A 72,089-nucleotide genomic window follows, 5' to 3' on the forward strand; every position below is an offset into this window, starting at 1 on the left:
TATATACATATACGTACGTACAAGGAAATAATGGCAGAGCGTGTAAGTCTAACGGGGGGTTTATCCCGCTGGTAGTTTCCTGTGGGTTCCTAGGGGTAGTTTCTCGAGGTGAGCTGAGGAGTTGAGTGAGGAAAGGGGCTAGGGAGCTGCAATTGTTTTTTCTGGGCTGTTAGGCTGCGTAAGGGAAACACGAGAGTCTGGTGAGGGAGTCATTCTGAGCTGTGGGTTTGGGTAAGGGAAATACGAGTGTTTCTTTCGAGTTCTAGTTGTGTAATATGATGGAGAGCGAGTTGGGGGATGTGGTAGAACAGACAAGGAAGATGCTTTCGTTGGAGTTAGTGCTCACCTTACCTGAGGAAGAGGAGTACCCTGAGTTGTATGCGAACTACAACCTCCTCTTGGCTCGGGTATGCTCAGACAAACCAGTAGGGATCCGGAGGGGTCTGATCAGAGATGTGATTCAACAACTCTGGAGGTCGAGAGCTGAATGGACGGTCGAAGAGGTACGACCTGGGATGTTCAAAATGAGATTTTGGGATATGAATCAGTTGAAGTTTGGCTAGACAAAAGGCCATGGGCGGTGAAGGGGAACCAGATGATTATCAGGAGATGGCCACCGGAGCTCAGACTTCGGAGGTGAACATGGACCTCTGTCCATTCTGGGTTCAGGGACATGGTCTTCCTCCGAAATTTCAATCGGAAAAAATGGCGAAGGAGCTGGCTCCACTGATTGGGGATTTTCTTCAGTACCACCAAGGATGGGGCGGGAGAGGAGGAATGGGAGATTATTTGCGGATGCAATGTGAGATCGATGTCTCCAAGCCGTTGATGGCCGGGTTTTTACTTAACCGAGGAGAGGGTCATATGTCCTGGATACAATTCCAATATGAAAGATTAGTATAAATGTGGGAAGATAGGCCATGGTCAAAGGGATTGCAAGGAGATAGAAACGACCATGGTGAACTCAATCCACGGGCCAAAAGTGGTCATGTACGGGCCACGGCTACGGAGTGAGTCTCGTTTAGAGTCTTGTTTCGAAGTGGAGAAGAAGCAGACAGAACGATATCAAAACGAATCTGGAGGAGAGTTGAAGAAAGTTACAGGATCGATTGACAAGCTTGCTATCGTCAAGGCGGCAGAAGCAGAAACGCCGCTCCTCTCTACGGCGGGTTGGGCCAGAGCGCGTGGGGATGAAGCGAGCAAAAACAGCGCGTCGGGATCGGGAGCGCCAAAGAGGAGTAGCATGAAGCCCGCTGAGGGACACGTGGAGGCTTTGGAGAAGAAGGGACCACTGATTTTACACAGATGCAGTCTGGGAGAGACGAGGTTGTCCGCCGTGCCAGCGCTGCTATGTGCAAACACTAACTCTGTCTGTACTGGGATTTCGTCAGAAAGCAAGCTGGTGGGGGTGGGGATAAAGTGATCGAAAGTGGCAGAAAAATGAGTGAGGTGGAATTAGGGCTGGGAATGGAAGACAAGCCATGGGAAAAGAATGGGCCTAACAAAGAAGAGGCCCAAAAGAATAATAAGAGTGGGCCAGAAACTGGAGGGGTTGGTGTTACTTGTGAGCCAATACTTGGACCAGGAAACGGGTCAAGGGTGGAGAGTGGGCAATCGGAAGGGGCTGGGCCAATTACACCCATCAACAACTTACGGAGCCAAGAGGAGAATGGGGTTTTTACGACAAAAAGAAAGAAAACTCTCCTGCCAGATGGTCAAAGCTTGGTTAAATCAGCCAAAATATGTGAGGTCTACATGGACTCGGTGGTTAGAACTAAGGACGTGGATGAGGGAAGCACTCTGGCAAGTTTGGCACTAAATTTCAAAGCTGCTTTCCAGCCTGGAAAAAGTGAAGTGTCACAAGGAAATAGGAAACTCATTAAAGCGTCCAAGAAAAAACAAGGAGGTATCAGGGTTACCGGGAACAACAAGGTGACAAACTCGGGTGCCGTGGGTGAGCTGAAGCCCATGGAACAAAACCTCTCAAATTCAGTGGCCGAGGAGGCGGGCCATGGAACAAACCCCCAACTGTTTAAATGTTAGTTCTCTCGTGGAATTGTCGAGGCCTTAATAGGGACTCGGCGGGTGAGGAGCTCCGGAGCCTCATTCGGGACCATAATCTGGATGTTTTGTTACTGTTGGAAACAAAAATGGGTAAGGGTAAGATGCAACACCTTAGGAAAAAAAATGGGGTATTGGGAGGGAGTGGGTTTTGGCTCGGTGGGGTTGTCTGGGGGGCTGTGTTTGTGGTGGCGTCGGGGAATTAAATTAGATGTGTGGAAGGAGTCGAAAAATTTTATTTGGGGTATAGTTAGAGGGGATACTCAGGATAAAGATTGGGATTTATGGGGAGTGTATGGACCCCCCAAAGTGGGGAATCGGGTGCCTTTTTGGGATAGTCTAGGTAAGTTGGTGGTGAGTTCGGGTAGGGGGTGGGCTCTAGTTGGGGATCTTAATCTTGTCTTGGCCGGAAGTGATAAAGATGGGGGAAGATCGGTTACGTGGGGATCGGGAAACATTTTGAGGAATTTTCTGGGGGTCTCAGGGGGAATAGATTTGGGAGCTTCCAGGGGAAAGTTTACGTGGTCTAACGGGAGAGGGCCAAAAAAGAGAATAAAAGCAAGACTAGATAGGGTAATAGTGAGTGGAGATTGGTTGTGTAGGTTTGGGAAAGCGGGAGTTAGAAATTTGCCTATCGTTGGTTCGGATCATGCGCCTATTATTCTTGATTGCTTCATGCTCGAGGCTAAGGGCCGGATACCTTTCCAGTTCTATGATGCTTGGGCTAACGAGCCTTTTTGTAGGGAGACGGTGGAAGCGGTCTGGAAGAAAGACGTGATGGGATATGATAGTCGGAAGCTTGCGAATAAAGCTAGACGAGTGGGGATGGAGCTTCGGGGATGGCAAGCGAGGAGGTGGGGCGGAGTTAAGGCTCGGCTCAAGAATAGTGAGAAGCGATTAGTGGAAGTTCAAAGTCGGCCGCTTACCGACGCGACCACGGTAGAGGAAGCCGAGATTCAAGCGGAGATCATGGAGCTCAACCGAACTATAGAAAGGGTGTGGAGGCAAAAGTCGCGCGAGATATGGCTCAAAGATGGAGACCGCAATACAAGATTCTTTCATACGGCCACTGTGGTGCGTAACAAGAGGAATCATATTGGAGAGCTTCTCGATGGGGCCGGCAGAGTCTTGACTACGCGGAAGGACATCGGGGAGTTCCTGACGGCTAAGTACTCGGAATTGTTCACTTCTTCTAACCCGAGCTTTCCATTGGATTTGGAAGGTTTGATAACTCTGGTGATCACCGAGGAGGACAATGCGAGTTTGGAGGAGATTCCTAGTGCCGATGAAGTTCGCAAGACAGTTTGGGCTATGAATGGTGCAAAAGCTCCGGGGCCGGATGGGTTACAAGGTGATTTCTACAAGCGTTTTTGGGATGTAGTAGGAGAGTCGATGGTGGCCTTCGTTCAAGAGTTTTTCACTAACGGAAAATTATTGAAAGCCATGAATTTCGCACATGTGGCGCTTATCCCGAAAACCGGAGGCGCCGATTCTTTCGACAAATTTCGGCCCATAAGCCTTTGTAATTTCAGTTTCAAGGTGGTGACAAGGATCATAACGGCAAGGCTTCGGGGGCACCTCAACAAGATGATTTTGCCGTTCCAATCCGCTTTTGTGCCCGAGAGGTGGATTGCCGAGAATACCATAGTGGCTAGGGAAGTGGTTACTACGTTGAAGAGGAAGCAAGGGAAAGGTGGACTCCTCGGAATCAAGATTGATATGAGCAAGGCTTACGATAGAGTGGAGTGGAGCTTTGTTTGCCAAGTGCTACGGTGTTTTGGTGTTTCGGAGAAGATGGTGGGGATAATTCATCAATGTATGTCAACGGCTTCCTTCGCTATTCTCCTTAATGGATGCCCTCTTGAGAAAAGGATGGCGTCTAGAGGGCTTCGTCAAGGAGATCCTCTATCTCCATACCTTTTCATCATAGTTACCGAAGTCTTGAGTAGGTTACTCTTGCGCGAAGAGACGAGAGGAAGCTTCCACGAGATTAATATAGGAAGGACGGTTTCGAGCATATCCCACCTTATGTTCGCGGACGATACCATCCTATTTTGCCGGGCCCGCCAAGATGAAGTCTGTGCGATTTGGAGTTGCATCTCGAAGTATCAGGAGTGGTCTGGCCAAAGGGTTAACATTCAAAAGTTCGGGCTCATGTTTTCCAAAAATTGCTCCGAGAGAAGGAAGAGAGATATTAGCGGTTTCTTGGGTATCCAAGAGTGCGATAAGGAGATTTACTACCTTGGAAATCCACTTTTCCTAGGGCGCAATCGAGGAAAAAGTTTCGCTAAATTAAAGAAGCGCGTCCATGACCGACTGGAGGGGTGGATGGCGAAGTCGATTTCGAAGGCGGGCCGCACCACGCTAGTTAAGTCGGTTATTCAAAGCATCCCGTCCTATGCTATGTCGACATTCCGCTTGCCGAAATATTTTTTTCAAGAGCTAGACAAAGTCACCCGGAAGTTTTGGTGGACAGGGAGTTGCGAGAATGAGCGATATTTGGCGTGGGCGAGTTGGGATACAATATGTCAACCCAAGTCTAGAGGTGGACTCGGGTTCCGAAGATTTGAAGACATCAACACGGCTTTCCTTTGCAAGCTGGGCTGGCACATGGCGGCGGAGTCTAATTTTTTTTGGGTAAAGTTACTCAAGCGGAAGTATTGTGAAGCTCAAGGATTCTTTCGCTACAAGGAAAAATCTTCGGATTCAAGCGGGTGGAGAGATATATTAACTACCCGAGAGTTGATTCGGCAAAACTCGTGCTTCGTGGTGGGGAGTGGAGGCCGAATTCCTATAAGAGAAGCGAATTGGATGCAACTCGGTTTGATTCCTGAAGCCGGAGGTCGGCACAGCTTGGAGTCGGGCCCGAGGTCAGTCGCGGAGCTGTTTGTTCCGGGAACGCGGCGATGGGACCTTAACAGAGTCACTGAGGTGGTGGGGGCTGATTTGGCGAGAAAAATTGGGGAGTTGCGGGTGCTAAAACAGCCTAAGGACGATGTGCTAAAATGGACGGGAGCGCCAAACAGTGCTTTTAGCATAAAATCGGCCTACTGGGCGGTGGCGGGGGCTGCCTTCAATCCGAAAGAAGACACATGGAGAGCAATCTGGAATTTAAAAGTCCCAGAACGATTCCGAATCGTGCTCTGGAGGTTAGGAAAAAACTGTTTTCCTACACGCGCTCGATTGCACCGAATCCTTGGGCTGAGCGACGACTCGTGTGCGTTCTGCCAAGGAGAGGTGGAATCCATACACCACTTATTTTTTTAGTGCCATAATGCTCGGCGGCTGTGGATGGTGCTTGCTGATGGGCTCCGATGGGACACTAGCGTGATTTGCTCGGGGAAGGAGTGGCTTGACCGCCTTCTGGAACGGGAAAAAGTGGCGCTATCGAGTGGCATGAGGAAGGGTTTGTTCTTGGCCAGGGCGGCGGTTATCATCGATGCTATTTGGAGGTGGAGAAATGAAAAGTTGTTCTCCAACGTGATTATCTCAGAAGAGGAGCAAATCAGAAGAGTACGTCACTGGTTCAAGGAAATTGAAATCTCCCAGGAAAGTCCAACCCCGATCTGTGAAGTCCCTAGCGGAAGTGCGCGGGCGTGGCAGCCACTGTGCGGGGAATCGGTGAAGATCAATGTTGATGCAGCTTACAGGGACGAACGAGCTGCGGCGGGTATGGTTGCAAGAAATAGTGGAGGTACCATGCTCTGGATGTGGCGGAACGAGATCGAGGCCAAATCGGCGATGGAGGCTGAGATGATTGGAGTGCATCTGGCTGTTCTCGTAGCTAAGTTCATGAACGTTAGGCGTCTTGTGGTGGAGGGTGACAATAAACAGATTATGGAGAGTCTATCCTTGAATCGCGACTGTCCGGATCGGAGTTTATCACCCCTCTTTGAGCAGATCAGGTGTGCCGAAGCGGGTCTTGATAAAGTTGTTTTTAACTGGGTTCCCAGAGATGAGAGTAGCGCATGTTTTGTGTAAGTCTGTAGCGAGTGGGGATTGTAGTGGGTTTTGCTCTGTCACTGATGTTCCTGTTTGTATTAGAAACTTTTTAAGCCAAGAGGCTCTGTAATGGAAGCATCAGTTATTCAAAAAAAAAAAGGAAATAATGGCAGCTTTAAATTTACTTTATATATGTATAAGAAGAATGTAATTATATACGTACATCATTATACATAGATATATAAAATTTGGGTATAAATAAATTGAAGCTTAATACATGTAAAATACTTTACAATGCTAATAGATTTTAAAATTAAATAAATAAAGCTCTTAAAATAGGTATATGTAATAGACTAAATACTAATAATTAGTTTTACAAAATAGTAATATGATATTAATATTCAGAGCATTACAAAAGTGATCACAAAAGTTCAAAATTTTATAAACCCGCGGTCACGAAAGTCCCAAATTTAGTGACACTATGGTCACGAAAGTCCAAAATTTCCTGACATTGTGGTTATAAAAGTCCAAAATTTTGTGACATTGTTGTTAATGCGTTTTTTTTATCAACATTCACGAGACACGTGTCGAGGTGCGAACTTGCGACGTATATCGATATTGGGTTGCAAGCATCGAATCTCCTAGGCTCTGAATGGATCGTAATGCGTCGGGGATATCTCGTGGCATTACAACTGTGGTAGAGACCTTCGGGAACTCGACGTGGGTGTTGTGAATTGCCGTGATCTTCCTTTTCCTTAGCTGAAATAGAAGACACAAAGGGTGATATATAATGAAATGTTCCTCTTACTAAGTGAAGAACATGAGAATTGGATTTCTCAAGTTCTTCGACACCTTTTTAGAAGGAATATAATGTGGCATAATTTCAGCCTTTGTTTGTGAAAGGAAGTATGAGAGAGAGAATAATTCTTCTTCAATTCTAGAGAGAAAGGAAGTAGATCATTCCTCTTTTATGTTTTACTAAATCAAAAGTGAGAGATGTAGAGTAACTATAGCATTATTTTGCAGGTATATGTTGAGTGAATTTTTAGAGAAAGAAAGAGAGAGAGAGAGAGAGAGAGAGAGAGAGAGAGAGAGAGAGAGAGAGGTTGTAGTATTTTCCTTCTCTTAGAATTGGTTTTTTTTTTCTTTCTTCTATATCATGGATGGCATTTATAGGGAGAGTTGAACTTTGGCTTTTCTCAAATGGTAGTTTCACACTGTTGGAACATTAGGGGCTCAGAGCCGTTAGAGGCTCTGCCTCTAGAGCCGTTTTGCGGCTTAGCCTTCAGAGTCGCTTGTGGGAACGTTTGGGGCTCAGAGCTGTTAGAGGCTCTGCCGTCAGAGCCATTTATGGCTTAGCCTCCAGAGCCGTTTTGCGGCTCAGCCTTCAGAGTCGCTTATGGGAACGTTTGGGGCTCAGAGCCGTTAGAGGTTCTGCCTTCAGGGCCATTTGTGGCTTAGCCTCTAGAGCCGTTTTGCGGCTCAGCTTTCAGAGTTGTTTTCTTTTTGCGGCTCAGCCTTCAGAGTCGCTTGTGGGAACGTTTAGAGCTCAAAGTCGTTAGAGGCTCTGCCTTCAGAGCCATTTGTGGCTCAGCCTCCAGAGCCGTTTTGCGGCTTAGCCTTCATAGTCGCTTGTGGGAACGTTTGGGGCTCAGAACCGTTAGAGGCTCTGCCTTCAGATTGTGGCTCAGCCTCCAGAGCCGTTTTGCGTATCAGCCTTCAGAGTCGCTTGTGGGAACATTTGGGGCCCAAAGCCATTAGAGGCTCTGCCTTCAGAGCCATTTGTGACTCAGCATCCAGAACAGTTTTGCGGCTCATCCTTCGAATCGCTTGCTTTTCGTTTTCTTTAAGAGTGTTATCTTCACTTTTGAAAAATAACGACATAACAACTGTTATTTAATGTAATTACCAAACTTTTTGACTGAGTAAATACGTTGACCAAACGTCATTAATTGCGAAAATCAATACATTAATGCTATTAAATATCCTTACCAAACACATCACTAATAAATTATATTCACCATCTGAAAATCTTATTTTCGTCTGTTGCTCCTCTTTAAATCGCACATACACAACTTTTCTCCCCCATTAAATCTTGAATCTATTGTTCTTCATCTTAGTCGTTTTTTCCTCTCTAAATCGAAGTAGGAACCAATTGAAGATGACAAAAATTGGTAATGTTGCGATTGTTGTATCCCTTTTACTGAGAGGACGTCGTGGACTATTTCAAATCTTGGAATGAGATTTGTCACTTGCATCAAGAAGAAGGTACGCGATTATCCTAATAATTTTTTTAGTGTTTTTCATTCGTGAGCTTATGCCGTCGAACTCAGAATGAGTGTGGGTGCAATTACTTTCATTGGAGACCCCCTAAGATGTGTGAAAGATCCAAGCAAATTATACCGGGGTTGATCAAGAAGAAGAACGACTTGGAATGCGAGATTGCATCACTTTGGACTCGAGTTTTTTTGGCTTCAACTGGCGTTTTTTGTTTATGTTCTTGCCTTCTTGGTATGGGAGTCTTTGTAATTTTCTGATTTAGATTTTTATGTTTTATTTATTTATCATGCTAAAACATGGTCACGAAATAATATCAAACAATAGTTAAAACCTGGTCACGAAGTATTAAATTAAGTCAAGAAAGAGTTAAAACCTGGTCACGAAATAATGTCAAGAAACATAAAGAACCTAGTAACAAAATCATGTGAATTGTATTTAACTTACACACATCCATCTAAAAGAACTATAAAATTACATGCATGATTTTACTGTTTTACGGTCAACTGTCAAATTCACATATACCATGACTTTGTTACAACTTTATCACACAAATATGAAAATTCACGGTCACACCATAATCACAAAGCCGTTCCAAAGAAACAGGTAACAACAAATTATTCTAATATATATTATATACACCGTTTTACAGATTTTCCTATTTTCATTATCCGAGTGAATATGGTTGGCAATCTTTAATGCATCGTGCTTTGTACAGCTCTATTGTTATTTTCTTTCTATATATTTCTATATCTATTTGATGCAAATTAGAAAGCGAAATCTCATGGATCATAAATTATGCGGCATTTAGAACATGCCACAGTCTCCCATGTTGCAATGATAAAAATTAGTTTCAACATATAACACAAACAAACATGATCACAAAATAAGACAAGAAATCTTACTCATTGGTTTGTTATGGCATGTCAGTAAATATTATTATAAATGGCTCCGAGTTTTCATTTGCAAGACCTACGGCGTACAGCACTATCGGCAAAAAATCAGCCATCATCATAATGGGATCATGAACACTGTGTGAATAATTGGATTCTACGACACAGAGAAATTACGACTATTAACCAGTGTGATGACACATTTACAGGGACATAAATAGTGTCCACTATTGTCAATGGTGCCTACAAGAAGAGTTGTAGTCTTTATTTTTGTACATTTGATGTAATATAGTCTCACGAAGACTCTTGCTTGTAATTGCTTATTCATTAATAACAAGTTGAAACGTTCATTCATTATTCCTTGTCTGTTTGAAACTTTATGATAAAACCTTAGTCTTTAGTTCATAAACAAACTTAACAACTTACGAAGAGACAAATGTAGATTTGCATGAACAAACTCTTCGTAGTTTGCTTAAAACGATATATTCAATCTAAGGGTCAAAGGACTATTGACCTCAATACGATTGTTAGGAGAATCTATGATGTCTGGTTATAGGGCATTGAGAGTTGGAGACTCTATAGTTCTTCTAGGTATCTTCCGAAGGTACTGAATTGACCAGTGCACTTCTAGAGACAAAATAAGAACAAACCATTTAACCTCTTATGTCTCGAAGTCACTACGTATGAATTGCATCGTGCTTACCTTAATCCTGAAATGAGACATGCCATTTCACAGCTTACGTATTCTCATTTGAGAAAGTCAGAGTTCGGACTCACTATGTGATTCTGAACAGGGCCTATTGGTGAAGTACTAAGTTGTGAAGATGTCATGAGTAACTTTGTGAAGTTCTCATAGATATGGAATTCATGTACTAGATTGCTGAAATGCAATGTATATCACCTCATGCTTTGTTCCTTGGAATGTGAATAAATGAACTGGAAAGTGTCCAAATTGAGTCATGACTCTTTTGGATGAATCAATGTGACTTGTTAGGTTCTCGTCAATACATTGTTATTTATTCACAAGCGACAAAGGAGTTGAGGAAATAACAGCTAGAAGGGTAAAATGATAATTTTATAAATCCCGACTAGCTAATGATATTCATGAAGGGTAAAAATAGATAATATTCAGTAGATCTACTCATCACAATTAATTTGAATTCTTGAGTAGAAAATAAATTCATTTGAACCGAGAGATTTTCAGTGTCAACTCTTTAGTGGAGTCAGATGACATTAAGCTAAACTTGGAAAAGGTTTGTGAACTTTTGAGTCCAAGTGGTTAGCTCAAGCTTTGTTCATTTGGATCCATGAGGTCACTGTCACAAATCACATCGAGTAGGAATAGTTAAACTAGAAGCTAAGTCAAAACAAGAACGAGACAAGTTTTATGAAAATTGTCAAAAGGGTATTTTTGTCCTTTTGGACATAGGATGAAATGAATGTCAATAAATTTTTTGACAAGGTCATTTGATGACTTAAGACCACTCGGCCAAAATTGATTTAATTGGGCCTTGTGGATTAATTTCATTTCATGGAATTTTATTTGAAAATTTTTAATGGGCTTTTCTTATGTTGTCATGAACAAATGAAGAAAAATCTAGAAGGCTTCTAGAAAGTCTTACACGCCCAAAACCAAGAGTAGAGAGACCAATTTTGTGCATCAATGTATCAAGATACTTGCCAAAAGAAAAAGAGGAAACAAATTTCCTCTAGAAGGGAATTCATTTGGGCGGCCAACCAAGAGAGGAACAAAAGAGGAAACAAATCCAAGGGCTTCTAGAAGCCTTGTTGGCCGTGTGACTCAAGAGGGAAATGGGCAATATTTTGCTCATGAATATGTGATATTCTATAGAAGAGGAAACTACCTTATTGAAGGTAATCTCTCCCCTATAAATAGAGCCCTCATTCCTCTCATTTTATTCATCCCAAGTTTTAGAGATTGAGAGCTTCTCTCTCTAGCTTGGCCGCCCCTCTCTCCTTCTCTCTCTAAGTTCTTTTCGTTCTTGTTTTGGCACCTAGGTCCTCATTTGACCTAGTGTTTTTAGCTCTTCGACTTTGAGACTTGTTCTTGAGTCGTAGTGTTTAAAAGTGCCCACACACTAATTCCTATTTTTCTCGAATGATTATAGTGATAGAAACTTTCGTGGTTGCTCGAGTTGGCGAGGAAAGACGAAAGACGTGCTGCGAGGGAGACGAACGTTTTCAACCTTCCGAAGGCTCATCAACGTTCAAGCTTCTAAAAAGGTTAGTAATTTTTTAATGCTCATAATATTTTTTATTTACGTGTACTTGCTCTTTGTCTAGGTTAGTAAAAATGTTTTACTTGTCAAAAGAAAATTTTTAAAATTCCGCTGCTTACCGAAGCGTTAAACTTTTTCTTAAACCCTAGATCAATTCCAACATCCACTTCGACCCATGAAGTGTTTGCGAAACCCTTTTCTTGCGGCTGTTATGAAGTCCAGCACGCCAATATGCTTCGTCCAATCGAAGTTCTCCTTGTTTGTCTCTTTTAACCGAGGATCATGGAGTCGGCCGAGCATTGGTAGAAAATAAGAGTTGGTTGTCATAAATGGATTTCGAAGATTCCCGTACTTTCCCTTCTTTTGGAAGTAGTAGAAAACGATGACCATATGTTACGGAAAAGATAATAAAACATATTAAAACCTGTGAAGTGACACTATTTTATGGTATTAATGCCCCGAATTCACAGAAATCATTGACAATGTTGTCAAGAATTCCAGTGAAATTTGTGACAATGTGCTCAAGAAATTCATTATTTCGTGACATTATTGACACTTCATGACCATGACTGTCTTGGAACCTAAAAAAACATACCTAATTTTCTTATGTTTCGTGACAAGATTGTCACCAACAACTATTGTGTTGTCACGAAATAGAACCATGAATAAATATATCAGTCATAAACAACAAACAGTAGGGCACATTTTACATTCACTTTAGAAATCCAAGTCAATTCAGCAAACTCAAGAAAACATTGTCACAAAATACATAAATTTAAAAACACAAGATTATTATTTTCTTACATGGAGTTCAGAAACTCAAAGAAACATTGTCACAAAAAACATAACCACAAAAAACAAGTTTTTTTTATTTATTTTACATACACACAACAACAAAAAATGGAGAAATCGGTGTTTTTCATCTTTGGCGCAAAAAAAACCATGTCTTGTGGACGCATCTCTCCACTTATCCACTCAATCGGGGTCCATAACGTGTAAAACCAGGTTTGTGATGTAATTTCTACCACCGTAAAGTGGAACGAGGGACATGATTCCCCTTCGCCTTTCTTGTACTTCTCCACCCTGTAAAAACAAGTATGAGAATTATATTTAAAAGGAAAAAACAATGTATTGTAAGATGGAGAAAGATAGAGAGAGATAGATAGATACTTACGCAATTTTGTAACACCTTTTAAGACCAACTTTAATCTATTTGGCCATGGCATTCAGGTCGCCCTCAGAAGCATCATCCTTTAGGTCAGACAGTGGTTAGATGAATGGTACCCGAAGTGATCTTGTGAACCTCATAAACACAGCCGGCATAGGTGTCGACGTGTAAACCACTGATAGCCTCCTTAGCCGAGAAGGCTTTTCATGTGATGAAGATATCATAATGACTCATTCAACCTTCGCATCATCACCAATGAGGAACTGACCTCATCAACCACCTCGGGTCATGGATTTGGTGTTTTAGATTCTTGGGTAGCTTCGGCTCGAGTCTAGTCATCACAGCCTTTAGCTCTAGTCTGGTTCTTAGCTTCTTTTGGCCCTTCATCTTCAGGACCTCTGTCACCATCTTCATCATCTTCACCATCATCTTTTTTCTTCTTTAGATCTTCCTCTTTACATTTTTCTCCTTCTTTCTTCTCTTCTTCTTCTTTGTTCTCATCTTCTTTTTTCTTGTTCTCATCTTTGTTTTCCTTGTTCTCAACTTATTTCGACACTTCTTTCTCTTCAGCTTCTAATTTGCTCCCCGCTTCATTGGACTCCTTGTTATCCAATTCATCCGACTTGTTCTCAACTACTTGTTCATTTTTTCTCGTCATCTTCTGCCTTCTTTTCCTCGACATTCCCGACATTCTTGTCCTATTGTGTCTTCTTCTCCTCGACATTCTCATCGTTCTCGTCTTCTTCTAACGTCTTCTACTCTTCTATTTTATTTCCTCGTCTTCTTTGACATGTTCTTCCTTATTCTGGTCTTGTTCACTGGCTCTTTTTTCTTCTTCTTTCCCCTTCACCTCTTCTTGAATGATCTGGTTGTTGTTGATAGAGAGATTTGGTTGTTGTTGTTGTTGTTGACTGAGGGTTCTTTTATGAGAATCCGTCTCAAAACTCTCTTTCAACTTCTTCTGCTTAACTTGCTTGTCCATAACATCTTTCAAGTTGTCTAACATGGCTCGTATTTTGGAGGACAACTCATTCCTGCACTCCGAAAACTCAAATCTAAAATCTTTCATATCAATTCTATGGCAGATATCCGAATCTGCAATGCATGTACACAAACAATATAAAATTAGATTTACAAGACGAATAAATAAATTCAGCTTAGTGAGAATAAAGTCACTAAATCAACTCTCTTCAAAAGCCTAGTTAATTCCTGTCTGTACACCCACATTGAGAAACCTCAAGGATTATCATAGAAACAAAGATGTAATAATATTGACTCTTCTACACACCCATTTCATGCAGTCTGTCTGGAGATTGTACAAGCAATGAGACAATAGATATGGATACGGAAATGTCAGGTTAGTATTGTGTTCGAAAAGTGACTTACTTCATTGTTTCTTCAAGGACACCAGGAAGCCTGAGCTCTTCATTGAATGCCGAAACAATTAAAGATATGTACTTTTCAGCCGGGTCAAACACAGAAGGGCAAGGAACCTAGAAAAAGGGAAAAAAAACACGCTATGATATAAATATTTAACCAGGAAGATTATAAGATAACATTAGGGTCTCAAAAAAAGAGTTGAAGAATAATATCGATTTCTGCCAGATAACGTTGATCGATCAAAGGTTTTTTTTTTTTTTTTTTTTGCGCAGATCAATATGTTGCACCTTCTTACTATATTTACTAACATACGTATATTTTAACAGTTTCGAAGTTATTAAATTGACCGCCTGGAATAATTTTGCAACAAACGACGCAAGTTTAATTTTGGCTATGATTAAAAGTAGACCACTCATTGCTGGAATAAATCTGAGAGCCAGAAATTATCAAGGTATTCTACCTTAATATTTTAAAACTATTTTGTATATTTGATGTTTTTTAATAAAAAAAAATATCTTTATTATTGCAGATGGTATTGTTTTAGCAACACAAGCCTCGAGCACAATTTATATAAATCCTGAATTTCCTATTGCTAAAACACTAGCCTTGTGGTATGTGCACAATTACATTTTTATTATGTCTTTTCTCCTATACCCTACATAATACTCAACTTCTAATGTAGGAATATGGAAAATGCATCAATTCTGAAAAAATGGGCAAAAAAACAGAAGAAAAATCCAACAACACAATTAATTCCACCACCAAAGGAAGAGGATTTACTCACACTTGCTGATTTTGTAACAATCACGATGAAGGTATGAAAAAGTTAAATTTTCTTCAAAAAATATAGTAACTAAATTTTCTTTTCTTCAACCATAAACATAAATAGGAGAACAAATCTAGAAGCTACTGGATCAAAGCCTCAACATTAGTTCATAACTAGAGCAAAACTTTTGCTATACCACATGCTCAAATTGCAAAAAAAAAGGGTTGGCTTCCCAAACAATCAATACTTCAATTGCGAATTTTGTAAAGTTGAAAAAATCAAAGTCATCCCATGGTGAGTACTATGCATAATTGTTTTTCCCTAATCCAATCAAAATTTATACACGCTCTTATGATTCCATCTTACCCATGCAGGTTGCGCATTCAACTAAAATTAATTGATGCCTCACAAACATTGGACGCAACCTCTTTTGGACACACCGCTGAAAAAATCTTCTCTTGCAAAGCTACAAATATATCTAAACTCTTGGAACGGGTACAAATTCTGATCCTTTTTAGTTCTCACAAATATATTCATGTCTGAGGCTAATAACATGTAATTACAAAGCTTAATAGACATAACGGAACCTTAATTTACTTGTTATTACTATTATTATATGTTTTTTAACCTTTTTTTTTTCATCATCAGGGTTCACAAAAAATGATGTTGAAACAATCTTTAAAGCAGAAGAAGCAATCACAAAAGCATTTTACGTCAACTACTCAAACACGTCTTCTACATCCACACAACAACAGTACACAGTGAATCAAGTTTTCAAGATTAGTGACATAAATACTATCCATCAAGCCAAAGACAAAAATAAGATGCACATTGAAAACATTACTGACTCCACCAAAATTGAAGATCGAGTTCATGAAACGAAAGACAAAAAAGGCAGCATACTGAAAATATTTCAGAATCCACCAAACTGAAAGACCGAGTTCATGACAACACCTCCGACAACGAAAACGATGAATCTTCTGCATCCTCTCACAAAACAGCACGCTTCAAATAACTATTTTGAAAATGGTTTTGAACCTTTTAATCTATGTTTATAAGGTAGTAATCTTTTGTACTGAATTACAAGTTGTTATCGTAGTTTTTTTTTTTTTTGTAAAACTCTTGACGTTGTCCAAAACTATGTTCATATGGTAGTTTTTTATAAGGTACTTGTTTTTTTGTAAACCTTTTCATCCGACTTGCATCTTTTGCATGCTCTGATATTTAGAATCCTCTTTTAAACAATCAAGATGAATGCATTATTTAGTTTCCTTTTATTCGTGTTGAAAGAGAATTTCATCAACGCATTTAACCTGAATAAACATACCGATCAGTAATTCCAAATAATTTACACGTGACGAAACCTAGTATCATGAATAAATGAGAAGAACCCATATGCAACCAATAAAATTAAAAGAAAAGTTATGTTCCGGTGGAATTTAGGAGGGGCAAACAAATTGAGGGATTTAAGAGCAAGTTGCAAGAGTTTTCGTTTAAGACAAGAAGTCTTCGCTACCCTTACTCTCACGGACACAGCAGAGAGAGAGCTTCACCGTTATTCACACCAAGGTATGGTCATACGTCTTCTTCTTCCTTGCTCGAAAATCTGAGAAGAAAAGAGCTTAGATTTCTTGTTCTTGGTCTGGACCAAATTAGGATTTTTTTGTGAAATTAGGATTCTGTGGCTTCTGTTTATATCATTTTTGCCCGGCTTGTATTTAATTTTTTTTCTTCCTGTTGAAGCCTGAGACAAGGGTTCTATTGACTGTCAATGTACTGATGTTTGTTGCTCATATTTCGCCTACTCCCAGGTTATCAACCTCGCTGACTCTCTCTCTCTCTCTCTCTCTCTCTCTCTCTCTCTCTCTCGTTAATTGAATCTTGAATTAAATTTTGCTTTAACAACAAATATTTATTTTCTTTATATTTATGTTTATTTTTTTATAATTATAATTATAATCATTAATGCAAATGTTTACTATTTTTTTTAATCAATGTTTACTACTTTTTTTTAATCAATGTTTACTATTTTTTTAATCAATGTTTACTATTTCTTAAATATTAATTATTTTTCCATAACATATCAAGAAATGAAACTTTGTTCTCACCATCACTCATTTTGCTCTCGCATTTGAGCTTGAAAGAAAACACATTTTAAATGATTTATAATTACTAATAATAAGTCAACGATGAACGTGGGTAATTGTGGACATTTTAACCGGTTAAATTTAACCAAGCAACTAATTTTAATGTGGTTAATCATAGTTAACCTTAACAATTAATTAACCTTTTCAGATAAATTACGGTCAATCAGTTAAACCTATAATTTTTGTTACGGTTAACTGTTAATCATCTAGAATAGATAAAAAAAAAAAAATGAATCGCTTAACTGTCTTATCCACCTTTAAATATGAGAGATGTGGAAAATATTGAGGACTAGTGATCATTGAAAATATTCAATGTGAAAACATTTAACGTTCTCTTTTAATGGTTGTGTCCACACTAGTATGGTCTACGCTTGTGGAAATATTATGAATGATTGAACGCGACAAAAGTGGGTGAGCCATTAATGAATAACGAGCTTACGCAAATTAATAGAAAAAAAAAACTGAAAGAAAGTAGAGATCAGACAAATGTTTACAAGCTTATCTTCTTGTTATCAGACTATGCGTAAAATTTCTCTCTCAGCCTTTCTGAAAGTAAGGTCTCTGGGCTATAAAGAAAAATATCAATGGCTTTGGAAGCAGTCGCCGGATGTTTACTTTCTTCTTCCTTTCAGTTTCTGTTTGAAAGGATTGATTCTACAGAAGTTCTTCCATACTTGCAAGGAAAATCAAAGAGCCGTGATATAGATCGACTGGTCGGAAAGCTAAAGAATGTGTTGAGTACTGTGATGGCAGTGCTTGAAGACGCCGAGCGGAAACAAAGAAAGAGCAAGAGCGTTGTGGTGTGGCTTGACATGCTTCAAGATGCTATTTTTGATGCCGAAGATCTGTTGGATGTGATTCAAACTGAGTCAAGCATTGAGACGAGTAAGACACGCACTCTCTTCAAGAAAAAAATGCAGAAACTCATTTCACAGTCCCATAGTTCTGAAGCCGGGAATCTGAGGAGCAAAGTGAAGGATCTTGTCAAGAGGCTTGAATATATCGCGGAACGAAATGATTTTCTTGGGCTAGAAAAGAGTGTCAATATTCCGGAACAAACCTTTTGGAGGTTCCCTTCCACATCTCTCGTTGACGAGTCTGAAGTTTATGGTAGAGACCATGATAAAGACGAAGTGATTAAATTTGTGTTGTCCAAAGATGAGAGTGATTATGAGAAGACACGCATGATTTCAATCGTGGGCATGGGTGGGGTCGGGAAAACTACCCTTGCGTAAATAGCTTTTAATGATGAGGAAGTTAAGGAGGAATTTGATGTCATGTCTTGGGTGTGTGTCTCTGAAGAGTTCGACATTTGTAGAGTGATGAAATCCATTCTCGAAGAAGTTACTTCGCGTTCTTTCGATGTTACTGAACTCAATTCCTTGCAAGTTACACTGAAAGAGAGCTTGATAGGAAAGAAATTCTTGATTGTTTTAGATGATGTGTGGCTTGAGAAACCTGCTGGTTTGGATGTCCTTTTTCTTCCTTTCAAAGGTGGTGCTCAAGGAAGCAAGATAATCGTTACTACACGGAGCGAAAAAGTTGCGTCATGTGTTTAATCCGACCAGACACAGTTTATGAACAAATTTTCGGAAGATTCTTCTTGGCAACTATTTTCAAAGGAAGCATCCGGTAATAACAAGGGAGAATTCCAACTGGGAGAAGAATTAGAAAGGATCGGTCGAGAAATTGTAAAGAAATGCGATGGTTTGCCATTAGCTTTAAAGACGCTTGGTGGAATATACGCTCCACAGTTGATGCTAGAGAATGGAGAAAAATAGTCGAGAGCGATATTTGGGATTTGAGCGAAGACGAGAGCGATATTCTTCTAGCTCTGAAGTTGAGCTATCATTATCTTCCCTCGCAGCTTAAGCGATGCTTTGAGCCAATATTTCCCTCTGATTACGAATTCGAAAAAGAGGAATTGATTTTATTGTGGATGGTTGAGAATCTCTTGGAGTGCCCTAATAGAAACAGAAGAATTGAAGATGTGGGTGAGGATTACTTTAATGGTTTAGTCTCTAGATCATTTTTCCAGAAATCAAATCCCAAGGACCCCATTTTTCTGATGCATGATTTGATACACGACTTGGCAAAATCAGTATCAGCAGAGTACTGTTTTTGGAAGATGGAATAATGCAAAGCCAGCAGGTTAAAAAGGAAAAGGTACGCCATCTTGGGTATACTTTTAGAGACGTTGATCATTACGAGAGATTCAGCGACGTTTTTAAAGCAACCAACTTGCGAACTTTTCTATCAGTGGAGAGAAAATATTGCTTTCGTTTGATATCAAAGAGGATCGTGACTGATTTGTTGTTGAAGTTGGAGCGTTTGAGAGTTCTTTCCTTCTTTGGGTATCATAGCATTAAACACTTGCCTGATTCGATTGGAAAACTAAGGCATCTCCGCTATTTAGACATCTCTTGTACCAATATTTCCAAGTTACCTGAATCAGTTTGCAATCTTTTCAATTTACAGACACTTAAGCTTAAGTCTTGTAAGAGACTGAAGAATCTGCCTAAACACACACATCGTCTGGTCAATCTGAAACACCTCAATCTTCGAGACTGCGACAGTCTTGTGGAGATGCCAACACAGTTAAGTAAACTAAAGAAGCTTCAGACACTGAATACCTTCATCATCGGGAAATATAATGGTACAAAGTTGGAGAGCTGAAAGAACTTTCGGATCTTCGGGGGAAGCTTTATCTTAAGAATTTAGAAAATGTTGGAATATCGAGATCGGATTACCAGACGATGATTTGGAGCTGTTACAGAAGAAGAGTTTCGATTCGGTATCATTTGAATGGATTGATGATCGTATAATGATGATAGACAACACGCAAGTAAGGTACTTGAGATGCTTAAACCTGACAGAATCCTAATAGAGCTTTGTATATATGGGTATACAGGTGTGAGATTTCCTGATTGGCTTGTTTCAACAACTCATTGGATTGCATAGTCTCACTTAGGCTTTCAAAGTGTAGGAATTGTATTACCACCATTAGGGCAACTTCCATATCTGAAAACCCTAGACATTTCGAATTTTGACGCAATTATTGATGTGGGTCCCGAGTTTTATCAGGGGGGTGGTTCTTCTTGTGTTATGAACCCGTTTCGATCCCTCGAGAATCTGAAGTTCAGTGGCATGAAAGCTTGGGCCATGTGGCTTCGATCTGATTCTGAAGCGTTTCTTCAGTTAACTGAACTTCATATATGCGGTTGTCGAAATCTCAGCGGGGTTTTGCCGTGCTTCCTTCCATCGTTAACGGAGCTCAGAATTTCGGGTTGTGAGAACCTTGCTTTCGATCTTCCAAGAATTCCACGTGTCTGTGTCCTGATTCTAAGCGCTTGTAAAGACATAATGCAGTTGGAATCCTCAATCAACAGTTTGGAATCTTGTGAATACATGGAGTTTTCTCATTGTTCTTCCAAAGTACGAATACCAATCAGATCTCTTCTCGCCACTCTTAAATATCTAGTCATACAAGAATGGAAAGGACTAGAGATCGAGTTCGATCGTCCTCACGCGTCGCTTGAAGAACTCAACGTACACACTTGTGATGCCTTTCAGTCTTTACCCATGGACTACCTTCCCAAGCTCAAGAAACTCACAATCGGAGCCTCGGAAAGTCTAGAATCCTTATCAATGTCCAAGTGTCTCCAAGAAGTACAACATAACTTGGCATTATCTCTAACATCTTTGCATATCTGGGGATGCTCTAGTCTCGTACACTTTCCCGATGGAGGATTGTTGGCCTAGTCTCGTACACGTTCCCGATTGAGGATTGTTGGCCCCGAATCTCACTCATCTCCGGATCAGAAATTGCAAAAAATTGAAGTCATTGCCTGAGAAAATGACCATTCTCCTTGTCTCTTTGAAGCTTTTTTATAATGATTGATTTTCCGGAACTCGAATCCTTTCAAGGAGATAGTCTTCCCTCCAGCTTGACAGAGCTCAAAATATTCGATTGCGAAAGATTCATCGCCTCCCGCGAGAATTGGGGTTTAGAGCGGCTCCCAAATCTGATAGCCTTTGTAATAATAGGCAGCAACGAAGACTTCGTGTCATTTCCGGAGGAAGGGCTACTTCCGAAAACTATAAGGGTAATTGAAATCTAGGGATTTCCGTGTCTGACAACGTTGGACAAAAACGAGTTTCGTACACTCACATCATTGGGAAAACTTGGCATAAACAAGTTGCCTAAGTTACAAACAATCCCAGGCCAAGTGATGTCTATCTCTCTAAAACATTTGAGCATCTCGGGATGTGACGAGTTGCAGAGAGTTTCTGGAGAAGACCTTACAACCATTCTCGAAGGTTTATCCATTCAAGGTTGCCGAAACTGCCAGATTTTGCTAGAGAATGGGCTTCATGTTTCTCTAAAGACTCTTGTTATCGACGGCTGCGACGAGTTGAAGGACATTCGATTAGACGGGCTTGCCAGATCTCTAAAACGTCTTATCATCCGGAACTGTGATGGGTTGAAGAACATGTCGGTAAGAATATATCTGACTGAGTTAGAGATAACGAACTGTCGGAATCTGAAGACGATTCCGGCGAAATATTTTCCAAACTATCTTCAACGCTTGTGCATAGACGAATGCCCTTTGCTGGCGAAAAAGTGTGAGCCAGAGAACGGAGAGTACTGGAATTACGTAGCATGCGTCCCCTACATCAGCATCGATGGTGATATCTTTGTTTCATGATTTTTTTTTAATTCAGGTATTTTCTTTTATTCACTTCTTATTTGCTTGTGTATAAAATAAAATCAAAGCTATGATTAGTAAATCTCATATCTTACCTTATTCTATGTGTTTCTCTGTGAAATTTGAAGGCATATGGACACTTAATTAAGTGGATGAAACGGTCATTGCTTGGAGAAAGGTTCAATGGAAATATATTTTTATTGCAGGTGTGTCTGTCATGCGATGTGATTAATTTTCAAAAGGGCTGACGTATAAAGAGATTTACTTTGATTATTGATGCATTGTAAATTTGCGCGATGAAGATTTCTAATATGGAGTATCTGCTTTCATTTGTCACACGTGGTAATTGTTATTACTTTTTTTTTTGTTTTTTTTTTTCAAAAAATTGGCTACGTAAGCCACCTAAACTATAGGAATTGTAAATTAGCCAACCTTTGGTAAATAATTTGTAAATAGCCAACTTGCATACGTGGCAGCCAATTAACTACCTAAATATATGTTTGGTTGTGTTAAATAAGGCTTTTATTAATTTGTTAATAAGTTTACTTGGCTATTTACAAGAAATTAACCAAAGGTGGGCTATATCTCAATCCACTATATCCGTGTAGCTATATAACTTAATAACCCCTTTTTTTTTTCCAAAGGATAATTTGCTAGCTTTTCTTTTGGCTTTGGTCTTTTTGAATATGCTGTTCCATTTGTTATTTATATTCACTGTGATATATGTTTTTAAGGCATGAGTCAAGGAATTATGGTAGAAGTATTATTCAGCTCGATTAGTCTTGCCTTGTCTTTGATTAAAAAAAAAAAAAAAAAGGTCTTGCCCTTATCTTTGATTAAAAAAAAAGTCTTGCCTTATCTAAAATAAACGAATTTATGAATTATTTCGATATACTTGGTCTCGACCTCCTGTTGCAGATAATATAGTAGTACATATTTATATATAAGTTCTCAAAATCACACATTTACTTGTCAGGCAGATAAAAGATTAAGACAATTTTCTTCCCATAGGCTTTAAGACATTTACGTCGTTTTTCTTTTTTAATAAAGGAAAAATAGTACAAAATAGGCATTTGAAACTTATTGATTAGCAAAATAGCCAAAGTTTCAACTATTCAGCAAAGTAGTCAAATTTATGTTTTAAAAATTTTGTTGACAGTCAAGATTAATTTTTTTTTATTATTATTATAAACAATTTATCATTTTCAAAATGATTAATCTGGGGATAAAAAAATTTTGAAACCAAATTACTGCACATTTTGACTATTTCACTAAGTTAAGACAAACTTTGAGTATTTTGCAAATTTATAACTTTAAATTACCTATTTAGCTATATCACTCTTTAATAAACTGGAGTACGTGCTCTCTTTCATTAAACTATTGAGGCCTAATCAGCCCCAACAACATCAATAATACAAGGAGGACACTCATTCAACCACAATACGCTACTTTGAAATCGAACATAAATAGAGGCTAGAGTATGAGCTACATCATTCCAGTCTCAGGGAAAATGGCAACAAGAAGAAACCCCAATGTACCTCCGTGAAAAGGCGCCGAACATCTCATACTAAGGAATCAATATCGGCCGAGCATTTGATCCCCGCATCGATAGCCGAGATAGCCAGCAGGCTGTCACTCCCTACTATGTTGATGCAAATGTTGTTATTTTCGTGAAAAAGCATGCCCTCCCGGATAACAACGCAGTCTGCGATTAATGGGCCATAGGCGTTAGTCGCCGTCTTGAAAAAAAAATCTCCCACCACCTGTCTGCCATTGTCCCGTACAACATCACGAAAACCCATGCCAACTCGCAGCTGCAATAGAGAGATATCGTTGTTGAGTTTGAGCTCACATGGTTTCGGCGGAACCATCTCGCCTTCTCTTGTTGCTGCTGGCGTTGGGGCTAGTCTTGGAGATGGTGAACGGCCTTAAACTCTGCCAGCCACTGTGGGGGATAAAAACAAATCCTTTTATAATAAATATCTCAGGTGGGCTTCAGGTCAGCCAAAGCCCATTATCTATTTTGTAGGTCGGCCCACATAATCAATCTTGGGCCCAATTCGATCTCGACAGATCGGCCCAAGCCCAATCACGTCTTCCAGTTCGACCACGTCCTCCTGGCCAGAAGAATCAGTCAGTCAAAGAGAAACCACGCCGTGAAGACCGGATAAAAGAAGACTTCAGCCTTGACAAGGAGTGCGGATCAAAGAACTCGTGTCTTCGGCAAGGAAACTCCAACTCGCCTACAAATAGAAGAATAGACGACGATTTTCGCACATGCAAGCTTACAATTCCAACTCTCAACCAACCATTTCTTATATTCGTATAATTTACAGTCGTGAGCCATCTTGGGTTCGCCACTTCGTCCTTCTTTGTAATTCAATTTCAACAATAATAAAGTTTATTATTGTTTTCCCTTCGTTAAAACTTTCCATTTCTACATTGTTTCTTGTACGACGTCTTTTGAGACCCTTATAAAATAAATATAAAAAATTAGTATATATTATTATTTGTGATTGTTGAACGATCCAAAAATCGGCATCAACAGCCACTCACTTGCTGCAGATGGGATGCGCTCCAGATGAGAGCTCTCGAACTCATGTGCGATTTTATTCTGGCGTCGCCAAAGGAGAAAATACATTGTGCCGAGAACCTCACACTCCTCTCGAGAAGGATGCTGCTATACTTGATCCGTACTGTCCCGTAAATCACTCGTATTGCGCAGTGATAGCCGGTTCCAGAAGATTGGGTTCTTCCACATATTCCAGGTCTTCCAACAATGAAAGAGCACATGTCCGACATATTCCGATCTATCACATGTACAATATGATGTCCAACATCTACACCCCGCTTAGCCAAAGCCACGAAAGTCGAGAGATAATCATTCACTGCCTGCCACATAAACACCTTCACCATATCGACTGACTTCTAGAGGATCGGATTGAGTATTCTCTCGACTTCTCGTAGTGCCAAATGATTCGGTTGAGAGAATGATATAAGCCAAGTGGGATGCCTTTAATAGCAGCATGGTCAACCGTCCAACACATTTTATTTAATTCATTATCATCTCAGCCTTGGCGATTCTCGCGAACAAGAGAGCTTACTAGCCTTCTTGCTCCATCGTCGGGACAGTGATTGGGCCGAAAGATGGGGTCGAGGGACCCATTTGTCCTTGAAGACTCTGATCGTGCCGCCATCGCCTTTCGATTAAACACAACGAATACTATTGATATTTTTTAAAGAGAAGCGATAAATCTTTCTTTTCGATTAAACACAACAGATACCATTGTTATTTTTTCTTCTTTATTAGTGTCATTGTCATTCCTTAAATCTCTATGGTTTGGTTTGGTTGTCATTATATACATACAGTTTTTTGTTGTTGACTTGACTTGTTTTTTTCAAATTTTTTCCATCGCATATTTGATTATTTTGTGGTTTTGATATCGAGTAAATACTACATATAATTTAGTTTTATTAATTTTTTAAAAAAATTGGTTACCAAAGAGTTGGAGATATTTTAATACAAAATCAAGTTTATATTTCCTTTTCTCAATAAAATTTTCGCCATTGGAATGAAAGCTGTGTTGGCGTTCCAGTCCTTGGAATGAAAGCTCTATAGATTTTCTCGTCCTTGCACATGGTAGAGATGAGGAAGGTACGTTAAGACTGCATCCACAATTTGATTTCGGGCTCTCCTGAATGTAGAAAGTAGAAACTAAGCGTGAGTTTGGAAAAGAGAAGTCACAGAGCAGAGACGTTGAGACCGACAACCTCTTCGATTTCCCTGATGAAGCGTTCATTTGTGCTTCTTTTGGGAGTTCTGTATCGACTCGAAGGATACTATTTTCTATCACTGGTGCTTTCATTGAGAGTAACCTGAAAAAAAAATGACAGATGAAGAAGTTATACAGTTTGTTCGGGCAATGGAAACACGTCTCGATGCGGAGATCGACGAGCTTCGCCGCTCCACCGCGAAATGGATGTCGTTATCTCGCCTGGAGCGCACCCCTGCGACGCCCTCGGCGACCACCACGAGTCCGACGAGGTGATTAGAGATGACGATTGAAGATCTGGCTGAGGTGATTAGAGCAATGGATGCGAGAATCCAAAGGCGAATCGAGGAATTGAGAGCTCCACAAGTTCTGCAACCACAACTCGGAGCCAAATCGGTGACCGAGAATCGCGTCCTCACCAATGTGGAGCAGGAGCTCGATCGACTGAACAAAATGGTGTTCACACCAGTGGAAGACGACGCGTCGGAGCAGCTCAACGAAGTCGGCAACCGCACGGAGCGAATCGCCAATCTCGAGCAAGATCGACCGCCATCCTCTCCAGACCCGGTCGCCAGATGCACGCACGGAGTGGGGAAGGTCGCTCCAGCGAACATATCAGCCAAACAGATCTCGGGATCTAAGAAACTAGATCGAGGTTCGCAGCACCATCGCGAGTCAGATCTGTGCTCGCCGCACTCGTCTCATGCTACCGGCGTCAAGACCTCGCGAGCGCCACGCATCGACTCGTCGGACTTTAACACGCGATGGGCACCACTCTCGATCGGCTCCAACCGGAACTCGCATCGCGTCGGGACGAACGCCTCGAAGAAATCCTCAACGCGACGAGAAGCAGCGTCAAGACCCGGTGGCGATGTGCAGCGGAGAGTCGGAGTCGCTTGGTCTGGGCATGTGTTTCAGAATATGATAGAGTGCGATATTTTTTTTAATGGAGTGCGTTCTGTAAAAATAAATTAAACATATCTTTAATTGCGTTCAAATTCTGCACGCCATTACAACTCTAACCCAACCACAAAACGCCGTGTGGCTGCCGCGTGGCTTGGTATAAATCTTTTATTGGCGTTTGAAAAAGGAACGCTATTATATATTCAATTCCCACATGTCAACAGCGAAATTTTAACATTTTTAATGGCGTTTTTATTTTAAATGTCATCATATATAATTTTAACCACATGGCATTCAATAGTTGGTTTATATTTTTTAATGGCGTTTCAAATTTAAACGCCATGAATATTTTTTTGTTGTACCTCTTCCGAAAGTGACGTGGCGCTCTCTAATTCGTCTTTTGCTTTAAACACAATCTCGAAAATACAATAATTACTTTTAATGGCGTTTTTTTTCACTAACGCCATTAAAGAGGCGCCATTAAAAGTCATTTTTCTACTAGTGGTAGTTTTCTGTCGTTTTGTTTTTGCTCCGAGAACATTTGACTAGTTAAGAGCATTTGACTAGTTAAAATGGGCATTATTTTACTATAATACATTCACGGACTAGATGAAATTCCCAACGTATCTGTCTCTCGAATATTCCAAAAACCAACCGAAGCTAAAATAGAAACGCAAGTATCGAATTATTTTCTTCAATTCAAGAAGTGCAAATCGAGTCCAGAGCACTTACAAACCCATTTCCCTCACTCATCCAACTCGAACGAGGTATCTAGCCCAAATTGGCCACCTCTTTTAAAATTCTAGCCAAACTATTACTTAATTAGGTAACTAGCCCAATCCACTACCAAATAATATTATATTCATATCTTACCCCTCATCAAATACACACTAAAATTTTCGCATCCGACTCCAAATCCTTCAATCCTCCGATATTGCCTCCGAACTCTCCGTCGATTTCGAATCCTTCAATCCTTTGATATTGCGTCCGACCTTATTTTCCATCACCAATTTTCTGATTTTACCCTTTCCGAACCCCGAAGCGTCTCCGTTCTCAAAATTGGAAAAAATGGTAAGTAAATATGATTTCCAATTCGATTAACCCATAGAACACCATAATCAAAACCCTACCCTGCATCTCCAATCAATTCTCTGTTAGATTAACTATAAAATATGGTAAATAATATTTCCAATTCGATTAACCCATAGAACACCATAACCAAAACTCTAGAACTTTAATGGTAAATAATATTTACAGTCGGGTCATTCGATAGTAAATATTATTTACCATTCGAAAAAGTAAAATACTTGTCTCCGATTTGGCGAACGATTCCATGATTCAAATCTGATGATGAATAATTGGAAAAAATTTGGAATTGACAAACAAATAAGAACGAAGTTTTAAGAAATCAAAGAACCTAAACACCTACACTAGACAAACATAAACTAAGAAAGATTAAATGACTAACCTAGAGGAACAGATAATATAAGAACAATAAAAGAACATCTACGAAATCGACGATCCTAAGCATCTATTCCAAATGAGTTGTCGAATATCCTGCTTGCAAATCTAAGATAATTTTAATGGTAAATAATATTTACTGTCGGACCATTCGATAATAAATATTATTTACCATTCGAAAAAACAAAGAGAAATTTCATTAATTGGGCTTCATAATCCATTAAATATCAAGATTAGACCCTAATGTTTAAAAATATCTAAAAATGAATTTTTGACCCAAAATCGGACAAAAATACCCCTCTGAACCCTATACATCTCTCACTCTTCATTTTTATCATTTCAATCACACTCAAATCCTCTCTACTTAAGCGGGTTTCAAAAGAATCATGGGTAAGATTATTAACTTAATCATTTTTACAAAGTTTATGATTGTATATGATAGAATGTAGCAATAAAAATCGATCAGATCTGAAAACATAGTCCAAAATCTGAGTTTTAACTTGTTTGTACGATGGTATACGATATGGTAGGATGAGATTTAACTTTTTTGTACGATGAAATTTAGAAAAAAAATTACGCTCTGTACGATGCTGTACGATTCTGTACGATGCTGTACGATACAACTCTGTACGATGTTGTACGATGCTATACGATGATGTACGATGTTGTACGATGATGTAAGATAGATAAGCTAATTTTGCATAGTTTGACTGTTTTTTGCAGTTTTTGTCATGGTTAGACACTTGGGAGAAGGAAGGACACCAATGGGTTTTCACCAATGCAGATACGCCTGCATTCGTAGTTCCGAAAGAAGTAACGTACACAGAGTTAGTAGATTTTTTATACGAGAAGTTCGAGTTAGACAGATTCGCGTTCGACTTAAAACTCTAAGTCCCATACACAATCGGTACAATTCCGCTGGAACCTGCCGTATTGAAGGACAATAGTGATGTTTCGCATTTTATGAAGCACAAATATCGTAATAGATTTCCACTTTGTGTAAGTTTGGTACCGAAACAGATCATTGCACCTATTGCGTATCGAGGAGTATATAAAGGGAAAGATGTGGAAATTGGAAAGGTGTCTCACAATCAACCGAAGAAGAGACGGAATACACTTGTTATCGAGGATCAACAAAATGATCCTATAATCGAAAACAAAGACAGTGGCTGTGACGAGGACTTGTTTAACGAGTACAAGGGTGCCGAAAACGGTGACGGAGTATACAGACGTGATAGAGATTGTAATCACAACAGTGACGAATATGATAGACACAATAGTGACGAAGGTGATGAATACGAAGGTGATTAAATCGAAGGTGGTGAAGGTGATGAAGAGAATAGTGACAGATATGATGGAGATAACAATGGTAGAGGTGAAGAATTTGAAGAATTCGCCAATGCAGAAGAATATGAAGAGTTTGTGGAAACGTTTACAGTACCAACGGGTCATTGTGAACCATCGGGTCAATGTCAGCGTGAGCCTCCGATGATCGAATCACCTATCGTTCCTTATTCATGGAAAGCACCTGAGTTCACCTCCGATGATGTTGTGAAGGAAGAACCGAGTCATTATCCAAGTCATTCTTCTACAGGTAATTTAAGTGGATTCAAATGAGATTCAAGTATAATCTGAAACCACCTATTGTTTAACTAACCTTTGAAACTAACAGGTAGCTCAGAAGAAATATATATTGGGCATCAGTTTGAAAACAAGCATGAACTGAAGAAATATGTCCACATGTACGCGTTGAAACATAATTTCGAATTTAGAGTGAAATCTTCTTCGAAAAAGAGATGGTATGTTCTATGCAAAGACGAGAGATACACATAGAGGTTGAGGGGTGTCGTGCAGTGGTCTGAGATGTGGGAGATTATGTCGTACGAGGGTAAACACTCATGTGCGCATGTTGTTCGAACAGAGGGCCATCGAGGAGCGGCACCATGGGTCATCGGTCACGTATTTAAAGACAAGTACTCAATTAACTCTATGGCGGAGTATTCGGCGCATAATGTCAGGGAAGAAGTGAAGACAAGATGGGGTGTGAACATATCGTATTTGAGAGCTTGGAGATCCAGGGAGAAAGCTTTTGGGTACGTGCGGGGTACGCCGGAACAATCGTACCAGAAGTTACCGTCTTGGCTGTACATGTTGAAGCAAAAGAATCCTGGGACGTTAACAGACTTTGTGCAAGATGGTGACAAATTCAAGTATGCTTTCTTTTCCATTGGGGCGTGTCGTAGAGGCTTCAAAGCATGTCGGCCGGTCATAGCATTGGACGGTGCATTTCTGAAGACAAAATACGGCGGACAGTTGCTTTGCGCAATTGCAATGGATGCGAATTCACAATTATATCCACTTGCATTTGGAGTTGTAGATAGCGAGTGTCATGCTTCTCGGATTTGGTTTTTGAGAAGATTGCGAGAAGCTATCGGTGAAGACGTATGTGAAATCCCAAATTTTAAGCTTAATTAGAAAGCTAAAATATTGGTGTTCGAATAACGTTAGTATTTTTTTAAAAAATAAAGTAGTATTGAATGATTTATTTATATGGTAGATTTTGAAGTTTTATTTTTATATGTGCTTTAGAGTGTTTTTGAATTTTAATATACTTTTTGGCATACAAATTATAAGATATTAATAATTTTATTTGTTGAGTTTTATAGGAGATTTAAAGTTATTCAATTGCTTTGTTTATATATATATATATATATATATATATATATATATATATATATATATATTTGGTACGTATATATGGTAAGAGATATATACATATATGTTAAGTATATAAGCACATATATACATTTGAGTGAAGTTTTGTAACCTTTATAATAATATTTATGAGTATATATTGTATGTAAAACATAGAATTATATATATACATAATCAGTAATTGTGTGCGGGTGATATATACGTATAGAATATTTTATACACAATTTGAAATTTTACATATCTGTATATATTGGTTGGTTAGCGTTAAGTACGTAATGTGTGTGCACGTATTTGTATACATAGAGATGTTTTGCGTAGAGAATATCACGTCAACTTTAGTCGGTTAATAATGACCGATTCCTTAGAGTTTTTTTTTAATAAAAAAAAAACAACGTAGGTTAAAAAAAAAATCCAATTAGGGTTAAGATATATACAAATCTTCAGCGTTTTCAGATGCATTTCTTTTTCTCCGAGCCGTTGCAGCTCTCTCTCCCTTTCCCCTTTATCCCTTACTCCTTCTCCATATTTCCTCCTCTTTCTCTCTAAAAAAAAAAAATTATCATCGTTCAGAGACTAAATCAATTAGAAATCAAATTCCGATCCTCTATCATCAAGGTATTCCCACGAGATTAAAAAAAAAAAGGCATTCCCACTATGATGTTTATCTTTTCGTTCTTAGTAGTCTGTCTATCAAAATCGTTTTAATACGCTTACTACGGTTTTAATATTTATTATTTTGCGTTATTTCTTCTTGGAAATGTTAGATCTAGATGTATTCTGTTTAAATGTTCAACTGAATAATATTTTTATCAAACAAAAAAATATTTTCTGAATAAAGTCCGATTAGTGCGCGTACCAGTTTTACAGTTTTGATCAAATTTTAGAATTTTTTTTTAGACAGTTATTGTGAATTGTTCGTTAATTATTTTTATTCGAAAGTTTTTGCAATGTTTAGTACTATGTGTTGTTTTTCTAAATATGTAATTTATTTTAAGTGTCAATAAAAAAAAGTTTTACGGTATAAGAATTTTGGAAATGATGCGCAGATTGGTTTTTACAAGTTTTTTTTAGTCAAATTGTTGCATCTTATTTTATTTTTAATAAATAGTTACAAATTGTTTTTGACCGTGGTTCCTTTACAAAAAGTGATCAAAATTATATTTTATACGTACTGGAATTTTTACAAAAGTTTTCTCAGAGTTTTAGTTTTTCACCGAAACCCTAATAGCCAAGGGTATTTTGGTAATTTCACTTTGAAAGTCGTTTCTGAAAATTTCCAGAACCAAAAGTTTGTCTTGAACCTTTTCCTAAGTTGATCCCAGAAGTCTTTTATCTCGATTAGGTTCCAAGTCGTTTTGAGCGTCATTTTCCTTCGACGATCTACGATCGTAACTTCCGATATCCAGGTGAGAATAATCTCACTGCAACACAGATTAGTTCAAAATAAAATACGATAAGTATATGATCTGAATGAGTTAATAATTTTTTTTTATTGTTATTATGTGATTGTTGACATATGTATGGTATGATATGATATGATAAATTATGAATGATACGTTATGATATGATGAGTTTATGATATGATATGGTATGGTAAGTTATGTGAATGATATGATATGGTATGGTATGTTATGTGATGATATGTTATAAATTAGAATACCTATATCATGTTTTTATCTCTAGTCATGTTATCATGTATATTTTATGTCATACGTCTTTCATGCATGTCACGAAAATAAAAAAGTGAAAAGATAAAGATAAGCAAGGGAGTCGTACCGCCTCGAGCTACGGAGGTATTAAGGAGAATTTTTCGAGCCGACTTACGGGCCCAAATGGGGAAATTTCTCGGGCCGAGGCCCTAATATGTTTATAAGATAGAGCGAAGTGTGGGACCTTGCAACCACATATCTTCGTCTCTAAAGTGATCACTGAAATAGGTATGACTACCCTAGGGGCACCCCGAACTAAAAGTTGATAGAAACAAGAAAAGAAAGATCAAGTCATCAATTAGTTTAAAATACTAATAACCGGTTCATGCATTGCATTATTTTATTTTGTGAGCTTTATATTATTCTCGCTGAGCGTAAGCTCATCTCTTCGAAAAAAAATATACGTCTGTGTTGTAGGTAAACATCTTACAAGGAATTGAGCAGGGCGGACTAGCGGCGTCGATAGTGAGAGGGTTGGGTCATGGTTTCCATTCACGAATTAAGTCTTCCCTACAAGTTATTAAGAAATAAGGTTTAAAGTTTTGTTTTCGTTATTAAGAAATAAGTCTTCCGCTACGAGTTTTAAGAAATAATTTTTAAAGGTTTTTATTTTTATTTACTTCGAAGTTTCAAAGAGTTTTCTAATTTGGTTGAGATTTAGATTACGGATTATGTTTTAATATTTTTGCTGCTATGTTTGGTTTTAAGTTCGTATTTTCAATTTTGGTTAAGTACTTCTCATGAAGTGTTCAATATGCAATCTTCATATTTTTCTTAAATCCCTTTGTTTCTTTTTAAGATCTTCAAAATATTAGTTCGCCTTGATTCGATGTGTTTTAAAAAAAAAATTCCTCCAAGTTTTCTAAAGAATTTTCTAAAGTTTAAAAAGTAAGATAAGTAAGACGGTCCGAAAAGTCGGGTCGTCACAGTTGGTATCAGAGCAACGAACCTATGACCCCTTTCGCTATTCGATCGCACGGCTACCCCTTACTCAAGTAAGTTAGTATTTTTTTTCTTAATTTATCATAGTCGTATTTTTTTTACTTAGATGGAAAACGTTCAAGCTACTCGTGGACAAGGTAGAGGTAGGCCACGAGGCTGGGGTAGAGGAAGAGGCAGAGTTACCACTGATGTCCCAATACAAGATGCTCATCATGCCGCTCCGTTTCCCGAACAACAGGGAGCAGCAGAGAATCCCAACGGTCTAGCCCCCGGACCTTAGCCAGCGGCCCAACCAGATCTTGCGGTGCTCGTTACTGCATTATTGCAATGTATCGAAGCTCAAGAAGCGGAGATACAAGAGTTGAGGAACCACCTCCCCCAAGTGAATGGAAATGTGGGAGATGATCAACAAGCACCACCAGAACCTCCTCAAGGCGTACCTCAGATGGGCCAAGTTGTTGTGGCTGATGATCTTTTCGAAAGGTTCAGGAGGATGAGAGCTCCAGATTTTGAAGGATCGTCTGATCCTTTAGTGGCTGATGAGTGGATGTCAGAGACGAAGAAGATCTTCAACTTCATGAATATCTCGGAAATTGAGAAGGTCATATGCGCGTCTTTTGTTCTGAAGAAGGATGTACGATACTGGTGGGAGACAGTAGCAGCTAGAAGAGACACACGCGCTATGTCTTTGGACGACTTCATCGAGGAGTTCAGCAGTAAGTATTTCAACATGCGCGTGATGAACACTCAACAAAAGGAGTTTACAGAGTTAAAGCAAGGCACGATGACTGTGACTGAAGCTGTGAGAAAGTTCAACCAGCTGGCAAGATTATTCTCTCACCTGGTTCCGACCGAGTCAGAAAGAGTTCGAAGGATGATGGGAATGTTCCGACCGTAACTGGCTCTAGCTATCGATAGTGGAAGTCATTCACCATGCGCTGTTGCGGACTGTCTCGAACGTGCAATGCGTGCTGAATACCATTTGGTTCAAGTGAAGGAAGAGCGATACCAGTACATCAAGGCACGGAAGGAAGAGAAGACACAAAGTAGAGGAATATGCAACAATAAGAAGTCCGATCAGCCTCTATTCAACAACCAAGTCGACAAAATGCAATATCTCGATAATGAAAACGGGAAGAAGAAGAGCCATCCTGAAAATAGTGGTAATGCAAATTACAAAGTCAAGATGGAAAATAAGTCATTTTCGAAGTGCAACATATGTGGGAGGATGCACCCAGGAGAATGTAAGATGGGCTGTATACTGTGTTACAAATGCGGTCAGCCAAGACACTTACTTAAAGATTGTCCGAAGCAGAACTTTGAGCAAAACAATCAGAATAGGCGACTTAACTTCATTCAAGCTGAAATTGAAGGGCAACAGATTTTTCAGGGCCGAATAGAAGCACCACCAGAAACTCAGACACCACAGTCACCTCAAGGTCGCATCTATGTCTACACCAATGTCGATGCCTTAGCCAGAACCTCGGATATAGTAGCAGGTCCGTTATGACGTCTTTGTATTGTTTGACTCTAGTGCTACTCACTCCTTTTTTTTTTGTTGGTGTTGGAAAAAAAAATCAGCTATAGTCTAGAGAGAACTAGAAAAGTTTTATGCTTTATGCACGGCTTTATCATCTGATGATATGTTTATTATTATCAGCCTCGGAAAAATAGTACCAATAATAATTTGGGGTTAGGAGTTAAGGTTCAATTTCATCCTCTTGGTGATGAATTTTTTTTATACCATCTTGAGAACGGGAAGACGACGTGAGATCGCAATATCCCGATCTTTTTAGAGAGTTTTACTATGTCCAAGTAAGAGTTTTTACGTTTCTTCTTGGCTTTTTAGTTAATTTTCGGGACGAAAATTCTAATAAGTATGAGAGATTGTGAAATCCCAAATTTTAAGCTTAATTAGAAAGCTAAAATATTGGTGTTCGAATAACGTTAGTATTTTTTTTAAAAATAAAGTAGTATTGAATGATTTATTTATATGGTAGATTTTGAAGTTTTATTTTTATATGTGCTTTAGAGTGTTTTTGAATTTTAATATACTTTTTGGCATACAAATTATAAGATATTAATAATTTTATTTGTTGAGTTTTATAGGAGATTTAAAGTTATTCAATTGCTTTGTTTATATATATATATATATATATATATATATATATATATATATATATATATTTGGTACGTATATATGGTAAGAGATATATACATATATGTTAAGTATATAAGCACATATATACATTTGAGTGAAGTTTTGTAACCTTTATAATAATATTTATGAGTATATATTGTATGTAAAACATAGAATTATATATATACATAATCAGTAATTGTGTGCGGGTGATATATACGTATAGAATATTTTATACACAATTTGAAATTTTACATATCTGTATATATTGGTTGGTTAGCGTTAAGTACGTAATGTGTGTGCACGTATTTGTATACATAGAGATGTTTTGCGTAGAGAATATCACGTCAACTTTAGTCGGTTAATAATGACCGATTCCTTAGAGTTTTTTTTTAATAAAAAAAAAAAACAACGTAGGTTAAAAAAAAAATCCAATTAGGGTTAAGATATATACAAATCTTCAGCGTTTTCAGATGCATTTCTTTTTCTCCGAGCCGTTGCAGCTCTCTCTCCCTTTCCCCTTTATCCCTTACTCCTTCTCCATATTTCCTCCTCTTTCTCTCTAAAAAAAAAAATTATCATCGTTCAGAGACTAAATCAATTAGAAATCAAATTCCGATCCTCTATCATCAAGGTATTCCCACGAGATTAAAAAAAAAGGCATTCCCACTATGATGTTTATCTTTTCGTTCTTAGTAGTCTGTCTATCAAAATCGTTTTAATACGCTTACTACGGTTTTAATATTTATTATTTTGCGTTATTTCTTCTTGGAAATGTTAGATCTAGATGTATTCTGTTTAAATGTTCAACTGAATAATATTTTTATCAAACAAAAAAATATTTTCTGAATAAAGTCCGATTAGTGCGCGTACCAGTTTTACAGTTTTGATCAAATTTTAGAATTTTTTTTTTAGACAGTTATTGTGAATTGTTCGTTAATTATTTTTATTCGAAAGTTTTTGCAATGTTTAGTACTATGTGTTGTTTTTCTAAATATGTAATTTATTTTAAGTGTCAATAAAAAAAAGTTTTACGGTATAAGAATTTTGGAAATGATGCGCAGATTGGTTTTTACAAGTTTTTTTTAGTCAAATTGTTGCATCTTATTTTATTTTTAATAAATAGTTACAAATTGTTTTTGACCGTGGTTCCTTTACAAAAAGTGATCAAAATTATATTTTATACGTACTGGAATTTTTACAAAAGTTTTCTCAGAGTTTTAGTTTTTCACCGAAACCCTAATAGCCAAGGGTATTTTGGTAATTTCACTTTGAAAGTCGTTTCTGAAAATTTCCAGAACCAAAAGTTTGTCTTGAACCTTTTCCTAAGTTGATCCCAGAAGTCTTTTATCTCGATTAGGTTCCAAGTCGTTTTGAGCGTCATTTTCCTTCGACGATCTACGATCGTAACTTCCGATATCCAGGTGAGAATAATCTCACTGCAACACAGATTAGTTCAAAATAAAATACGATAAGTATATGATCTGAATGAGTTAATAATTTTTTTTTATTGTTATTATGTGATTGTTGACATATGTATGGTATGATATGATATGATAAATTATGAATGATACGTTATGATATGATGAGTTTATGATATGATATGGTATGGTAAGTTATGTGAATGATATGATATGGTATGGTATGTTATGTGATGATATGTTATAAATTAGAATACCTATATCATGTTTTTATCTCTAGTCATGTTATCATGTATATTTTATGTCATACGTCTTTCATGCATGTCACGAAAATAAAAAAGTGAAAAGATAAAGATAAGCAAGGGAGTCGTACCGCCTCGAGCTACGGAGGTATTAAGGAGAATTTTTCGAGCCGACTTACGGGCCCAAATGGGGAAATTTCTCGGGCCGAGGCCCTAATATGTTTATAAGATAGAGCGAAGTGTGGGACCTTGCAACCACATATCTTCGTCTCTAAAGTGATCACTGAAATAGGTATGACTACCCTAGGGGCACCCCGAACTAAAAGTTGATAGAAACAAGAAAAGAAAGATCAAGTCATCAATTAGTTTAAAATACTAATAACCGGTTCATGCATTGCATTATTTTATTTTGTGAGCTTTATATTATTCTCGCTGAGCGTAAGCTCATCTCTTCGAAAAAAAATATACGTCTGTGTTGTAGGTAAACATCTTACAAGGAACTGAGCAGGGCGGACTAGCGGCGTCGATAGTGAGAGGGTTGGGTCATGGTTTCCATTCACGAATTAAGTCTTCCCTACAAGTTATTAAGAAATAAGGTTTAAAGTTTTGTTTTCGTTATTAAGAAATAAGTCTTCCGCTACGAGTTTTAAGAAATAATTTTTAAAGGTTTTTATTTTTATTTACTTCGAAGTTTCAAAGAGTTTTCTAATTTGGTTGAGATTTAGATTACGGATTATGTTTTAATATTTTTGCTGCTATGTTTGGTTTTAAGTTCGTATTTTCAATTTTGGTTAAGTACTTCTCATGAAGTGTTCAATATGCAATCTTCATATTTTTCTTAAATCCCTTTGTTTCTTTTTAAGATCTTCAAAATATTAGTTCGCCTTGATTCGATGTGTTTTAAAAAAAAAATTCCTCCAAGTTTTCTAAAGAATTTTCTAAAGTTTAAAAAGTAAGATAAGTAAGACGGTCCGAAAAGTCGGGTCGTCACAACGTACCTAATTTGGCGTTCATATCCGATCGCGACGTTAGCATCATACATGGTGTCGAGGTTGTGTTTCCTGGTATCCCTCACGGAGCATGTTACCATCATTTACAACTGAATGTTCAACACAAGTTCAAGACAGACCATTGTCGCTTTGAACTTTACGATGTTTCTTACGCCTGGAAAATGAGATGTTAATTTTAGACAGTTGAGACGTAAGGATGTCGAGATGGCAAAGTATCTCGAAGAAGTTGGTGTCGATCGGTGGACCAGAGCTTTCTTTCCTGAAAAACGGTAACAGTCTAGAACTTATTTTGTACTTAATTTTTAATGTCGTTGATTATATAAACGTCGTTGGTTTTATATAGGTACGACCTAATGACGAGCAACAACGCAGAAAGCTTCAACAACAAAACAAGGAATGCTAGGACGTTTCCCATTACGACGTTGCTCGAGTTTATTCGATTCACACTCCAAACTTGGTTTTTCGAACGAGCTGGTGTACCAGTTATCGTGCCCACGGTAAACGCTGGGTAGCCAAGTGCGGAGCGGATAACTGCTGAAAGCATCTAAGAGAGATAGCGCACAAGTTGAACACAAAATTGACACCAACGTGGCAAAATGATCTCGCACAGCTAAATAATAAGGCACAGTTCGTCAATGCGTACGGGCTTGGTCTATATGAATGTCATGTCAAAGACGCAAGAGGTGATTTCGATGTAGACCTTATGGCGAAGACATGCACTTACGGACTACCACAACAATTGAATATCTCGTGCGAGCATTCTATCGCAGCAGCCCAACATCGAAGCGTGGACGTGTACTCGTTATGTAGTGACTTTTATTTGAAGGAGACATGGATTGAGATGTACAAGGAAGACATATATCCGGTTGGCAATGAAGATCAATGGGATGTCCCGGATGAGATAAAAAAACATGAAAGTTTCGGAACCCGTTACAAGGAAGCAAGCCGGTCGACCAAAGAAAAGTAAACAAGGAAGAAGAAGGATTAATCGATACCCATCTCAAGGCGAAAATTATCCAGCGAAAATGCGGGAAATATGGTGGTAGGGGACATAACAGAAAAACATGCACTTGGAGGGATTAAAACTTTAGACATGGTGTTATTTTTATTTTTAAGTTTAAAACTTTAACGTTTATTTGAGTGACTTGTTTATTTTGTTTAATGGAGTGTCATCCGTCTCATGGACCTTTTTTCGATTCAACTCTGGAAAGCATTAAGTTTCAAGGTTTCGGTTAATTATCTATTTCTCTTCTCGTCACATCATGAATTATTGTATTGCAAGGGAAGTAGTAGCGGTGGCTCTAACGTTTGAGTTTTACGACTTGAGTTGTCAAATGGATCGTGCGATTATGCCTACTATTTTATTCGAGTTCTAAACATGTTTATAAGGTACAATAAAAACACATTCAATCAATAGTCAACAAACCATCTCGATAATATGTTTATAAGGTACGATTACATACAAAACCAAAAAGATAAAACAAAAAACATCCGAAAATACAAAATCACGAGATAAGGTGGTTGTAGAATAAGTCCACGGACCATTTCTTCCTGAACGTTCTCATATTGACACTTTGAAGAGTGTCAAATGATTCGTTCAGTACTATGTGCTCGACATACTTCACTGCGAACATCCCGCAATCACCACTACAACACAAAAATAAGTAAAAGAATTTGTCAAACTTGTCAAAAAACGTGCCTAAAAAAAGTTGTAAAATAAAAACAAACTTGTCAAAAATAACTTTTTTAAAATAACTTGTCAATAAAAACAAAATTGTTTAAAACTTGTCAAAAAAAGTTCAATTAACTAGTCAAAAAAACTTTTTTAAAATAACTTGTAAAAAATCTTGTCAAAAAAATAAACAAACTTGTAAAATAACTTTAAAAAAAAAGTTGAATATCATAACTTGTAAAAAAAAAAAAAAAAAAAAAACTTCTAAAATAACCTGTCAATAAAAACAAACTTGTTTAAACCTTGTCAAAAAGTTCAATTAAGTAGTAAAAAACAAACTTGTTTAAAACTTGTCAAAAAAAAGTTCAATAAACTTGTTAAAAAAACTTTTTAAAAATAACTTGTAAAAAAAACTAACTTGTAAAAAATCTTGTCAAAAAAACAAACATACTTGAAAAATAACTTTTTTAAAAAAAAGTTCAATTAACTAGTTAAAAAAACTTTTTTTAAATAACTTATAACAAAAAATGTAAACATGTTTACCTATATGCACACTGTGGGACATTTTGATCGACGAGCCACGTCGGGTTAGTGAACTTAATTTCACCGTGCTCACTCTCTCGGTAAGAGTGGGGATGGTTCTTGAAGAAACCACCTATGACCACAATCCTAGCAAATGCTCGAGTCCAAGTATGAATAATAAACATTTTAACAATGTTAAGTAACCCTTATAATTTAATTAACCACAAATAAGGGTAATAATTGTGAATAACATAACATTTTACGTACCTCCATCATCTCTGTGAAGTCTTTTTGATTATTCGATGACTGCATGAGATCCTTTCGGCAATCGAGGACGGTAATGGTCCAGGCCTCGATGTCGATCCGAAATGTGAACCAATGAAGGTTCTAGAAGTTCACGACGAACAGGATCTCGCGAGCACCATCCTAAGGCAAAAAATCGGTGTCCCTATACCTAGTCATCGGGGTAATAGTTGCCCTCATGTCCCAATCCACGGGTTCGGGCTCTGCCCCCAGCTCGATGGCCTTCTTGGTGTTCACTTCTTCCTTTGTGAATTGGTCGTACACGTGTTGGACTCACCGACAATCCATGATTCGGACGTCTTGCCGATATCCGTCGAGAGCTCGTTGGCGAGCCCGAATCATGTGAATTATAGCATCAATATGCCGAGACATAATAAACATATAGCATTATTTTAAATTAATAGGGAATGCAAAATATAATAAATAACGTACCGAATCATGTAGCCATCTGGTTTCTGTCGATATCGTGTCGAAGAAATTCGTGTCTCCGTCGCACGTCTTCAGGCGAGTAGACTCCATGAACTTGCCGTCCCACTTCTTTGTCCGCAACCACATAACGAAATTATTAAACTCCTTTAGCCTCGTGTCCTTCAACGGGCTGAACTTGGGGATCGGCTTTTCTGAATACTTGAGCCTCGTCGGATCAGTGAAATCGGTCCAACGCGATGACTTCTGTCGCACTTGCCGATCTGGACGTGGCGGAGTAAGTTGTGCCTTGTCGCTTTTCCTTTTAAGCGGAGTTGTGAGCCAGCGTTGCTTATCCAAAATGTCTTCTCTACGAGGACTCGACGAAGACGTCGACAACCTCGGCGAAGTCATCGGCCTGATCTCCGATCGCTTCGACGACTCGCGATGCGTAGAAGACGGCTTCTTCGACGACTCGCGATGCGAAGAAGACAGCTCGTGCGATGAAGACGCCGGCTTTTGACCAGCCGTCGAAGGAGGAGGAGGAGGGGTCCGGCATCTACGACGACCATCAGCTTGGGTCGTGAGAATCTCACCCCCAGGCAAGCCCGTTTGGTCCTCGAACAAAATGTTAAGCCTCTTCCACATATCAAGCTGCAAGTCAAAGTAACAAAATATGTCACGAAATTTAAACTTGTCACAAAAACTATAAATAAAATATAAATTTAACCCTAAACTCTAAAACGCTAAATTATATTTAAACTTAACTCTTAAACGTTAAATTAAATTTAATATGAAATTTAAACTTAACTCTAAAACGTTAAATTAAATTTAAGCTTAACTCTAAAACGTTAAATTAAAGATGAGTGATTCTCCGAGTCCGACTATGATTCTGATTCTAAACCATAACAACGGAGGCTCTCCAGTCTTTGCTTTGGGGCATCAAAGATGAGTGAAGTTCCTCATTTTTTCGTAGTAGTTGAAAGAAAAGCTCTAATATGTACATGAATGATTCTAATATGTTTATATTATATTGGGCAAATAATGATTCTAAAACGTTAAATTAAAGTTAAACTAAAATGAAATTTAAACTTAACTTTAAAACGTTAAATTATATTTAAACTTAACTCTAAAATGAAATTTAAACTTAAACATAACTTGATTTAAATCTAACCTGGCTTTGTCTGATGCGCGCGATTCTACGCCCGCTCGTGCTAAGAGCGTGTAAGACCATCCCTTGTGATTGCATCAGTTGTTCTTGGGATGCTCGCATTTCTTCCCACATTTCCCGTGTTAGGACAAAGGGCTCGGGAATGTCGGCGCGAGGGGTCGGTGTGGGCCTCGATCCCATTGCGGGAGTGGTCGGTGTGGGCCTCGATCCCATTGCGGGAGTGGTCGGACTACCAAGACGAACACCGGGAGTGTCTGACACGTGTTCGTCGTCGGAGTCTCTGACGATGACATCTTCTGCAACAGTCGCGACTCGATCTATTTCTTCTTCGATATCTCGCGGCTCTGTCGTGTCTTCTCCCTCGACGTCTATGGGATACACACATTTGCTCGTCTGTGTCTCGAGGAGAGTGAAAAATTCTCTCTGCTGCCCTTGGTCTCAGCATTTGAAGAACACCCACCTACAAAACCAAAAACAATTATTAATATTCCAAAATAATGTAAAATACATTTAATAAACGTTAAATAATAAAAAGTTACCGTTTTTTTATTCAGGACGGCCTCGATGTCTTTGCCCATGATGACCACATTACTAGACCACGAGCGCATCTTGGGTACACGAATCCCCTCATCCCGATCTCTGGGATAGCCTCGTACGCCCAGTAATGAAGGGTATGAAGATTACCCGTCAATGTGTACTTGGCCTCTTTATGTGCCATGTCCGGCTTGTCCTTCAACTTCTTCTGCAGCGTCTCGTGATAATGCCTTAGGTTCACCGAGAGGCTGGAATACGTCTCCACCCAACTCAAATTTCCCCAAGGCATCTTGAAGAAGAAGGGGAGGTCTTCTACGATGTATAGAAATTTCTGGCACCTTTCCTCGATGACTTTGTTGGCCGATTGTCCCAGAAGATACCCATACACAAATACGAGCAGCCCGAGCTTGAACGCGTCGTCATGGCTCTGACATATGGTGAACGCGTTGATCAACGCGCTCAACTTGCTTCCGAAGACGCCGTTCAAGTAGTCTGTGATCAGTCGGTCGCTGTTTCGCTCGTCTTGTTCGGCTTTAGTGGGACCGTCTTCATAACTCATCCCCGAGATGAGTGCGTACTCGAGGCGTCCAAATCTTACTCGTTTGCCTCCGATATCAAAATGTATCTCCCCCCGTACCGTCGCCTCGATCTTCTTCTGAAGCAAAATATGTATGAGGACCGGTGAGAAAACGAGCTCGCTCTCCGAAAAAAATTGCTCGAACGGAGTCTTGAGGATTCGATCTTTTATCCCGAGCTCATCGAATCTCCTTCGTACAAGCTTCATGATCCCCGTCCCACCGTAGGTGATACGACTCGGGAATGAGACGTTGTATATGTAGTTCAAATTGTCCTAAAAAAACGACAAAATTAGGTCAGAATCATATTTCATCGTATGGCATCGTACAGACTCGTATATCATCGTATGGAAATTTTTTTTTAAAAAAAAACTATCATACAGCATTGTACAACATCGTACAGCATCGTACGACATTGTATGGCATCGTACGACATCGTATGGTATCGTACGACAATTTTTTTTAAAAAAAATTAACCCATTGTACACCATCGTATCACATCGTATCGCATCGTACAGATCTATGAATTTCATCGTACAACATCGTACGATGCATGATTCTCATCGTATTTCAGCCCCCAATTTTTAACCATAACTTTCTAAATCCGATAAAAAAAAAACAGCTCAAATAACCACAAATCAGATAAATCCTAAGTGCTAATACCTATTATGACTATTTTCGATGAGATTTAACAAGAAATTAGTTGAAAAACTCACCTTTTTCGCCGTTTTGAGAGCTCGGGATTTCTTAGCATCACCGCCGCCGGAGATTGAAGCTTGTTTATCGTACGCAATCGTAGTATATCGTATTGAATCGTACAGAGTCGTAGAATATTGCATGGAATCTTACGAGAATTTTTTTTTAGTTAGAGAGATGAGTTTAGCGAGTGAGAGAGAGAGTAAGAGGGAAAGTTTTCAAATATTAATCACAAGGGCATATTTGTCCATTTTGGGTCCAAAAATCTATTTTCGGATATTTTAAAACATTAGGGTCTACACTTGATATTTAATGTTTTATTAAATCCAATTAATGAAATTTCTCAAAACAAAATACATGTCTCCGATTTGGCAAACGATTCCATGATTCAAATCCGATGATGAATAACTGGAAAAAATCTGGAATTAACAAACACATAAGAACAAAATTTTATGAAACCAATGACAATTTTGAAAGTATGAGAAATATGAGCTATTTCCCTAAAATAAATACATAGGTAGACTATAATTTAAAAGTTCTAATTGTTTATATCTTTCTATTTATCCTCACCCCTTTCTCACCCAACGATCTCGAATGATTCTCCGAAACCCATTACATTTTGAACAAGGATTGAAATCTCGCGCGAGATGGGGGTATCTCGCGCGAGATCTCGTTTCTCGCAGTGACGCGAGAGAGAGATAATATATCTCGAACAATATGTTAAATTTCGCATATTCTCGCGCTGTCCGTGCGAGTTGATCAAAATCTCGTGACAAGAAATAAAAAAAAGTAAAATAATCACGTTAAAAAAGTTTAAACGGTATTTGGACCATCTATTTCAGCGGACCTATTTACAATTTGAAGCTATAGAGTTCCCTTCTTTATTTATAATGCCCAAAACTAAAATAACTCAGTTTACACAAACGATGTGAGACTTTTTTTCTCCACAAACTGCAAAATGAATGTGTCAGATACAAGTTTCATCCTTGGATAATGATGTGATGTCATTCAAGTGTATTCTCTTTGCGTGTAGTGTTATTGATTGCTTTTATCTCACAATTTTTTATTCCAATTTCGCTGTGGCTCACGTGTACATTTCTCTACAGCCAAACTCAAACCACATACGAAATTATATATATATATATATATATATATATATATATATATATATGCCAAAAAGCTGTACACAAATATTAATGTGTAAACAAAACAAATATACATATATCTAATATGAAATGTATTATTAACTTTATTAATATACATATATCTAATATATATATATATATATATATATTAATTTGTAATACCTTTTAAAACAATTATTAAGTTTTAGTATATATATGAACTATGATTATGAATGAAAACCCCGTGCGAAACTTTTTTGTTTAAATTTATGTTTTATCTATGTACGCATGAAAATTAAAAAATATTTTTTCAAATTGTATTTCTTGTTTAAATACTCCGTGAAATACTTTTTTTTAGATATATCCCGCGGAATGCGATTTACCGCACGGTACGAGATACCCCGAACATTCATCAAATACCGCGGAATACCACGGTACGAGACGAGATACCCTCGGGGTTGTTTGGTAGTTAACTCAAAAAAATTTTGTTTTCTATTTTCTAATTTCTGTAGTTGTACTGAAAAATTATTTTGCAGTTGTTTTCAAAAAGCTGTTTGGTACAGTTTTCATTTTTGTTTTTGAGAAAGTGAAAAAACTGAAAAAAGTTTGGTACAGTTTTTATTTTTGTTTTTGAAAAAATGAAAAGAGAAGATGAGGAAAAAGAGGAGAGAAGAGAAGAAATTTTTTTCCAAAAACACCTTTTACGTGTTTTCAGTTTTCTTTACTTTTTTACAAAACAACTTCAAAATTTTTTAAATTTTTTTTCCGAAAACACCTTTTCAAACACATTTTCCAGTTTTGTTTCCTATTTTGACTTCTTGAAAACTCAAAAACTGAGTTGATAACCAAACATACCCCTCAAATTTTGAAGTATGGAACGACCGCGAGATTTGCGATATTTCAGTCCTTCATTTTGAAATCCCAATCGCTTTCGAATCTCCCACTCGCCGACGCTATAAATCACGCGCCACCCATCTCTGGTCGAAACCCTAGCGCTCTGGTTTTCCATCACGATGCCGGTACTCTCTTCGACCACCGCGAACCAGATCCGCTTCCTGTTTCAGAGTCTCGGCGATGCAAATGCCGATTCCGTGTTCCGAGAGCTCTCTCAGGTCAGAATCTTGATTACGAAGCGTTTCCTTTTCTTACAAGTTTTCAAGGAAAACTGGCATCGTAATTCATTCCCATGTGTGCCGATATAATCATTTTCTGTATTTATGGAAAATAAATTCTTTGTTTATGTCGTGGATAGTTTTCGGTGAAATTTGACTTTTTTGGATCTGGTATACGGATTTTTTTGTTTTGGGGCTTCAGCGGCGGTGATCGGGGCTAAAAGCGCTGGTGGAGAGCGCGATTCTCCGTGGAAAATCGGTAGGGCCGGTAGGAGAGTTTTCGGTTGTAACCGGGAATTTGAATACTCTCACTTTCGTTCTTCAGCTTCTTCTTTTTCTTCGGTACATTACTTTGATCATTGTTTTTTTTTTTTTTAGATGAAAGCCGATGTGGGTGAGTATCACAAGATATGCGACACGTTCCAACGTGGGACTTATTTTGTGCGTCAAATACTCTTGGAAAAATATCAGGAGTCACGACATTGTTGTCTTTCCTCTCCAACAGATCTGGCCAAATCACAAGAGTGTAATTTTCAATGTAAACAGGAAATCATCCAAGAACAAATCAAAAGAGTTCTGTTGGAGCGCCTGATCGTCAACCAGCCTCAAACGCTTCATTTTACTTGCTTCCTTCTACACTTGTTTGCTGAGTCAAATCAGTTTAGTATTATTATACTCAGTAAATTCTGGTCACTAAACTGCTGTTTCTCTTTGCATTTAAAGGGTATGTGTAATTTTCAGCAGGAAATCATCAAAGAACAAATCACAAGACTTCTTTTGGAGTGCCTGATCTTCAACCGGCCTCATCCCTGGGGTCTTTTCATAACACACATCGAGCTAATCAAGGTTCGTTCTTTAAACACCCTTCATTTTTCTTGCTTTCTTGTTTTAAGTAAATTCTGATTGGTTTTTTTGTAGCTAAAAATGAAACAGAATCCTAGATACAACTTTTGAACCGGGGTTCATCAGATCCGCGTCGGAAATCGAGAAGCTTGTTGAGTCGGTGTTGAGATCATGTGCAGGTCTGAAGCCTTCTGTAAGTCTGATTAAATCAACCTCATTTGCTTGTTTTAAGTTACATGAAGTCTATTTGGATGATTCCCTTAGACCTCATGTGGCTTTATGAACGGATACCAAACAACCTTTATTGTATGTCGGACAAACTTCAAAGTTATCAACTTCTGAAGCATCTGCTGTTTAAAAAGTAAGCCAATAATCCTCTTTTCATTTTAACCACAGGGCATTTGTTCTGCGGTAAGGAAGAGAGGCTTTGAATCTGACTGAGGCAGAGGTCACAATCCCAAGAGCACGTGGGGATATATATGTATATTTTTATTTAACTCTATCAGATTTCTCAAATTCCCAGATTAAAGAGGATTTTCGTTGGTTAACAGTTTGATTACATACAGCCACCAAGTACCGTTAGCGCTTCTTCAATGCTTTCTTCTTCATCCCCTGGTTTTGTCCGTCCTGCTCAATTACTGCATCGCAGAGTAAATTTTAAAAATCTTCTCTCTGTTCCGCTTCTTGCATTCTATCTTTCTTGGAGACATTGCTTACATAAACGTTAAACAGGATTTGGTGCTGATCTGGACATCAAAACCTTAGTTGCTGCTGGTGAGAAGAGAGTAACTCCAAATGAGGTACTTGGTTATATTACATTTTACGTATCCTATAACATTGACTGTATTCTGTGTGGGTTCATGGTCTGTAACATGTTAAAATACATAGCCTTTTATAGCTTATGGTGTTCCGACTTTTTCGGCACTAGTTAATCTCAGCCATAACAAGTGTGTTAAACTAGGTATGAGTAGAGACTGTGCATGTGGGAATATTGTGTGGCAAAACATGTGACTAGCTAGTACTAGTCCATTATGGGTTGCCTGTTTTATTATTTATCAATAATTTTTCCTGATGCGAGCAACTCATAACCATTTGGTGTGTGTAGAGGTGCTTACCACTGAGCTATCATGGGATCACTTAACTTGAAAAGAAAATCATTATGTTAATATTTTGTAACAGATGTCTATCAATGTAATTTTATTTTATTTTGCATGTATTTTATGTACAGGCTCCAACATTTGAAGTTCAGGCAAGATATCATTTATCATTAATGATGTTTCAATCACCTACATTGGAGTTATAATCTGCCTGATAGGTTTATCTTTCTTGGAAGGAATCAAGTTGCTGGCTCGTATCATCCGTTATTATTGAGGTGTGTTTCTTTGCCCATTTTATAAAAAGAGAAAATTTGGAAAATCTTCTACACAGGTTAAAATCTTTGTACCTCGACTTTTCTCTTTGCAGGCTTATCTCAAGGGACAAATGATTGTAGTCAGTACCATTTACTTCAATGGTATAAATATACATGACCCGCCAAAGTCCTACGGTTGAGACCTTATTGTTTCGCGAAAGACAACGATCTAGACCGGTTGAGACCCATGATCTTGACTTGATTAATACGCAAAATACCAACGATCGAGACCCGATTGACCCTATTACAAAGACCCATTAAAGAGACCCGATTGATATGCGAAAGACTCACGATTGTGACCCGATTGACCCACTATTGAGAGCTGGTTGCCTGTGGATGACCCACATCAAGACTCGATCGAACTATGAAAGTCCTATCGAGAATCGATATACTCGTGAAAGACCCGAGATCGAGGTTTGATTGACCCGCGGCATAGTCTCGATCGAAACACAATTCACTTACTAAAGATCCACTATAGAGACCCGATTGACGCGCGAAAGTCTTACGACCGAGATTGGATTGACCCTATTTCGAAGAACTGTTAACACGACCCGATTGACTCGTAGAAGAGTTGCTGCTGCTGAGAAGAGAGATAACTCCAAATGAGGTACTTGGTTACATTACATTTTACGTATCGTATAACTTTGACTGTTTTCTGTGTGGGTTCATGTTCTGTAACATGTTACATTACATAGCCTTTTATAACTAATGGTGTTCAGACTTTTTCGGCACTAGTTAATTTCAGCCATAACATGTGTGTTAAACTAGGTATGAGTAGAGACTCTGCATGTGGGAATATTGTGTGGCAAAACATGTGGCTAACTAGTACTAGTCCAATTATGGGTTGCCTATTTCATTATTTATCAATAATTATTCATGATGCGAGCTAACTCACAACCATTTCGTGTGCATAGAGGTGCTTACCACTTAGCTATGGTGGGATCTGAAGTTCAAGCAAGATATCATTTATCATTAAGGATATTTCAATCACCAACATAGGAGTTATAATTTGCCTGATAGGTTTATCTTTCTTGGAAGGAATCAAGTTGCTGGCTCGTATCATCCGTTATTATTGAGGTGTGTTCTTTGCCCATTTTATAAAAAGAGAAAATTTGGAAAATCTTCTACACTGGTGAAAATCTTTGTACCTCGATTTTTCTCTTTGCAGGCTTATCTCAAGGGACAAATGATTGTAGTCAGTACCATTTACTTCAATGGTATAAATATACATGACCCGCCAAAGTCCTACGGTTGAGACCTTATTGTTTCGCGAAAGACAACGATCTAGACCGGATTGACCCGCTATAGACCCATGATCTTGACTTGATTAATACGCAAAATACCAACGATCGAGACCCGATTGACCCTATTACAAAGACCCATTAAAGAGACCCGATTGATATGCGAAAGACTCACGATTGTGACCCGATTGACCCACTATTGAGAGCTGGTTGCCTGTGGATGACCCACATCAAGACTCGATCGAACTATGAAAGTCCTATCGAGAATCGATATACTCGTGAAAGACCCGAGATCGAGTTTTGAATGACCTGCGGAAGAGTCTCGATTGAAACACAATTCACTTACTAAAGATCCACTGTAGAAACCCAATTGACGCGCGAAAGTCTTACGACCGAGATCGGATTGACCCTATTTCGAAGAACTGTTAACGCGACCCAATTGACTCGTAGAAGAATTGCTTACCACTGAGCTATGGTGGGATCACTGAATATGAAAAGAAAAGCATTATGTTAATTTTTTGTAACTGATGTCTATCAATGTAATTTTTTTTTTTGTGTGCATGTATTCTATGTACAGGCTTCAACATGTGATGCTCAGGCAAGATATCATTCATCATTAATAATATTTCAATCCCCAATATCCAAGGAGTTCAATGAAATATTTAAGGAGCAATATTGTCGATTGTTCGCGTTCATGAAAAGGTTTAATTTTCTGATTTGTAAATGTCTTTTAGCTTTTGAGTTGAAACCTGGAGTTATGATTTGCCTGACACATTTATCTATCTTGGAGCATACTCTGCATTAATGTGTACTTATCTTGGAGATATTGCTTACATAAACGTTAAACAGGATTTGGTGCTGATCTGGACATCAAAACCTTAGTTGCTGCTGGTGAGAAGAGAGTTAACTCCAAATGAGGTACTTGGTTATATTACATTTTACGTATCCTATAACATTGACTGTATTCTGTGTGGGTTCATGGTCTGTAACATGTTAAAATACATAGCCTTTTATAGCTTATGGTGTTCCGACTTTTTCGGCACTAGTTAATCTCAGCCATAACAAGTGTGTTAAACTAGGTATGAGTAGAGACTGTGCATGTGGGAATATTGTGTGGCAAAACATGTGACTAGCTAGTACTAGTCCATTATGGGTTGCCTGTTTTATTATTTATCAATAATTTTTCCTGATGCGAGCAACTCATAACCATTTGGTGTGTGTAGAGGTGCTTACCACTGAGCTATCATGGGATCACTTAACTTGAAAAGAAAATCATTATGTTAATATTTTGTAACAGATGTCTATCAATGTAATTTTATTTTATTTTGCATGTATTTTATGTACAGGCTCCAACATTTGAAGTTCAGGCAAGATATCATTTATCATTAATGATGTTTCAATCACCTACATTGGAGTTATAATCTGCCTGATAGGTTTATCTTTCTTGGAAGGAATCAAGTTGCTGGCTCGTATCATCCGTTATTATTGAGGTGTGTTTCTTTGCCCATTTTATAAAAAGAGAAAATTTGGAAAATCTTCTACACAGGTTAAAATCTTTTTACCTCGACTTTTCTCTTTGCAGGCTTATCTCAAAGGACAAATGATTGTAGTCAGTACCATTTACTTCAATGATATAAATATACATGACCCACCAAAGTCCTACGGTTGAGACCTTATTGTTTCGCGAAAGACAACGATCTAGACCGGATTGACCCGCTATAGACCCATGATCTTGACTTGATTAATATGCAAAATACCAACGATCGAGACCCGATTGACCCTATTACAAAGACCCATTTAAGAGACCCGATTGATATGCGAAAGACTCACGATTGTGACCCGATTGACCCACTATTGAGAGCTGGTTGCCTGTGGATGACCCACATCAAGACTCGATCGAACTATGAAATTCCTATCGAGAATCGATATGCTAGTGAAAGACCCGAGATCGAGGTTTGATTGACCCGCGGAAGAGTCTCGATCGAAACACAATTTACTTACTTAAGATCCACTATAGAGACCCGATTGACGCGCGAAAGTCTTACGACCGAGATCGGATTGACCCTATTTCGAAAAACTGTTAACGCGACCCAATTGACTCGTAGAAGAGTTGCTGCTGCTGAGAAGAGAGTTAACTCCAAATGAGGTACTTTGTTTCATTACATTTTACGTATCCTATAACATTGGCTGTATTCTGTGTGGGTTCATGGTCTGTAACATGGTACATTACATAGCCTTTTATAACTTATGGTGTTCAGACTTTTTCGGCACTATTTAATTTCAGCCATAACAAGTGTTTTAAACTAGGTACGAGTAGAGACTCTGCATGTGGGAATATTGTGTGGCAAAACATGTGGCTAGCTAGTACGGTCCAATTATGGGTTGCCTATTTCATTATTTATCAATAATTATTCATGATGCGAGCGAACTCACAACCATTTCGTGTGTGTAGAGGTGCTTACCACTGAGCTATGGTGGGATCTGAAGTTCAGGCAAGGTATCATTTATCAGTAATGATATTTCAATCACCAACATAGGAGTTATAATTTGACTGATAGGTTTATCTTTCTTGGAAGGAATCAAGTTGCTGACTCGTATCATCCGTTATTATTGAGGTGTGTTCTTTGCCCATTTTATAAAAAGAGAAAATTTGGAAAAGCTTCTACACTGGTTAAAATCTTTGTACTTGTATTTTTCTCTTTGCAGGCTTATCTCAAGGGACAAATGATTGTAGTCAGTACCATTTACTTCAATGGTATAAATATACATGACCCGCCAAAGTCCTACGGTTGAGACCTTATTGTTTCGCTAAAGACAATGATCTAGACCGGATTGACCCGCTGTAGACCCATGATCTTGACTTGATTAATACGCAAAATACCAACGATCGAGACCCGATTGACCCTATTACAAAGATCCATTAACGAGACCCGATTGATATACGAAAGACTCACGATTGTGACCCGATTGACCCACTATTGAGAGCTGGTTGCCTGCGGATGACCCACATCAAGACTCGATCGAACTATGAAAGTCCTATCGAGAATCGATATGCTCGTGAAAGACCCGAGATCGAGGTTTGATTGACCCGCGGAAGAGTCTCGATCGAAACACAATTTACTTACTAAAGATCCACTATAGAGACGCGATTGACGCGCGAAAGTCTTACAACCGAGATCGGATTGACCCTATTTCGAAGAACTGTTAACGCGACCCAATTGACTCGTAGAAGAGTTGCTGCTGCTGAGAAGAGAGTTAACTCCAAATGAGGTACTTGGTTACATTACATTTTACGTATCCTATAACATTGGCTGTATTCTGTGTGGGTTCGTGGTCTGTAACATGTTAGATTACATAGCCTTTTATAACTTATGGTGTTCAGACTTTTTCGGCACTATTTAATTTCAGCCATAACAAGAGTGTTAAACTAGGTATGAGTAGAGACTCTGCATGTGGGAATATTGTGTGGCAAAACATGTGGCTAGCTAGTACTAGTCCAGTTATGGGTTGCCTATTTCATTATTTATCAATAATTATTCATGATGCGAGTGAACTCACAACCATTTCGTGTGTGTAGAGGTTCTTACCACTGAGCATTATGTTAATTTTTGTAACTGATGTCTATCAATGTAATTTGTTTTTTTTTTTTTTTGTGCATGTATTCTATGTACAGGCTTCAACATCTGAAGCTCAGGCAAGATATCATTTATCATGAATAATATTTCAATCACCAACATTGTAGCCATATCCAAGGAGTTCAATGAAATATTTAAGGAGCAATATTGTCGATTGGTCGCGTTCATGAAATGGTTTGATTTTCTGATTTGTAAATGTCTTTTAGCTTTTGAGCTAAAACCTGTAGTTAAAAATTGCCTGACACATTTATCTATTTTGGAGCATACTCTGCATTAATTTGGGTACCTGTCTAGTGAAGTTAATAATTGGAAGGAAACAAGTTGTTGGCTCTCATCATCGGCGATTATTGAGGTGGGCTTCTTTGCCCATTTATAAAAACAGAAAAATTGGAAATTCTTCTACATTGTGGATAAAATCTTTGTACCTCGATTTTTCTCTTTGCAGGCTTATCTCAAGGGACTAATGATTATAGTCGTACCATTTACTTTAATGGTATAAATATATATGACCCGCCCAAGAGCTACGGTTGGGGACCTGATTGTTCGCGAAAGACTAACGATGTAGACCGGATTGACCCACTATAGACCCATGATCTTGACCCGATTAATACGCAAAATACCAACGATCGATCCTGCTTTAGACCCATGATCTTGACCAGATTTATACGCAAAATACCAACAATCGAGACCTGATTGACCCTATTACAAAGACTCGTTAACGAGACCCAATTGATCTGTGAAAGACTAACGATTATGACCCGATTGACCCACTACTGAGAGGTGGTTGCATGCGGATGACCCACATCAAGACCCGATCGACCTGTGAAAGACTTATAATCGAGATCGAGGTTTGATTTTCTGATTTGTAAATGTCTTTTAGCTTTTGAGCTAAAACCTGAAGTTAAAATTTGCCTGAAACGTTTATCTATCTTGTAGCATAGTCTATTAATTTGGGTACCTGTCTAGTGAAGTTCGTAATTGAAAGGAATCAAGTTGCTGGCTCGTACCATCCGTTATTATTGAGGTGTGTTTCTTTGCCCATTTTATGAAAAGAGAAAATTTGAAAATCTTCTACACTGGTTAAAATCTTTGAACCTTGATTTTTCTCTTTGCAGGCTTATCTCAAGGGACAAATGATTGTAGTCAGTACCATTTACTACAATTATATAAATATATATGACCCACCAAAGTCCAAGGGTTGAGATCTTATTGTTTCGCGAAAGACAAACGATCTAAACCGGATTGACCCGCTATAGACCCATGATCTTGATCTGATTAATACGCAAAATACCAATGATTGAGAGACGATTGACCCTATTACAAAGAACCATTAACGAGACCCAATTGACCCGATTTACCCACTATTGAGAGTTGGTTGCATGTGGATGACCAACATCAAGACTCGATCGAACTGTGAAAGACCTATTATCGAGAATCGATATACTCGTGAAGGACCCGAGATCGAGGTTTGATTGACCCGCGGAAGAGTATCGATTGAAACGCGATTTACTTAACAAAGATCAACTATAGAGGCGCGTGAAAATCTTACAATTGAGATCGGATTGACCGGCAAAAGAATGTGATTGGATTGACTTGCAAATGACCAAAGATGGAGATTAGATATACTAGGAAAAGACCCACTATTAAGATTCAAATTGACCCGCGAAAGACTTGTTTGAGAGCTAATTGATTAGAGAGAAAATCCAATATCGAGACCTAATTAACCCAAACAAGACATACGAGCAAGCTGAATGATGCATGAAAGACACACGATCGACATCTGATTGACTCGCGCAATAATTATTATTGAAAATCAATCAACCGGATAAAGACCAAGACGGATGTATGAATAACTTGTGAAAGACCAATTGAGACTCGATTGATCCGCGAAACACATACGCGGTCCTGTTGACTCATAGAAGAGTTAGACTGAGAGGTAACTAAACCACAAAAGATTCATTACTGTGACCTAATTGACCTCTATAAGACCCAAGATTTTGATTCGATTGACCAACAAAAGACTCGATTGACTAACGTAAAAACCCATTACTAAGTCGATTGGCCAAAAAAACTGCCACGACTAAAACCTGATTTTATCGACCACCGCGAACCAGATCCGTTTCCTGTTTCAGAGTCTCGGCGATGCGAATGCCGATTCCGTGTTCCGAGAGCTCTCTAAGGTCAGTATCTTGATTACGAAGCGTTTCCTTTTCTTATAAGTTTTCAAGAAAAACTAGCATTGTAATTCATTCCCATGTGTGCCGATATAATTATTTTCTGTATTTATGGAAAATAAATTCTTTGTTTATTTCGTGGATAGTTTTCGGTGAAATTTGACTTTTTTTGGTTCTGGTATACGGATTTTTTTTGTTTCGGGGCTTCAGCGGCGGTGATCGGGGCTGGTAGAGCGCGATTCTCCGTAGAAAATCGGTAGGGCCGGTAGGAGAGTTTTCAGTTTTAACCGGGAATTTGAAAAGTCAACTTTCTTTCTTCAGCTTCTTCTTTTTCGTCGGTACATTACTTTGATCTTTTTTTTTTTCAGATGAAAGCCGACATGGATGAGTATCACAATATATGCGAAATTTTCCAGCGTGGGATTTATTTTGTGCTTCAAATACTCTTGTAAAAAAATCAGGAGTCACGACATTGTTGTCCTTCCTCTCCAACAGATCTGGCCACCGAATTTGTCGTTTCTCGCGGAAATAAAACAGAAATTTCTCCTCCCTGAAAATGAAGCGGTAGTCGTTAGTTACAATTACTTTTACTCAACTCCCTTGCATTTTACATCGGCTTATTTCTTTTATTTAATATATATGTACATGTTGGTCCTTATGGTCTAATAATACCTTTTTGTGCGTGTCCATTTGATTTCCATTTGAAATTGGAAGAAACTCAGTCAGCTTCATGCTTGAATGGCTCACGGACTGTCCACCCAAACAGTCTTGCTGGCTTGGTTCTTAATCGGTGCTGCTTAAGATATCTTCCAGGCTTTGATATTCAAACTTGACACGGTACCTTTCCCTCAACGCTGTTGCTAATCAACTCCGCTACCCAAACACTCATACCCACTACTCTTTCTTCCTTCTACACTTGTTTGCTGAGTCAAATCAGTTTAGTATTATTATACTCGGTAAATTCTTGTCACTAAACTACGGTTTCTCTTTTCATTTAAAGGGTATGTGTAATTTTCTGCAGGAAATCATCCAAGAACAAATCACAAGACTTCTGTTGGAGTGCCTGATCGTCAACCGTCCTCATCCCTGGGGTCTTTTCATAACACACATCGAGCTAATCAAGGTTCGTTCTTTAAAAACCCTTCATTTTTCTTGCTTTCTTGTTTTAAGTAAATTCTGATTGGTTTTTTGTAGCTAAAAATGTAAACAGAATCCTAGATACAACTTTTGAACCGGGGTTCATCAGATCCGCGTCGGAAATCGAGAAGCTTGTTGAGTCGGTGTTGAGATCTTGTGCAGGTCTGAAGCCTTCTGTAAGTCTGATTAAATCAACCTCATTTGCTTGTTTTAAGTTACATGAAGTCTATTTGGATGATTCCCTTAGACCTCGTGTGGCTTTATGAACGGATACCAAACAACCTTTATTGTATGTCGGACAAACTTCAAAGTTATCAACTTCTGAAGCATCTGCTGTTTAAAAAGTAAGCCAATAATCCTCTTTTCATTTTAACCACAGGGCATTTGTTCTGCGGTAAGGAAGAGAGGTTTTGAATCTGACTGAGGCAGAGGTCACAATCCCAAGAGCACGTGGGGATATATATATATATATATATATATATATATATATATATATGTATATTTTTATTTATCTCTATCAGATTTTTCAAATTCCCAGATTAAAGAGGATTTTCGTTGGTTAACAGTTTGATTACATACAGCCACCAAGTACCGTTAGCGCTTCTTCAATGCTTTCTTCTTCATCCCCTGGTTTTGTCCGTCCTGCTCAATTACTGCATCGCAGAGTAAATTTTAAAATTTTCTCTCTGTTCCGCTTCTTGCATTCTATCTTTCTTGGAGACATTGCTTACATAAACGTTAAACAGGATTTGGTGCAGATCTGGACATCAAAACCTTAGGTGCTGCTGCTGAGAAGAGAGTAACTCCAAATGAGGTACTTGGTTATATTACACTTTACGTATCCTATAACATTGACTGTATTCTGTGTGGGTTCATGGTCTGTAACATGTTACATTACATAGCCTTTTATAGCTTATGGTGTTCCGACTTTTTCGGCACTAGTTAATTTCAGCCATAACAAGTGTGTTAAACTAGGTATGAGTAGAGACTCTGCATGTGGTAATATTGTGTGGCAAAACATGTGACTAGCTAGTACTAGTCCATTATGGGTTGCCTGTTTTATTATTTATCAATAATTTTTCATGATGCGAGCAACTCACAACCATTTGGTGTGTGTAGAGGTGCTTACCACTGAGCTATCATGGGATTACTTAACTTGAAAAGAAAATCATTATGTTAATATTTTGTAACAGATGTCTATCAATGTAATTTTTTTTTTGCATGTATTCTATGTACAGGCTCCAACATTTGAAGTTTAGGCAAGATATCATTTATCATTAATAATATTTCAATCACCAACATTGGAGCCATATCCAAGGAGCTCAATGAAATATTTAAGGAGCAATATTGTCCATTGTTCGCGTTCATGAAAAGGTTTGATTTTCTTATTTGTAAAGGTCTTTAAGCTTGGAGTTAAAATTTGTCTGACATGTTTATCCATCTTGGAGCTTAGTCTGCATTAATTTGTGGGTACCTCTCTAGCGAAGATTTTAATTGGAAAGAATCAAGTTGGTGGCTCGTATCATCCGTCAATATTAAGGTGTGTTTTTTTGCCCATTTTATTTTTTTTAAAAGAAACAGCGGACTTTATTAAAATCACGGCAAAGCCGGAGAACAAGAACAAAAGTTAGGAAAGAGAACCCGAAACAAAAACTAAAGCCCTGGAAAACTTAAATTACAGCGAACTAGAGACCAATCCCTAGCCAAGTCCGCTAAAGAGAAGGACTTGAACTCGTTACAAGAAGAAAAGATCCATAGAGCGATACAATGGTTTAAGCTGTCGATCAAGGCATTCAGGTTCCAAGGCTCGTCTTTGAGGATGGACTTATTCCGAGTGTTCCAAATACACCACAGACCTGCCAAAACCCGGTCTTAGCAGCTGCAATCCTTTTGGAGCTAAACCCTGATGAACCGTGTAGCTGAACAGCTCCTCAACAGAGGTTGGGCGTTCATGAAAAGGTTTGATTTTCTGATTTGTAAATGTCTTTTAGCTTTTGAGTTAAAACCTGGAGTTAAAATTTGCCTGACACGTTGATCTATCTTGGAGCATAGTCTGCATTAATTTGGGTACCTGTCTAGCGAAGTTTTTAATTGTAAGGAATCAAGTTGCTGGCTCGTATCATCCGTGAATATTAAGGTGTGTTTTTTTGCCCACTTTATAAAAGAGAAAATTTGGAAAATCTTCTACACTGGTTAAAATCTTTGTACCTTGGTTTTTATTTTTGCAGGCTTATATCAAGAGACTAATGATTGTAGTCAGTACCATTTACTTCAATGGTATAAATATATATGACCCGCCAAAGTCCTACGGTTGAGACCTTATTGTTTCGCGAAAGACAAACGATCGAGACTGGATTGTCCCGCAATAGACTCACGATCTTGACCCGATTAATACACAAAATTCCAAAGATCGAGACCCGATTGACCCTATTACGAAGACCCGTTAACGAGACCCGATTGATCTGCGAAAGACTCGCGATTGACCCGCAATAGACACGATCTTGATCTGATTATACGCAAAATTCCAAATATCGAGACCCGATTGACCGTATTACAAAGACCCATTAACGAGACCCGATTGATCTGCGAAAGACTCAAGATTGACCCGCAATAGACGCACGATCTTGACCCGATTGATACGTAAAATTCCAAATATCGAGACCCGATTGACCCTATTACAAAGACCCGTTAACGATACACGATTGATCTGCGAAAGACTCACGATTGACCCGCAATAGACGCACGATCTTGACCCGATTGATATGTAAAATTCCAAATATCGACACCCGATTGACCCTATTACAAAGACCCGTTAACGAGACACGATTGATCTGCGAAAGACTCACGATTGACCCGCAATAGACTCACGATCTTGACCTGACTAATACGCAAAATTCCAAATATCGAGACCCGATTGACCCTATTACAAAGACCCGTTAACGAGACCCGATTGATCAGCGAAAGACTCACGATTGTGACGCAATAGACCCACGGTCTTGACCCGATTAATACGCAAAATTTCAAATATTGAGGCCCGATTGACCCTATTACAAAGACTTGTTAACGAGACCCGATTGATCTGCGAAAGACTCACTATTGACCCGCAATAGACTCACGATCTTGACTCGATTAATGCGCAAAATTCCAAATATCGAGACCCGATTGACCCTATTACAAAGATCCATTAACGAGACCCGATTGATATACGAAAGACTCACGATTGTGACCCGATTTACCCACTATTGAGAGCTGGTTGCCTGCGGATGACCCACATCAAGACTCGATCGAACTATGAAAGTCCTATCGAGAATCGATATGCTCGTGAAAGACCCGAGATCGAGGTTTGATTGACCCGCGGAAGAGTCTCGATCGAAACACAATTTACTTACTAAAGATCCACTATAGAGACGCGATTGACCCGCGAAAGTCTTACAACCGAGATCGGATTGACCCTATTTCGAAGAACTGTTAACGTGACCCAATTGACTTGTAGAAGAGTTGCTGCTGCTGCAAAAGACTCATGATTGTGAGGTTATTGACCCGCACGATTATGTTAATTTTTGTAACAGATGTCTATCAATGTATATCTACAGGCTCCAACATCTGAAGTTCAGGCAAGATATCATCTATAATTATCCAAGGAGTTCAATGAAATATTTAAGGAGCAGCATTGTCCATTGTCTGCGTTCATGAAAAGGTTGATTTTCTTATTTGTAAAGATCTTTTAGCTTTCGAGTTGCAACTTGGAGTTAAAATTTGCCTGACTCGTTTATCTATTTTGGATCATAGTCTCCATTAATTTGGGTACCTATTTAGCACAGTTTTAATTGGAAGGAATCAAGTTGCTGGTTCGTATCATCCGTGATTTTTGAGGTGTGTTTCTTTGCCCATTTTATAAAAAAAGAAAATTTGGAAAATCTTCTATACTGTTTAAAATCTTTGTACCTCGATTTTTCTCTTTGCATGCTTATCTCAAGGGACAAATGATTGTAGTCGGTGCCATTTACTTTAACAGTATAAATATATATGACCTGCCAAAGTCCTAGGGTTGAGACCCGTTATAGACCCATGATCTTGACTTGATTAATACGCAAAATTCCAACGATCGAGACCCGATTGACCCTATTACAAAGACCCATTAACGAGACCCAATTGATACGTGAAAGACTCGCAATTGTGACTCGATTGACCCACTATTGAGAGCTGGTTGCTTGCGGATGACCTACACCAAGACTCGATCGAATAGTGAAAGACCTATTATCGAGAATCGATATACTCGTGAAAGACCCGAGATCGAGGTTTTATTGACTTGCGGAAGAGTCTCGATCGAAACACGATTTACTTACTAAAGATCCACTATCGAGACCCGATTGTCGCGCGAAAGTCTTACGACCGAGATCGAATTGACCCGCAAGAGAATGTGACTGGATTGACTCGCAAATGACGAAAGATTGAGATCGGATTTACTCGGAGAAGACCCTCTATCAAGACTCAAATTGACCTGAGTAAGACTTTTGTTCGAGAGCTAATTGATCAGAGAGAAAATCCAAAACCGAGGCCTAATTAACCCAAATACAACACACGAGCGAGCTGAATGATCCATGAAAGACCCACGATCGACATCCGATTGACTCACGCAATACCTATTATTGAGAATCAATCAACCGGAGAAAGACCAAGACCGATGTATGAATAACTTGTGAAAGGCCTATTATAGAGACCCGATTGATCCGCGGAACGCATACGAAGGCGACCCAATTGACTCGTAGAAAAGTTGTTGCTGCTGAGAAGAGAGTTACTCTAAATGAGGTACTTGGTTATATTATGTTTTACACATCCTATAATATTGGCTGTATTCTGTGTGGGTTCATGGTCTGTAACATGTTAAAATACATAGCCTTTTATAGCTTATGGTGTTCCGACTTTTTCGGCACTAGTTAATCTCAGCCATAACAAGTGTGTTAAACTAGGTATGAGTAGAGACTCTGCATGTGGGAATATTGTGTGGTAAAACATGTGGCTAGCTAGTACTAGTCCATTATGGTTGCCTGTTTTATTCGTTATCGATAATTTTTCATGTTGCGAGCGAACTCGCAATCATTTGGTGTGTGTAGAGGTGCTTACCATTGAGCTATGGTGGGATCACTGAAGTTGAGGTTAATAATTGGAAGGAATCAAGTTGGTGGCTCTTATCATCCGTGATTATTGAGGTGTGTGTCTTTGCCCATTTCATAAAAACAAAAAATTTGGAAATTCTTTTACATTGTGTTAAAATCTTTGTACCTCGATTTTTCTCTTTGCAGGCTTATCTCAAGGGACTATGATAATAGTGGTACCATTTACTTAAATGGTATAAATATATATGACCCCCCGAAGACCTACGGTTGAGGACCTGATTGTTTCGCGAAAGACAAACGATATAGACCGGATTGACCCGCTATAGACCCAATGATCTTGACCCGATTAATACACAAAATACCAACGATCGACCCCGCTATAGACTCATGATCTTGACCCGATTTACACGCAAAACACCAATGATCGTGACCCGATTGACCCTATTACAAAGACCCATTAACGAGACTTGATTGATCCGCAAAAGACTAACGATTATGACCCGATTGACCCACTACTGAGAGCTGGTTGCATGCGGATGACCCACATCAAGACTCGATCGACCTGTGAAAGACCTATTATCGCGACTCGATATACTCATGAAAGACCCAAATCGAGGTTTGATTGACTTGCGGAAGAGTCTCGATCCTAACATGATTTACTTAATAAAGATCCACTTTCGAGATCCGATTGATGTGCGAAAGTCTTATGACCGAGATCGGATTGACTCGCAAAAGAGTGTGACTGGATTGACTCGCGAATGACGAAAGATGGAGATCGGATTTACTCAGAGAAGACCCACTATCAAGACTCAAATTTACCCACGAAAGACTTTTGTTCGAGAGCTAATTGATCAGAGAGAAAATCCAATACCGAGGCCTAATTAACCCAAACAAGACACGAGCGAGCTGTCACGAAAGACCCACGACCGATATCCGATTGACTCGCGCAGTACCTATTATTGAGAATCAATCAACCGGAGAAAGACCAAGACCGATGTATGATTAACTTGTGAAAGACCCATTACAGAGACCTGATTGATCCTCGGAACACATACGAACGCGATCCAATTGACTCGTAGAAGAGTTAGATTGGGAGATAACTGAATCACAAAAGGTCCATTACTATGACATAATTGAACCACGATATAAATTTGACTCTCGAGAATCTAAAATAGAATGTCTCACGAAAGACCAACGGTGACCGAATTGACCTCTATAAGACTCGAGATTTTGATTCGATTAACTAACGTAAAAACTCATTACTAAGACCCAATTGACCAAAAAATAGCCACAACTAAAACTCAATTATATCGCAAATAACCGACTATTAGTACATGATAGACATGTGAACGGCCCATTATTGAGGACTGATTGATTTGATAAAGTCGTGAAAAACTCATTATCGAGACTCAATTGACTCGCGAAGACCTATGATTGAGATCTTATTTTATTGTGAGACCAACGATCGATAGATAATCAAGACTCGATCGACTTTTGAAATATGTACAATCAACACCGAATTGACCCTATCCGAAAAACCCATTAGCGAGATGTGATTGATTTAAGAAAGACTCACCGATTGTGACCCTATTGACATATTATTGAGACCCGGTTGCAAGAGAAAGACCTACAATCGAGACCCAATCGACGTGTGAATTATATAAAGGACCCAATTGACTCGCAAAAGATTCGATCAAAACACGATTTACTTACTACAGACCCACTACGGAGACTAGATTGACACGCAAAAGACAATGACTAGATTGATCGAGACAAATGACCAATGACAAAGACCAGATTTACTAAAAAAAACCCATTACCAAGACTCTGATTGACATGTGAAAGACCTACATTCGAGATCCGATTGACAGGTGAAAATCCATATCGAGACCCAATTGACACACGACCGACACGTGATTGACCCGCAAAATAATAATCATTGAGAATTGATCCAATCGTGAAAGACCAAAGTCTTAGGTCCGATTAACTTGTGAAAGACCCATTACCAAGACTGATTAACTCGCGAAACTTATATGATCGAGACTCGATTGATACGTGGAAGACTCACACTGAGGTGTAACTGAACCACGAAAGATCGATTGTCGCGACCCGAAAAGACCAAACAGCGAGATTCGAGAGAGTCAAAAATCTAAAATCGAGGCCCGATTAACCCACAAAAGACAAACTCTCTAGACTTGATTTCTATCAAGGAGTCCCACATCGGTTGGGTGTTACGATCTTGGGCCCTTTATAAGATTCATGGGTTACTCCACTCATTACCAATTGGTTTTGAGATGGAACCCCATGTTACTTCTAACATGGTATCAGAGCGGGCCTCCCATTCTCGGTTGTGGGCTACCTGGGGCCTACTTCACGCTACCCGTGCCTGTGCCACAAAGTGTGCCTGAGCCTGTGTGCGTGAGGGGGTGTATCAAGGAGTCCCACATCGGTTGGGTGTTACGATCTTGGGCCATTTATAAGGTTCATGGGTTACTCCACTCATTACCAATTGGTTTTGAGATGGAACCCCATGTTACTTCTAACAATTTCCCCCGAAAGACCAACATTTGAGACTTAATTGACCCTTGTAAGACCCACGAGTTTGGTCCAATTGATCCACGAAAGACCTACAATGAGACTTAATTGACCAATGGGAAAACCCACTGCCAAGATCTGATTGATCCAAAAAAGGTTACGACTAAGCCCCGGTCAACTTGTGAATGACTTATAATTGAGAAATGATGGACTCACAAAACACCCACTATCGAGAACCAATCAATCGGTTACAGAACCAAGATCGAGATCCGATTAAGATGTATAAGACTAATTACTGAGATCAGATTGACTCATCAAAGACCAACAAATAGGACCCGATTGACTTGTGAAAGACCAATGATCGAGATTGGATTGAACCGTAGTTGACCCTCGACATTGACTTGATAAACATGCATAATACCAATGATCGAGACCCAAACCCAAATGACCTTCGAAATACCCTACAATCGATATTGGATTGGCCCCATTCAAAGTACCCATTAAGGAGACCAAATTGATCCGCTAAAGACTCACAATTGTGCCTCGATTAAATCGTTACTGAGACCTTATTTCCTATGGAAAACCTATCATTGAGATTCAATTGAACCGGAAAAGATTTATTATGAAGACCTAATTGACTTGCGAAAGACTTGATCGAAACATGATTTACTAGCTAAAAATCCACCATCGAGGTTCGCAAAATACTGATCGGATTGACATGCGAATGACCCACGAGGCGTACCAAGATTGTGATTCACTTGGGAAAGACCTAGGTTTGAGAGCCAAATGATAAGTGAAAATCCACTACCGAGACCTAATTAACCCATAAAAGATGCGACTATCCTGAGAAAGGCCCACGATCGACACGTGATTGACCTGTGAAAATAGTTATCATCAAGAATCTACCAAATCATGAAAGACCAAAGAGTTAGCTCCGATTAACTCATGAAAGACCCATTGATGAGACTTGATTGACTCGTGAAACACTTGTGATCGAGATAGATTGACTCGTGGAAGAATTAGACCGAGACCTTACTGATACATGAAAGATTGAGTACCGCGACCTGATTGGCCCGCAAATATCTAAAAGTGAGATCCGAATGATTAATGAAAAATCTAAGATTGAGACTTGATATATCGACGAAAGACTCACGATCGAAATCCGAGTCTGCAAGACCCATTACTGAGTCTTGATTGATCTGTCAAAGACTTACAATAGAGACCCGATTGTATCGCGAAAGACCAATGATCACGACCGTACTTACCTGGCAGAGACCCAAGATCTTAATCTGATCAACACGCAAATACCAATGATGGAGACCTGATTGACCTTCAAAAGACCTACAATCAAGACCTGGTTGACCCTGTCTGTAAGACCCATTAACGAGACCTGATTGATCCGTGAAAGACTCACGGTTGTCATCAGATTGACCCACTACTAAGACCTAATTATCTATGAAAGACCTACTATCGAGATTCGATTGACATGCGAAAGATGTATAGTATAGACCTAATTGATCCTTGAAAATACATTTTACTGGCTAACACCCACTAGTGAGACCCAATTGACTCGCGAAGGATCCACGACCGAGATTGGATTGACCTGCAAAAGACTATGATCGGATTGATCCGCAAAAGACTATGACCGGATTGACCCGTAAATGACCAAGATAGAGACCAGATTTAACCCACTATCAAGATTTCGATTGACCAACAAAAGACCTACGTTCGAGAACCGATTGATCATTGAAAAATCAACCGTCGATATCTAATTTACTAAAAAATGACCCAAAAATGTGACGTGGCCCAAGAAAAGTTTACGACCGACATAGTGAAAAAGACCAAAGACTTAGTCTGCTTGATTTTCAAAATTAAAATTCTAAACATTAAAAATAGATTTCGGATCTTGAGCTAAAGAGAGGAAGGGAATTTTCTTGAGAAATTTCATTAAGTGGGCTTAATAGTTGATTAAATATCAAGATTAGACCCTAATTTTTAAAAATATCCTAAAATGGACTTTTGTACCCAAAACGGACAAAAAAATGCCCCTCTGACCATATAAACCTCAACCAACCCCTAATAAGAAAATTCATTTTAACTCTTCAATCTTCTCTCTATCTCTCAAATCCTCTCTACTTAAGTGGTTTTCATGGAATCATGTGTAAGATTACTTACTTAGTCATTTTAAATAACTTTTGATTGAATATGATAGAATGTAAGGATAAAAATCGATTAGATCTGCAGTACATAGTCAAAAATCTGGATGGCTACGCAGCCAATTATTTGTTTACGGATAATTAAGCTAAATAGCTTCCTGAAAATAAGCAATTTATTTTTAGCCCACATTTTGTTAATTAATGGTAAATAGCCATGAGGATTTATTTACAGCGAAAATAGGACGAGACTGCCCTTTGTTATTCCCGCCCATTTTGTATCAGCGCATTTACACATAATAATCTCAAAGATTTCGCCATTAATGTTCGCGCAAATCGAGGAGGTAATTAAAACCGTATAGCTGCGTTCACACTTCACACGCAACCGCTCTCATTTATTGTTTTTCAAAAAAAAAAAAAGATGAAAGAGAGCAGAGAGAGAGAGAGAGAGAGAGAGAGAGAGAGAGAGCCGAGAGAGAGAGATCGAGGGAGTGAGAGCTCAAGGAAGAAGAGAACGCTCGACCGGACCACCACCAAACACCCCGTCATGAGCGGACCCAAAACCCGCTCGCGCTCGGATTGGGGAGTCGCCGGGAGTTGCCGAGAAAAGATTGACGAGGAGTTCGGCTGGAATCAAAGAGGACTGTCGGAATTCATCAAATTGAGAAGGTATTTCCCGTGAATCTCTTGAACCCAAGGGTTTGGGTTCCGAATTGCAATAAAATTGGGGCTTTCTCGATAATGATTGTATCGTTCTTGCTTGGTTAAGCTTTGTCGTTGATTTTTTTTCTCTCGTGCTCCCTGTTTGGTCTGATGGGTTTGGATGAATTGACGTTGTTAAATTGATTTTTGTTGGTTAAAATTGAAGGCTTAATTTCAATCGCAGGCTCTGATTTTTTTTTATGGACTCCGCGAAGAACAATTTTTTTTTTTACAGTATGTTCGTGTAAATAGAAATCATATTTACAGTATATTCGTGTAAATACGAAGCTTATTTACAGTATATTCATTGTAAATACAAAGCATATTTACAGTATATTCACTGTAAATACAAAGCATATTTACAGTATAATCGTGCAAATAAACTGAAAAAAATTCTGAAAATATTTTGGGCACGAAATTTTTTGGAAATTATGAATTTATGGAAGACAAAGTAATATCAATGAATGAAGAATATATTTACAGATTTTATCCATAATGAATTGCAACGAAAATAGAAACTAATTACCTAAAGTCAACGCTGAAAATTTTCAAATACATAACAATTAATGGACTGAGAACTTTCAAAATCTGCTCAAAATTCAAATTTCAAATTTGAAAACTTCCCTATTCGGTTTCAATATTTAATTCGAAATTAAAAAAAAAACTGCCTATTTAAAATAGCGTAAGGTCAAAAATGTAAAACTAATTCAATTAATAAGCTGTCACGTAAGCAAGATGGCTATTTACGGGAAACTAACGAAAAGTTGGCTAAAATGAAATTGCTAGTGTTTTAGATGGCTACGCAGCCAATTATTTGTTTACTTTTTTGTACGATGGTATACAATATGACATGATGAGATTTAAATTTTTTGTACGATGAAATTTAAACAAAATTCATGATTTGTACGATGTTGTACAATGCTGTACGATGCTATACGATGTTGTACGATGCATTGTTGTATTATGTTGTACGATACATAAGCTATTTTTGCTGTTTTTTTGCAGTTTTTATTATGGTTAACGGTACTTGAGAGAAGGAAGAACACTTATGGAGGTTCAACAATTTATATACACGTGGATTCGCAGTTTCGAAAGAGATAACATACACAAAGTTAGTGATTTGATATACGAGAAGCTCGATGTAGACAAATTCGCATTCGACTTAAAACTCGAAGTCCCATACACAATGGGTACGATTCCGATGGCTCCTGCTATTTTGAAGGACGATAATGACGTTTCGTATTATATGAAACATAAAAATCGTAATATATTTCCACTTTGTGTAAGTTTGGTCACGAAACAGATCATAATGCCCATTGCGTATTGAGGAGTATGTAAAGGCAAAGATGTGGTAGTTGGAGAGGTGTCTCGCAATGAACCGCAGAAGAGACTGAATACTCTTGTTATCGAGGACAGACAAAATGATCCTATAATCGAAAACGAACATGATGGCTGTGATGATGACTTGTATAACGCGTACAATGGTGCCGTAGACGAAGTGTACATGCGTGATAGAGATGATTACCACAACAGTGACAAATGTGATGAACACAATAATGACGAAGGTGATGAACACCATATTGGCGAAGGTGATAAAGACAATAGTGATAGAGATGATGGAGATAACCATGTTAGATGTGAAGAATTTAAAGAATTCGTTAATCTGGAAGAATATGATGAGTTTGGGGAAAATTCTACAGTACCATCGGGTCACTGTCAACCGTCGCGTGAGCCTCTGATAATCGGACCACCAATCGCGCCTTATTCATGGAAAGCGTCCGAGTTCACCGCCGAAGATGTTGTGAAAGAAGAACCGAGTCATTATCCAAGTCATTCTGCTACAGGTAATAAAGATCTAGATTTAAATTTTCAAGTGAAATATGATAATTTATTGTTTAACTAACCTTTGAAAATAACCAGAAGCTTAGAAGAAATATATATTGGGCAACAGTTTGAGAGCAAGAAGGAATTGAAGAAACATATCCACTTGTACGCTTTAAAACATAATTTCGAATTTGAAGTGAAATCTTCTTCGAAAAGGAGATGGTGTCTTCTATGCAAAGATGAAAAATGCACATGGAGGCTGAGGGGTGTCGTGCAATGGTCTGATATGTGAGAGATTACGTCGTACGAGAGTAAACACTCATGTGCGCATGTCGTTTGAACAGAGGGTCATCGAGGAGCTGCACTGTGGGTCATCGGTCACATATTTAGAGACAAGTACTCCATTAGCTCTGTGGTGGAGTATTCGGCGCATAACGTCAGGGAAGAAGCCAAGACAAGATGGGGTGTGAACATATCGTATTCGAAAGCTTGGAGATCCAAAAAGAAAGCTATAGGGTACGTGCGAGGTACACCGAAACAATCCTATCAAAAGTTACTGTCTTGGTTATACATGTTGGAGCTAAAGAATCCCGGGACGTTAACCGACTTTGTGTGAGATTGTGACAAATTCAAGTACGCTTTCTTCTCTATTAGCATCATAAATGGTGTCGAAGTTGTGTTTCCTGGTATCCCTCATGGAGCATGTTACCATAATTTACAATTGAATGTCCAACATAAGTTCAAAACAGATCATTGCCGCTATGAATTGTACGACGCTGCTTATGTCTTTAGTAAAACAGTCTTTGAAGCTAATTTTAGACAGTTGAGACGGAAAGATGTCGAGATGACAAAGTATCTCGAAGAAGTTCGTTTCGATCGATGGGCCAGAGCTTTCTTTCTTGGAAAACGCTAAAAGTCTACTAGCCTTTATGAAGCTTGATCGTTGAGAAGCTTGTGGAGGTTGAATCGCTCGTCTCCCCACGCAGCTCGTCTTTCTTCGTTCTTCGGGAACTCGAGCAACCACGAAAGTTTCTATTACATAAATCACTCGAGGTAAGAAGGAATAAGTGTTTGGGCACTTTTAAACACGACGACTCAAGAACAAGTCGAAGAGCTAAAACACTAGGTCAAATGTGGACCTAAGTGCCAAATGTAGACCTAAGTGCCGAAACAAAAAACGAAAAGAACTAGAGAGAGAGAGAGGGAGTGGGGGCGGCCAAGAGGTTCTAGAGAGAGAAGCTCTCAATCTCTAAAACTTTGGGATGAGAAAACAATGAGAATGATGGCCCTATTTATATGAGGAATTTCCTTCAACAAGGTAGTTTTCTCTTCTATAGAATATCACATATTCATGAGCAAATATTTCCCTTCATCCTATTAAGTCACACGGCCAACATCACCTTCTAGAAGGCCTTGGATTTGTTTCCTCTTTTATTTTGCTTCTCTCTTTCCTTGTGTATGCCGCCCACCCTATTTCCTTATAGAGGAAATTTGTTTCCTCTTTTTCTTCTGGCAGGAATCTACATACATCATGCACAAAATTGGTCTCTCTTTCCCTCTTGTTTGGACGGCCAAGGGGCATCAAGAATGAGCTTCTAGATGTTTCTTCATTTGTTCATGACAACACAAGAAAAACCCATGAAATTAAATTAATCCTCAAGGTCCAATTAACTTTAACTTGGCCGTGTGATATAGTTTCATTTGTCATCATATGACAATGTGAAAAAAAAATTATTGACATTCATTTCGTCATATGTCCAAAAAGACAAAAATACCCTTTAGACAATTTTTGTAAAACTTGTCTAGTTCTTGTTTTGACTTAGCTTCTAGTTTAACTATTCCTACTCGATATGATTTGTGACAGTGACCTCGTGGATCCAAACGAACAAAGCTTGAGTTAACATACTTGGACTCAAAAGTTCACAAACTTTTTCCAAGTTTGGCTTAATGTCAACTGACTCCACTAAAGAGTTGACACTGATAATCTTTCGGTTCAAATGAATTTATTTTCTACTCAAGAATTTAACTTAATTGTGATGAGTGGAAAAAATACCATTTTACCCTTCTAGCTGTTATTTCCTCAACTCCTTTGTCGCTTGTGAATAAGTTAGAAGCAATGTATTGACGAGGAGCTAACAAATCACATTGATTCATCCAAAAGAGTCATGACTCAATTTGGACACTGGCTAGTTCATTTATTTACATTCCAAGGAACAAAGTATGAGGTGATATACATTGCATTTCAGCAATCTTGTACATGAATTCCATATCTATGAGATCTTCACAAAGTTACTCATAACATCTTCATAACTTAGTACTTCACCAATAGGTCCTGTTCAGAATCACATAGTGAATCCGAACTCTGACTTTCTCAAATGAGAATACGTAAGCTATGAAATGACATGTCTCATTTCAGGATTGAGGTAAGCATAATGCAATTCATACGTAGTGACTTCGAGACATAAGAGGTTAAATGGTTTGTTCTTATTCTATCTCTAGAAGTGCACTGGTCAATTTAGTACCTTCAGAAGATACCTAGAAGAAGTATAGAATCTCGAACTCTCAATGTCCCATAACCAGACATCATAGATTCTCCGAACAATCATACTGAGATCAATAATCATTTGATCCTTAGATTGTGAATATGCAGTTTTAAGCAAACCATGAAGAGTTTGTTCATGCAAATCTACATTTGTCTCTTCATATGTTGTTAGGTTTGTTTAAGGACTAAAGACTATAGATTATCATAAAGCTTCAAACAGACAAGGAAGAATGAATGAACGTTTCAACTTTTATTAATTATTCAGGAGTTACAAGCAAGAGTCTTCGTGAGACTATATTACACCAAATGTACATAAATAGACACTAATACTCTTCTTGTGGGCACTATTGACAACAACAACTGACTATCCCGTGCGAGCATTCCATCGCCTCAGCCCGACATCGAGGCGTCGATGTGTACTCGTTATGTAGTCACTTTTATTTGAAGGAGACGTGGATTGAAATGTACAAGGAAACCAAATATCCAGTTGACAATGAAGAACAATGGAATGTCCCAGATGAGATAAAAAGACATGAAGGTTGCGGAACCAGTTGAAAAGAACCAAGCTGGTCGACCGAAGAAAAGTAAACAAGGAAGAAGGAGGATCAATCGATACCCATCTGAATGTGAAAATGTTGTTATCCACCGAAAATGAGGGAAATGTGATGGTAGGGGGGACATAACAGAAAGACATGCACTTGGAGTTATTTTTAGAATTTTGATGTTTTTTGTTTTCTGAATTTATTTTCAAAAGATTAGACG

At 38.5% G+C, this 72,089-nt stretch overlaps 3 long non-coding RNA genes and 1 pseudogene across 14 annotated transcripts; all 4 read left to right on the forward strand.

Moving 5' to 3' along the window:
• The first annotated feature begins 18,073 nt into the window (after positions 1-18,073).
• LOC149379263 (putative disease resistance RPP13-like protein 1 pseudogene) lies at positions 18,074-19,102 on the forward strand (annotated as a pseudogene).
• Positions 19,103-45,779: 26,677 nt separating this feature from the next.
• Positions 45,780-48,445, forward strand: LOC149379264 (uncharacterized). 9 transcript variants are annotated; one of them, XR_016294107.1, is made up of 10 exons: positions 45,780-46,013; positions 46,216-46,272; positions 46,392-46,672; positions 46,758-46,859; positions 46,932-47,049; positions 47,253-47,323; positions 47,408-47,506; positions 47,589-47,656; positions 48,085-48,228; positions 48,321-48,445. It is a non-coding gene; the product is annotated as an uncharacterized LOC149379264 (long non-coding RNA). The 9 variants fall into 9 exon arrangements; XR_016294103.1 differs by having other exon boundaries at positions 46,392-46,407; positions 46,519-46,859; XR_016294102.1 differs by having other exon boundaries at positions 46,392-46,407; positions 46,560-46,859.
• A 2-nt stretch (positions 48,446-48,447) lies between these two features.
• LOC149379265 (uncharacterized) lies at positions 48,448-59,474 on the forward strand. Of its 4 annotated transcripts, XR_016294099.1 has the most exons (12): positions 48,448-48,874; positions 49,182-49,344; positions 49,436-50,210; positions 50,358-50,426; positions 50,855-50,998; positions 51,091-51,654; positions 51,961-52,123; positions 52,215-52,778; positions 57,693-57,828; positions 57,908-57,994; positions 58,136-58,591; positions 58,683-59,474. It is a non-coding gene; the product is annotated as an uncharacterized LOC149379265 (long non-coding RNA). The 4 variants fall into 4 exon arrangements; XR_016294098.1 differs by lacking the exons at positions 57,693-57,828; positions 57,908-57,994; positions 58,136-58,591; positions 58,683-59,474 and adding exons at positions 53,182-53,495; positions 53,589-54,081 and having other exon boundaries at positions 49,436-49,983; positions 50,086-50,210; XR_016294097.1 differs by lacking the exons at positions 57,693-57,828; positions 57,908-57,994; positions 58,136-58,591; positions 58,683-59,474 and adding exons at positions 53,182-53,495; positions 53,589-54,081.
• Positions 55,079-56,932, forward strand: LOC149379266 (uncharacterized). The gene is made up of 7 exons (XR_016294110.1): positions 55,079-55,323; positions 55,528-55,573; positions 55,686-55,881; positions 56,032-56,154; positions 56,339-56,440; positions 56,528-56,630; positions 56,834-56,932. It is a non-coding gene; the product is annotated as an uncharacterized LOC149379266 (long non-coding RNA).
• Positions 59,475-72,089: the final 12,615 nt, after the last annotated feature.

The sequence above is a fragment of the Urtica dioica genome, chromosome 12 (genome assembly GCF_054948205.1).
Source record: "Urtica dioica subsp. dioica isolate 48M chromosome 12, U.dioica_male_clone48M_v1_H2, whole genome shotgun sequence".
Classification (NCBI taxonomy): Eukaryota; Viridiplantae; Streptophyta; class Magnoliopsida; order Rosales; family Urticaceae; genus Urtica; species Urtica dioica.